A 64,356-nucleotide genomic window follows, 5' to 3' on the forward strand; every position below is an offset into this window, starting at 1 on the left:
ATTAGTGGTGGGCCACACTAAAGAAGTGACCATGAATGTTTCACTAATGAACAGCAGAGACGACTTGTACATGACAACTATGGTCTTGAACTATCCTAAAAACCTACTTTTTAAGAAGGTGGCTGTTGAGGTAAGAGCGTAGAACAACTATTCAGCTAACAGCAGATTGCTGAAAGAAAACCCAGCGCAGACTCCTATTAATTTGCTACTTAAATAAGTCTTGAAGTAAGGTCCAGGGAAGGGAAGGAGCATTTCAGTTGTTAGGACTAGAGCCTGAATACTGGATTTATCTGATCTAAGAGTCCCAAGCTTTTATTGGGCTATTTGTACCTAATTCATTTTATGGGAGCAGACACAGACTGAGTTGAATTTCCCAGTCTGTTTTTATTCAACATTAAAGAGCATTCCTATTCTGTTGGCAGCCATCCTCGCCTGCTGTTCACTGTGGCCAACCAATACCATTAACTTCTGTAGTCTTATCCTGTAACTGCAGAACTGGGCATCCAGTCTTCAAGAAGACAACTGTAAGTAGAGATCATTATATTCACTTTTTCCTTACCTCTAAATGATACTTTGAGTAGCTGCTCTTGCATCCTCTGTCTCTACAATTAGGCCACAGCTGCTATTCTTTCTAATTCAGCTTATGGCTGGTGTGCATTTTCTCAAGGCAAGAGATAATTTTCATATTCCTGCACTTAATGTCTAATTTCTCCAGAAATTTTGGTTAACGAAAGCAATACTACGTATTCACAAATTAGAGCTGGTTTGCGCAGAGATATTTCAAGGCAATGGCAGCTTTCAAAATCTGTAGTAACAGCTACTCCAACAGTAGTGTACCCTGTCACCAAGTGGGCCGGCACCTCTCCTTTCATTAATTACTGCCACTCTGTGTCCATCCCTCTTGTACAGCAAACATTAGCAGTTCCCAAACCATAGAAACAAAGGACCAAGGCAGGCAGATAATAATGTTGTTTCATCCATGCTTTTTTTTTAAAGCATAAATGAAAATAGCACCATTCTGACTGAAGAACACGTCCTTGATGTCAGATACGCATTCACTGCAGTCCTTACCAAGTAAGTTTTAAGAATATTCAATTATATTGCATTACTTTAGTTAATTAGAGGAAAAAAAAGATTGAGAGGATGCCTGGTAAGATTCCAATACAATTTCCATCGCTGCAGATTGTCAAGTCACTTTCTGTGGTACTGGATAGCAAAAGTAGAGTCTGGAAGACAGAACAATAAAACTGTAGCATAGGCAGGGGGTACCTGGGGTCTCTAATGGCTTAGCTTGTACAAAGTGGACCTTAAGATAGGTTCAAAGATGCATCTAATTGATAGACTGCATATATACACACATATATAGACAGACTGCATAGACAGCATTCCAGTTATAACAAATCTGATGATGCTACCTCTTAATTACCTAATGCATCTGGGTTATTGGATGTACTAATCTTTAATAATAATCTAATTAACTTTTCACTTAGTTTATCTGTTCTCTTTAGACCAGTTTCTTTAATGTACCTGAATGTTAGCGAAGGACTTATTGAAAACAAAGAATTCAAATTTAATGTAAGCGTAGCTTCAAATTTAGGTCATCTGATCCAACTGCAATCAGGACTAAAGAAAACTTATTACCTTGTGCATTTAATTCTGTAGGTAAATGGAGAAAATCGCTTTAACGCAACCATCAAGTAACAGATTTGGGTTCCTGTCGGTATACAAGGTCACAACATAATAATGGTCAAAAATGCATCAGGAACACAGGTACTTTTTCTTATTTTTTTCCTAATCCAATACCTCTTCACTGGTCTTTACAGAGAAAAAAAATCATATTATTTCAGATTAGAGTGTTTTTAAAACGTACACTACAGAAACCTTATGTATTTACATTTTATAGTATCATTCCAGGTACAAATTTTGCCAAACTGAACAAAAGTTCATTTTTAAAATTAAGTCAAAAGGTGGGTTTTTTTTCCCCTCTCTGTCCCCAACTGGGCTAAGAATATTTACCTTTGTCCTCACTGTCCAGAATGGTATTTTTTTTCTTTTTTCTTTAAAAAAAGAGCATTTGTAAGAAAGACAATATAGGAAGGAAAGAACTTTTAATAATCTAAGACTAAAAAGGTAAGAAAACTTCTGTGGAATTCAAAACATTAATTGAACCCAAAGGAGTCTTTTTCTTCCCCCCTTCTCAAATGTCAACTCTGTTCTCTCCCCGCGTCACCCCTCAAAAAAAAGTACGTATGGAAACATCTTAAAGTAGATAACTTTTTTTTCAGGTTTTTTAGACATTTTTCTATAGAGTATTATACACACCAGTAACCAATCACAACACTTCTTCATTGTCCCAACATTTAAAAAGACCATACATCAAAAACAGCAAAGGAGAAAGGCAGTATGAGTGACAGTTCTTGGAAACATTGCGCTCCCTTGCTCACTGGAAGAGGCTGCTCTTCTGTAAAACTTCATGGGCAGACTCAAAGGTCAGTACTTCTTTGCGGAACTTAACGAGCTGCTGCTTTATTTTCCTCATGGCAGAAGTTGCTTCCTTTTTCTTGTAGCGCATGTCTTTCAAAAGTTTATCTGACAAGTAGTGCAGCCAGAGGACGTTGCTGTGTGGGTGATAGTCAGTCCAGCTGTTGGAGTTCTCTGCTTTCATCTGCCTGTAGACGTCGAACTGGTAGTCCCCTGTGCCTTCAAACAGTTCTTCATCAGTGGAAAGGTCACAAAACACAGTTAACCCGTCCTTCTCCAGCCGAGACAAGGTATAATCTATGATGTTGACGTGAATCCCTGCTGTGGGGATTGTGTGCGTTGCCCCATTCAACACATAATCAATCTCCTTTACATCAGTTTTCTTTACCAGCACGTTCCCCCAGTGCAAGTCTCTGTGCTCAAAGTGCAGCTCCTGTTCTGCCACGGCCAGGGAAGCAGTGACCTGGTGCAAAATGCTTTTTGCTGATGTCACTGAACTGAACCTCTTTCTCATGTGCTCCAAGTCACTGCCTCCAAATTCAAACTCCAGAACCATGAAGAGCTGCCTGTCCCCAAAAAGGTCTGGCCGATCATTTTCTGATCCCGTTACTTTGTGGTATTTGTCCCAGGCTTCCAGGAGATACTTAGGATAGGCCCCTTGAACGCAGTGCACAGAGTACAAGCTGATGAACCCAACACTCCTATTCACAGACTCTTCAGACAGGAGACTGAGTTCTTTTGAAATTATTATCTCGGGCAGAATCTCTCCAAAGCTCTTTTGAGCTTCACCATTTACTCTTTCAGTCCCCTCAATGGGAATTATTTTTAAGGCCACAGGTCCTCTCTCACTGTCAATCTGGAAGACCTCTCCGAACACCCCCTCTCCAATTTTCTTGCAATCTTTCATCTTATCTAAAGGAATGCATTCCTCAAAAGCGATAGGCCCCTCCTGGTGGCATTCCCCAAACACCTTCTCTGCATCCGTAAGCATTAGCTCCAGGGCAGAATAGGAAGCTGTGGGAGCCAGCAGGACCATGGAGGAAGCAGACCAAGTGCAGCACTGAGTCTTACCAGCAGATAGGGTCGCTTGGTACCCTGAAAGCTGGGATTTCACAGAAGGGGTACAAAGAATGCTGTTGCAGAAACTCTCTTCTGTGGTAACTCTCTTCTTCTTATGGAAGGACAAAGACGCTCGAACTCTACCCCAGGAATGGAAGCTATTGAGGAATGAACAGTCATTGTCTCTTGTATCTACAGACATCTCCAGAACACCCTTCTTCATTCCTTTTTGCCTCATCTGTGGTCTGAAAAAGGAGTCATTAGGCTGCTGCTGTCTCTTATTTTTGTGCCTTTTTGGACGGAGCCTTGTTTGCCTGCCCCACCGGCTGGCACTGAAGCCGCTGATGCAAGCTTTTCTACAGGTGCTTCCCTGTCCAGGAAAGACTTTGGTACCGTTATGTTTATTCTCCAAGATTCCTTGAAGGCCCAAAGGAGATACTGGCTGCTGGCAGGTGGGTTGAGTGTCTGCCATTTTGTTGCGTTTCGTGCTCGCTAGCCACATTGGCACTTCTTGAGGGTCCAAGACCACCACCGGTATAAGCTGGTAGTTCTTGTTTTTGCCTCTCTGACAACACAAGCTTCCTTCTGTTGAATCTCTCCTTAAATCATCACATGGCTCGTCCGAAGCGGCACCGTCATATGGTGCAGAGTGCTCTGGCTCACCATTAACGGGAGGCAGAGCGGCCTGGGGGGTGGTTGTGGCTTTCTGTGGGGACAAAGGAGCTTGTGCCCTGCAGGGTCCCCGCACAGATGCCCTCAGAACCCTGCCGGACGTTTGCAACACCGGGTCCGGCTCACGGCTCCTGCCCGCGCCTTTGGGACAGGCCCATCCAGCCCCCTCATCCCTCGCGCTGTCAGCCCCCGGCAGTGGCGGGACCTGCTCCGAGTCTCCCTGCGGTGACTCCAGGGACGAGGCGGTCCGCTGCCCGCGCGGCGCGGAGTAGAGCTCCAGGCTGCCGTCCAGCCCCGAGCTGCCCTCCACGGTGGTGCTGAGCAGGACGAGGGAGCTGAGCTCGGCCGGCGGCGCCCGGCGGCGGCGGGGCCGCGCGCGAGGGGGCGGGCACTGCGGAGTGCTGCACAGCAGGGGGCGCTGCGCCGCGCACGGCGGCCCCTGGCGGCGGCGGCGGCGGGCGGCCCCCCGCGGCGGCGGCGAGGGCGAGGGGGAGGCGGGGGCCGCCGGCTCCGGCGGACGGTTCTCCTTCGCCGCGGCGCCGCGGCGGGTCCGCAGGCGCCAGGGGCGGGCGGGGTGTTTACCCAGGGGCAGTCGGTAGCGCTTGTCGGGCGGCGAGAAGTCGGGGTCGAGGTCGGAGGGAGCGGAGAGGAGGGCGCTGGAGCTGGCTGAGGCGGCGCTGGAGCCGGCCGAGGTGGAGCTGAAGAACCGCTTGCGGTCCTGAGGCGGCGAAATCCAGCGGTCGGGCAGCGGCAGCGGGCGGAGGTGCTCGCCGCGCCGCGAGTAGGTGCGGAGCAGGCGCGGCTGGAGCGGCATCGCGGCGGCGGCGGCGGCCGCCGGGGCCGGGCCTTGTCTGCCAGGGAGCCGCGGCGCCCGCCCGCCTCCGTTTCAAACGAGGTATCGCGAGAGCGGCGCGACAGGGCCCCGCCCCGCCCGGGAGGGGAAGGCAGGGGAGGGCCCCGCCGCTAGGCCCCGCCCCGCCCCGGCTGGCCCCGCCCCCCGCGCAGTTTTGTTGCGCTGGGGCCCCCGCGCTGGGAGCGCTCGGTTTGGGGAGGCGGCGGAGCGCGGGGCGGGTGCCGGGTGTCCGGGAGCACTCCGGCTGCACGGAACCGGCTGCTGCCGTGGGGACAGGCTCACGGAGTCGCGGACACCCGTGGCAGGCCGGGGCCGAGCCGCTGCCTTGTGCCGCGGGGCACGCGGGATGTGCGCTGCTCCCTCCGAACTGGCGGAGACAATATCGCCGTGGCAGCGGAATTGTCTTTAAGGTATCCACAAAAATCCTGCGGTTTGCTGATACCCGTTACCTGCCAGAGGTCCCCGGTTGGGGTTTCCCCTGCATTGCGGGGGGGATGTTGCTCTCCCCCGTGTGATGCTGTTTTCTGACCCTGCAGAGCAAGAGGGATGCTCTACTCGCGGCAGTGTCTCCCAGGAGGCACTCGGCACTTAGAACAGATGCTGCCGTCTTCTTCTTTCCTTCACAAGTTGCTCCTTGTGGAATGGCTCTCCCAGCCCTGCGAGCTTTCATTGCCCCAGACAATTTCCCCCGGGTGACGGTTACACATAAGGTTGCACACCAGGACACGGCTTGGTGGCAGCACTGTGCAGGGTGGGTCTTACGGTCTGACTAAGGGTTTGCTGTTGCAACAAGTTTTTCTGAAAAGCAGCTGATATTTTGTTCCTTTTATTTCTTTTTCCATAGTTCTTAAAAAGCAGAACGGTTCTGCTGGTCCCTGGAAAACTCACAGTCAACAGAGAACTGTATCTGGGCCTGAAAGAAGAGAATCGTAACACTGAGGTGTCAGAGCATCACGTAGGCACCTTGGTCCTCCTCTTCAGGCAGGAACAAGTGAGAAATCCAGATAGAATCTAGAGAACTGATCAAGTTCCTGGAGTTAAATCCTGGACGTTTTGAAGCAAACATCTGTTCTGCCATTGAATTTGGTGAAATCAGGTTTTGACTCCAGGATAAAAGCAGAGGGAGGATATTTGCTAGTGTACTCTCCCAAATTGCTGGTTTGACCATAGGGGCCCAGCTCCTTTGGGCAATCCAGTTGCCTGCTTGTTTAATTTCAACTGACTATTCATCACAGAGGGACTGTCTGGTATTGATAAACTAGACTCCCCATGAGAAATTTTGCTTTAATGTAGATGTGCTAGGACAAAATCATCTTGGAGCCTGTTAGATTTGTGTATTAGATTGCAGTCTGAGTTGCTGTGGTGCTGAGTGGTTCTTAAATTGATTTTAGTATTGAGTAGCTTCAGAATAGAATGAAATAGAAAAGGATTGGGGAAGCTTCCCATCCTGCTGTTGCTAATGAAAATGGAGAAATAAGCATTTTGCATATACATGTATATACATATATATAAAAATTTGTGCATTTTACTACAGTAAAGTATGTCCCTTGATGCCTCTGCTTCTTCGAATCAGAAGTGTGTGTATACACCAGTACCAGGTGTTTTCTTTCCTGAGCAATGAAATGATCTCAGCCCCCCTCAGGTGTTTGCTGTTTCCAAAGAAGGACAAGTACAGACACTTGGTCCTGTTCCTCTCTGGCTTTCTCTGTCCCTCATTGTGTAGTTCTTTTATTTTTGTTGTGTTTGGCTAACTGTAAACCCCACAAATCTAGTGTGTGTTTACCCACAGGAGGAGATTAAACATAGATTTTCATTCAGACCTTCAGAAGGCAAAACCATTCCCGTCTCCTTTGGCTTAACCAATATTGCCTGATGGAAAACTAAAGTTAACAAGCAAACTGTGGCCTTCATTAAAGTTTCCTTGTAAAACTCCTGTCTGGTACCTGGGTACTGCTATTAATACCTCTCTTCAAGGCTGTTACAGGAATCGCCTTCCTGATGGGATGGGCAGCCTGGAGGCTGTACAGCCCTGGGTACATCCTAGCTCTACATTTGGCTGACAAACAGCCAGAAGTTAAAGATGATGATAACACCGGCCTACCAGCTTAGGACAAAAGTAAGAGGTACCACAGCAAGATATTGTTGGAGGAATATAGAGCCCTTGTGTGACTTTCAATAGTAAGAGAGAGGTGCAGAGATCTCGCACTGTCATCCAGCTCCTTCAGCAGCTGCAGTCATTCTTCTGGCTTAAATTTCTTTCTCTCTCCCTGCAGGTTGGTTGTAGAGTTCCTTGGAGCTGCATACAGAGAGTCACTCCGAATCTGCTTACAAGTGCCAGGGATTGAGGAAATGAGACTTCCTAGGTGAGAGCTCAGAAAGGAAATTCGTGTCTGAACCAAAGAACCACCTGTGTCAGGTTTTATGTCAGAACAGCTCTGTCCTGTTTGGAAAGAAACATGCTTTGCCTGCTCTGAATGGCTTTATTGTCACCCCCCTTTGTTTAAATCCTCTTTTTTGTATTGTTTTTAATTGCATTTTCTTTGAAAATAAATTCTTGCAAGTGAAGCCTGACTGTGTATTGCACGTGCTGGCTGAAGGTGTTTTGCTGTGCCCTTTCCCAGGTAGCAGAGCAAGTCTTGGGCTACTCTCGATTGCTCAGTCTGGACTTTGGCAGAGCCATTACAAAGTTGTTCTTCTTTGCATGTCCCTGTGTGGAAGGAGCTTTGTGAGGAATTAAGTACCGTCCTCCCTCCCAGACCTTCTCCATTTTACACTGAAATTCTACCTGTTCTGAAGCACCTGGAGATCTCTACAGTCAGATCGTACTTGGTAAGTCTGGGCACAGAAAAGCTGTTAGTAGCTTTTTGATGACTTTCGTAAGGGAAGGAGTGTTAATTGTGGAAGGAGTGTTAATTGTAGAAGCTGTGCTAGGAATAAGGAGTTGAAAGGAGAGTTTTCTTAAGGTGAAATAAGCTCATCTCCTTCAGCCAATCTTGTTATTCTCCCTCTCTCCTTTTTTTTCTAGTTTCTTCTTTGAATTAAGTATCCCTCATTACTTGAATCCCTTTTGTTGTCCCTTATGGCTTTCAAGGAGGTCAGCTTTTGCAGTGGGTGATGCTATTTTCCTTTTTAGATGTTTTTCTTAAATGCATTACAGGGTTCTGTGACTTGTAATTTCCGATGAGTGCCATCCGACCATTTAATTCTTTGCAATTGCTGTAGTAGATGCCAAACACATTTGCAGTAATTGGATGGCACTTAAGGGATTAGTCAAGACTGCCAAGACTCTGTCATCCAAACCACAGCTGGGTTTTTGTGCTGTTTCCATGGAAGCCTTGCTGTGTCTGCTTCTAAATTTATTTGCAGTCTGCATTTTGAATAAAATCCCCTGTGCAAAAGCCTTGTGAACGTTCGTGGCCTTGCTGTGTGGCCTTGACTTTGGTGCACTCTGGCAGTGGCACAGTTATGCCATCTCCTGAATAACAGAAGAGTTGCAAATGACTCGCTGAGAGTCATTAAACATCTGACCCCAGCCAGGCTGATGTGTTGGCAGGCTGTTTGGGGTCCAGGTGTCATGGGCAGGCAGAGGAGCTGCTGCAGATGTCCTGGAGGCCTCTGAGCTGCAAGGGTCATTCATGATCTTTATGCATCTCACAGAGAAAGCAGAGTGTCTGCAGACCCACAGCTTCTCCGGGGAGGGAGGGTCACTCCGCTCTTGAGTACGAAACACAGACTGGTCTGGGTCAGGTCCTAAACCCCTTCCCATTCAGGTCTGTTGTCCCAACACTACTCGTTAGGCTAAAGGGACTTGTTCCTCTATGTTTGGCTTGCTCTGTTGGGGAGAGATGACTCTCAAATGCTGCTGGTAGCCCAGGAGAGCAAGAACAGATGCTTGTTCTCTACTGGTTCTGATTACCTGTCCCCCTCTGCTATCTTAGCTCTCAGTCCTGGCTTGGGTCCGTCACTCCGCGTTTGGATATTAGCTTCTGCTGGGTGAGCTTGGCCACATAGATTTTGGCTATTTTTGTAGCGATCTGACCAAGGAGTAGGTGTGACGGTGGGTGGTGACTGACAAGAGCTGATGTCTCCCAAATAGCTTTTTAATTGTATCCTTAAAGGGGAGGACAGGATGCATTTTGTGATGCTATTTTAATCAGGGGTGATACCAGCTGCTGCTTATGTCTTTCTCATATGCCAGGAAGATTTGCAAGCCTTGGGTTATAATTCCCTCAGGGTGTTCAGAAGCTGACAGGTTCATATATTGAACTGCGGGAGGGTGGTGGCTGAGTGTTAGCAGGAGAAAGTGAAGTGGAAGTCGGCTGCTCAGGAAAGCTTATCAGGAAAAGGGCACGAGTAGTTCTTCATGATCAAGCGCAGGGTACTGACGTAAGAGCATCAGATAGGAGCCATGAAGGGCTTTGCTGGGCTTGCCTGTTGGGGCAGCTTTATTTGGAGGCTAATTGGATTGCAGCTCCAAAGAGAAATTTCCTGTCTCTTATTATAGCAGGATGGATGAGCTGGAATAGAGCAGCACTGCTGTGAGCAGGTTGCTCTGACTCTGCCAGCTTGGCCAAACCGCCTCTGGTTCGTCTGTGCAGCACAGCTGGGACACATCAGCCTCTTGCAGGTGGTAACTCATAACTGGCTTAGGGCAGCAGCAGCCTGCAGAGCCAAGGCGAGGGTCCGGTGCCAGGCTGAGGGTGTTGCTCATGAAAGCTTTTCCTCTGGGGGTCAAGTCTGAGTAGCAGGTGTGTTTTCCTGTGGCTGGAAAGAGTTACCACTTGGTAACCCCAGGGAGGAAAGGGTGGAGGCCTCAGTCTAGATTTTCCAGCTGTTTACATGATGAAGGTGAAGGAAGGGGATGAAGGTGCCTCCTCAGCACTTGCAGCAAGGTAAGCTCTGATAGAGCTGTCAAGCCAGGACCAGTTTCATATCTTTCCAGGTCAGGAATGATACACATTGGCAAAGAAGTGTAAAAGTGGTGTGTCAGGTGTATTCAAGAGCAGGGTTTCACCTTTAAGTCAGTGGTTAATGTGAATACATGTTTTATTAAAACCATTCAGCTTTCAGGCCTTTGACTTAACACTCCCCAGTGATGCTCTTGTTGGCTGACTTCAGAAGGTGAAAACATTGCAATACAGCCCTGCGTAACGCTGCTGTTCCAGCTGTCGTTGCACTCAATCTCCTACCAACGTTTTATTTGTGTTTTTATTTAATTTCTGTTATCTGACTCAGTGCCATCTCTCTCTCAGAACAGGGCATGATGGATTAGTTTCATTAGACGTGCACTATTTTTCTTACCTCTCTTTGGTCCTCTTCCTCAAGTGCTTTCAGTTCTTGGGCTGGGGGAGAGGAGTGGATAAACACTCCGGCTAATGATAACAAGACCTCCTGTGCACTGTATAGGAGATTCAGGGCTTGGGGGAGCAAACTGGAATGCTTTCAGAGGCTAAAAATGGCTCTCCTGGAAATGATGAGCTGAATCAAAGAGAGAATATACTCTGAAGCTTCAGCACGCTTCCATTTCTCACTCCTGCAGACAGGGTCAGATGCTCCTGTCGGTGATAGAAAGACTCTTTCCACAGATTCCCTTTCTAGGCAAAAAAAAATCTGAATGTTTTTCTAACAGCTCCTGAAAGAAAGATTTCCGTTGTGGCTGGGTGTCCGGGGGTGCTAGTTAGGAGGACAAATATTGAGGCTGGTTTTTTGTCAATTTTTCATTGGCAAGTAGCAACCTACTTCTTATTTACACTGTAAAGTCAAGGTGAGGATTTAAAGAGAACCTGAATGCAGCATTTTTCACTGCAGGCTGCACACACATTTCTTTGTTCTTGCATCCAAGCCCGTCCTCTTCAGAAAGCAGCTCGTGCTTGATATTGCTGCTTTCCTTGTTTCCGTGTACATGTGCTGTGGTTTAAGAGCAACTTCCCCTTTCAACCTGTTCAGCTCTTCCCTGTGTTTTTGTTCTAGATGTTGACCTACAAGTCTGATACTGTGAGAAAAAAACACTAATGGAGAGAGCTGACCTCTGCCTTTTCCACTGTTCATTTCCTTGCCAAAATAGTTTATCTCCTATTTACATCCTCTGCTCCTTGTCTCCTTTCTATTTCAGTAGCTGATCTGGCGCCTGTTTCTAAAGGATGATGCATCTGCATCGCTCAGGCATTTGCTGCAGGAGCATTTCCAGTGCTTCAGAAATGTCTCAGTGTCCCATGAGTCAGCCGTCATGCGTTGGGAGCCGATGTTTTCTGCTGCACTTGATAGCCCAAAAAGGGCTCAGTGAGGATCACTGGGAGAATTGGTGCCTGGGGCTGGTCGTTTGGAACTGGAAACAATAAGACAAGTGCCTACAAGGGGCATGTCCAGCAGTCACTGGTGAATCACGCCTGCCCTGGCCATGGCTGTCTGCCACTGCCTGGAAACCACGTGCTCTCCTTTGGGTGGGATTTAAAGATGTTGTTGGGCTGAACTTGAAATGTTTCTGTGCTACAAAGCCATAGAGAGACAGGTGTGACCTTGCTGCGTTTCAAATGCCACTGGGTCAGAGCAGGAGTCTAAAGGTTAATTTCCACAGTCCCTTTACGTGGCATTTACGGGCTTGTGACTGGGCTGAGTTCAGCTCTGGGGCAGCTTAACTCCAAAGAGCTACTGACAGGTGGAGGGAAATGTGGGTGAGGAGCAGTCTGGGCAGACAGGGACCTGTATCCTGTGACTACGTGTGAATAATGAGAAGGCAATTACTGTGAACAGTGTGAGGAATTACGTATAGGTGTAACGTGTCAGGAATAAAGAGAGAGAGAGAAAGGGAGAGTTTTGGTACCGGAGGAGAAATCCTCCCCGTGAGAATTTCTAGACTGAGCAAATAGCCCTCATGGGAAAGGAGCTGAACTGCTTTTTTCCTTGGGAAATTCAAAATGTTGGACTCGAGAAGGGAGATATCTTGCACATGAGACCCAGCCTCAGTCCCTTGAGAAGGACTAAGAGAAACTACTGTTTTTTTGTCTTTAACTGATGATGATTAGATTTTGTTATTTACTCCCCTGTGGAAATGAAACTGCTTATGCATGAAAAACCCACAGATACTTTGAGAAACAAACCAGTAATCTGGATTTCCAGGTGTGAAGAAAAATAAGGTTGTGAAAACTAGAAGGTGGTTAGAAAAATTCCTGTAAGAGCATGCCAGCAACAGCGTTGTCAGCACAAATCTAGCCTGTGCTGAGCAGTATTCAGAATATTCTGAGGTACATTTGATACAAATTGAAGCTTTTAATTCAAAAAACAGCTATTGCTTGTACTTGATGGCTCTTAAAAAAATATCAGTTTTACATCCTTTATTTTTTTGTCATCAAACCTGGTTGACATCTTCAGGGCACACCTAACAGCAGGAACACTTCTCACTCTAAGGAACGTTTTTTCTAACCTATGTAAATCCTTTCTCACATTAATTGACCTGGAAAATAATTACTAAAACTCACAGCAGGCCTGTGTCTGTGCCACTAAGTAAAACCAGGCCAGGAGGCAACACACTATTTAACTGCTGGCAAGTGTCTTGGTCTGATTTTAGCCTGTGTGGTCACCCAGACAGAGGAGGAAGATGGGGTGGATCCAGCTTGCTGCTGGATCTCCTCTCGGTGAGGTATGTGTTAGCTGCAAGGTCCTGGCTTCATTTTCCACCTCAGAGCTCATTCTGTTCCCTCCTTAGCCAGGAGACAGTGTCACCCTTCCTGGTTTAAGTAATGATCATTTCATGTCCTTGCGCATGCAAATGCCTCTGTTACACTGGAGTCATCTCTTGCACTACTGGTGAGAAAACAGCTCTGGTCTCGGCGAGGGTTAAACTGCTCCTCTCCCTTTGCTATTTCAGCAGACACTGTTCTGTAGCTGTATGTGCCTGGCTCAGCACTCTGTGTTTAATGAGATGTGATGGTGATTGAGCCCTTAACCACATGCAGAATTTATTTGTTTCTTAAGTTGTTGAGGTTGTTTTTTTTTTTTTGGTGGGAAGCTGTAGTAACCAGGCAGGTATTTTGGATGGCTGGTAAGGACGCAAGTTCTCATTCCTCATGCGAACACTTAAGAAATTAAAAATTTAAGCAGGTGCTTTGCCATCACGTAAAGGCTGAAGAAAGGCTTTAATACTTCACAGGGAGAGACTGTAGCTCTGTCACCTTGGATGCTGTAACATGGCTTCATGCTATAACATGTTTCACTATAAACATTTTGTGACTGGGGGGCAGAGGATGAAGCTTGGGATGAAATCCGAGGCGGGGGCTTCCCCAGAGGATGGATGAGCTGGGAAGCGGCAAAGGAAGGATCTCGTGTTAGTGCAGCTGCTGGTTTGCGACCCGAGAGCTGCTGCGGGCGAGCAGCTGCCGGGAGGGAGGAGATCAGCCTCTCGGAGGCTCGGAAGGGGTTGGTGCGTCAGGTTTCCATGCAGAGCACGTGTGGATAATGCGAGCTGCAAACGCCGCTGCCCGCTCCAGCCGCCGGTCCGGAGCGAGCCGGGAGCATGGGGCAGGTGGCTTGGAAGGGTTTATTTCTATCGCTTTTTGATTATAAAACGGAGAAATACGTCATTGCGAAGAATAAGAAGGTGGGGGTTCTCTACCGAGTGGTGCAGCTCTCCATCCTGGCTTACCTGGTGGGGTAAGAGTCACCCTGTGCTCCACGTACCGCTGCGGTTGCGTTTGCTTGCTGTGCTGTGCTGATCGATGTGGGTGCTCTGCAGGCGGTGACAGCTCGCTCTGCCGGGTGATTTTAATGCAGATAGTTATGCTTGTTTATACAGCTGGATTTTGTGATGTCTAATAGACTCCTATCTGATTTTTCAGCTGCTAGGGATTGCTAGATTCAGCTCTACCTTCCAGCTTAACGTGGAGTTAAATATAGATCAAATGGCACTATGGCTTTGTGCTGTGTTATTTATGCCTTTATTTCTGTATTCGGTGGGGATGGTGCCAGACCTTAACACCTGACTTGTTGGAAACAACTGCATTTATGGCCGTGGTTGCTGAGCCTTTGGGCAAACCTGGCTGGTCTGCACGGCTGCGTGACATGCTGAAGTGTAACTGGGAGGGAACAGAGCACAAAGTGGCACATTTCTTTGCTGGAGTGGGCTGCAGCAGCCAGGCTTGTGGAGGCTGAGGTTAGCGTGGATGTCAGCTGCCTTGCATTTCTTTCAGAGCAGGGCGAGTTGGCATGGAGATAGCTAGAGCACCTCTCGGAAAAGGCCCAGTTCTGCAAGAAGCTGGTGACACAGACGTGTAACGAACGCAGCGATGCTCCTTGCAGCTCGCAGGCTCAGACCTGGCGTTCCCCAGCCTGTGTGATGCCTCTGCCATTGCTTTTCCTGAGTTTCTGAGGCTTTGCAGAATGCGGTTCATAAGTCTTTACCCACTGTCTGTGCTGCCGAGTCCCTTCACCTTTCTCACACCTCATGTTTTCACTGATTAAATATAGCAGAGTCATTTTTACGTGCTGGGTTTATTTATAGAAGGGTGTACAGTTCCAGAGCCCGCTTTAGTGAGCAGGGCAGAGATGGAGCCTCAGCAGTCTGGCACGTATGAGCTGCTGAAGGAGGAATCCGGCAGATAACGTTGCTGAGGACACATCCTCCGACCAGGAGGGCTATAGTGTGGCCAGTGACCGTGCATGTTCAGAGGCTGGCTGGGCCATGCAGGCTGTTTCTTCCCTGGGTATCTGTTGCCTTCTGCAGACCTTTGGCACGGTCACTGATGGTGCCTGCAGTGACTCCTCTGTGGCTGGGGGCTCCCAGCTTATCGCAGGGGTGGTGAGTTAGTCTGATATCTGGCTGCTCGATTACGTACCCGTACCTGTTCAGAGGCTGCCTCGGGGGTTGTGGTCATCAAACCCCTCTGCATCGTTTGCATGTAGCTGCCATTGCCTCCCTGATCCACTGCAGAAAATGTAAGGGTCTGCTTTTGAGCCCCCCGAGAGGGAAAAACAGTGTTCTTGGGAAAACAAGAAAGCAGGAAACTTCCCAGGGCTGGGGAATGTTATTATTCAGGTTTGTCACAAGTAGCAGTGAAGGGCAGCGTGTGCCAGTGCCACCCAGCCCCAGAGATGGCTGCTCTCCCTTTCTGCAGTAGGGCACTGCGAGGGGGAGCTGTGCCAGCACATGCAGCCTGCATCCCTCCCCCAAAACCTGCCCCAGCACCCTTGGCTTCTGCCAGGGTCTGGGTGATGTGTTGTCCTGGCACGTGAATTTGTCAGTATTGTGGAGAAGCTGGAGGCATTGTATTTACCCCAGAGGCTTTCACCCAGCGACACGGAGCTCTTGCTGCTTCCAGTGGGAAGAAGTCAGCAAAACCTTTCCCTGGACGGCGTAGTAAGGAAGCAGCAACTCCAGGTGTGCGAGCGAGGAGCCTGAAGCCCAGCCCAGAGGCTGGGGTGCAGTCGGGTTGTTACCATCGCACTGGCTTACGAAACACCCTGTATCCAGCCGAGAATATTCCCTACAGGTTTCTGTTAATGTTCAGCTCACCTGCAGGAGCTTCTTCTCCCCAGCCATGGGCTGTTGCTGGACTCGTACCCTAACGTCAGGCTGCTAAAACAGGGGCGAGTCGTGTATTTGTGAAACCAGCTGCACTCCTCACTGCAACTTGCAAAAGCTTGTAGTATTTTTCATCTTGAGGAACACAGAGCCCTGCCCTCCCCTCTTTCCATCGAGGTTGCCGAGCACAGCAGAGGACAGGGAGGCGGAAGGTTTGGGTTTTTACCCTGTGACCAGTTATTACACCTTTCCCTGCATGGGGGCGTCTTGGTCCTGACTCTTTCTCTAGTGCTGTAGGTAGGTGCAGTTGTGTCAAAGAGTTTACTCTAAATTTATGGTAGTAGTTGCAGAGGGTTTGGTGTCATTGGCATGTTTTGGTTTGCGCTTGAACAGTGTTTGACCTTGGTGTAAACCTTTTCTGGCCAACTTGTTCCCTGACCCTGCTTCCTAATGCCGCTGTCTGCTGTGTCTTCGCAGGTGGGTGTTTGTTGTCAAGAAAGGCTATCAGGACACGGACACGTCCCTCCAGAGCTCTGTCATCACCAAGCTGAAAGGGGTGGCCTTCACCAACACCTCGGAGCTGGGGGAGCGGCTGTGGGATGTTGCAGACTACGTCATCCCTCCGCAGGTAGGCATCGCCCCACTGCTATCATCTCTGCCGTTCAGCTAGAAGGACATCTTCCAGCGTGGTTGCTGGTGGAAAGGCTGAAGTGATGTATCCAGGTCTTCCCTGTGAATAAGCAGGAGGTGGGCTACAAGGAAGCGATGCTGTGCCTTCTCTTAGGTCTTTCCAGCAAAGATCAAAGCAGCCTTGTCTCTCTTGCAAAGGTCCATGTTGCTTGGTGGGCAGAACTTGGCAAGCAGAAGTCCTGTGGCCTTCAATGGGACTGCTCAGCTGAGCAAAGTGTCTGCTTGCCTCCTCTCCTGGGCTACGGCGCGGCCCAGAGCGGGTGGGAGCTGGAAAGAAAAAGTGGTGCAAATTGAGTGATGAGGGTTGCCTGAAATGTGTCTGGCTCCACCTGCCTTGCTGCTTCCTTGACTTGGACAAAGCGAGGGGCACCGCTGATGCTTAAGGGGAGAAGGTGGCAGCAGATGTGGCCTGGCACCAGGGTGGGAATTGCCCAGCTGTGCTCGCCAGTGGCTGTTTGTGCTTTCTCTGCTAGTGTCTGTCACATATGCGTGGAAAGGTGTGAGGGGAAAATCAGGGTCTTGTGCTGACAGGAGGCAGCAAGTGGTAAATCGAACAATTTACGTGTCTGTATGAGAACTGCGTCCTCCTTGTAACACGTACTTTAAGAATAAAACGGGTTTTCTAACTCTTCCTGCCTTACTTTGTTTATTCTAGGGTGAAAATGTCTTCTTTGTCATGACGAATCTGATCGTGACCCCAAACCAGAGGCAAGCCACATGTCCTGAGGTAGGAAGAACTGAGCCCCTTGGCCCCCAGACCCCTACAAAACTGGGGGTGAGAACTGACAGAGGACACCCGGGGACCAACGAACACGGGAAGGATGGAAGGCAAAAGGGTTTTCTCTGTAGTGTAATATCTCAGCTGGGAAAATCCACCTGGTTACTGCAAACCTGGGAGGTTCAGCTGGCTTAATTTCCAGAGGCACTGATCATGTAGAGTCTTGCTGACTAGTTGAATGTGTTGGACATCTGCCCAGCTGGAGATGAGACCAGAACAGTGATTGCTCAGGGTCGGACAAGGCCATGGGAAAGCAACTTTGAGGTGACTCAGTGTAGTTACGGGTGGAGAAGACTTTAAGAGCCCCATCCTGGGAAGGGCTGAACGTTCAGGCTTTTGTTACCTTCAGGACCTTCAAACCGTGTCATGTTGAAATGTCCTCTGCAGAGACATGGTTCAGAACAGGCTGGAGCCTTGGGGAGGAGGACAGTGGCCATCCAAGGAGTGTTGTCTCCAGGTAGCAGTAATTAATTTTCCATGTCACAAGCAGAGGGTAGTGCAGGCCCAGAGCACAGCTTGCTCCTTCAGGATGTGGCTGTCCTCTAGTGGCTGCAGGAACCTGGTGTGCAGCTGAGAAGGGTCATTTGAGCTCAGAGAGCTTGTAGCTTAAATCAAAGGTAGGGTTATCTCTGAAGGTGAAGTACTGTGGACTCCGGCTTGGTTTTGGTGAGTGGTAGGTGGTGTCTGGGTTTTTCCACAGCCTGTCCCTCTCCAGACTGAGCAGAGCCCAAAAGCAGGACGTCGTAGCTGAACCCTGGTGTTGCTGGTGGCGTGATGCTGTCGAGCTCTTTGCACATGACCTGCAGTTACCACTTCAGCTGCATGTTTTCCGTGTTCGTCACCCTGTAGAGGATTCACCCCCCATCAGCAGCACTTTCTTACCCCTCTGAGTCTCGTGTCCTGTCCCAGGTCTCACTCCTGTCCTCTTCTACTTTGCAGAGTGTCAGCATTCCCGACGCCCTGTGCTACAAGGACGGGGACTGCCCGGCGGGGGAAGCGGTGGTGGCTGGCAATGGTAAGGGAAGGGTCCCTTCTCCTGTACTGGTTCTGGTAGAGGCAGGTTCCTTCAGAGTCATCAGCCTGGTTACAACCCCAGAGATCTCTCATGACAGAAAGCAGCAAGGACTTTCTTTTCTTTACTCTCTTTTATTAAGATGGCTGCTTTGCTTACAGCTCTGTGGTGGCTGGGCCAAAGCACCCCGGGCTGCTCAGAGAAGCAACAAGAGAGTGGTGGTTCCAGCTGAGAGGCCCTTTCACAGCAGGGAGGAGGGCTTTGGGTGGCAGTGAAAAGCATCTGATTGTTGTGTGCTCTGTAGCGAAGGAGAGGAGGTGGCTGCTCTGTGTGACCTCTTCTGTGATGTCTGTGCTGCAGGGGTTAAGACTGGCCGTTGTTTGAAAGACAGGGACAGCATCAGAGGGACTTGTGAGATACTGGCCTGGTGCCCAGTGGAGAAAAGATCCAAGCCCAAGTACGTGACCATCCTATGCTGTTCCCAACCTTGAGTCGCTTGGCTTGTGTGTCATTCAGGGCGGTTTCTGGGTTCCCTGCGCTTGGGCGCTTGCTTGAATGTTGGCTGTTGCAGTGTGGAAGGGAGCTCTGTGTGGCTCCCTGGCAGGACTGGCCCTCTGCTCCCCGCTGCTCGGCTCCCTGCCTGTCCCACGGCTCTTTCCAGCTCTCAGGGCTTCCCCTCAGCCTGCTCGCTCCTCTCCGGCTCCTTGCTGGCAGCGTGGGGCAAGTGGCACGGCTGGCATAGCACCACGGGATGAAACCTGGCTGTTCCTACAATGGCAGTTCTGGTTTAAACATGTGGGCAGGGTATGAACATCAAACAGATAACAAACCCTTCTCTTCCAGGAAACCACTTCTCGCCAATGCAGAAAACTTCACTGTTTACATCAAGAACTCAATCCGCTTCCCCAAGTTTAAGTTCTCCAAGTAGGTGCAGGTGCTCGGAGGTGCCCCTGTCCTCTCCATCACAGAGCCAATACCCTTGGTTTGCTCCACTGTCCTCCTGCCTGAGGGTTGGGGTGGGGAGGTGGGTATTCCCTCTTCTAAGGCCTTTGGCTTCAGGCTGTGCGGGAACAAGGAGATAATGAGGGCTTGGAGCTTCTCTGAGAGCAACTGGGATAAGGCTGTCCTGCACCAAAGGGGGTCTGCGATGGCTCCTGCAGTGTGGGATGCACCAGAGCTCTTAAGGCAGGTGGATCTGTCTGCCAGCCAGTGCGTAATCAGCACAGAGCTGCTTCTGCTCCCAGATACTCCTCCCCTTTCATAAAAATGAAGGTGCCTGGACAAGGCTGGGAAAATGCACATTTAAAATATTCGTTTGCATTTGCTGCTGTGGCTCTGGCTCCCCTACGAATGAAAGAAAGAAGTGCAGAAAGGAGCGTGTTCCTGCTATTCTGAGAAGCTCAGCTGGACATTTCTAGCATCTTTATTTTTTTACTTGAGAAAAGTAAGTGGCCCTGGAGCACCCTGGCAACCTGCTCCGTGTGAGTCCTTCCTTGAGCCCAGATTCAGCTGGCCTAGTCCCTGTCTGGCCTGGACATGTTTTTTGTGTGAGCAGGCTGCTTTCCCTGGGCCAGCAGTGGAGAGGCTCGCAGGGTGCCGAGGCTGGCGGCAAGGTGCCATTTCTGTTGTGCACGAGAGGTGTTGGAGAAGTCTCTTGTCTCTGCGGTCTCGGTGGCGTAGGCAAGCAGAGAGGGAGACAAGGTGGATTTCCCTCTTCCCTACCTGCAGGATGAATGTGCTGGCAACCAACGAGTCCTACCTGAAGAGCTGCCGCTACAGCACGGAGCATCCCTACTGCCCCATCTTCCTCCTGGGGAACATCGTCCAGCGGGCTGGGAGCGACTTCCAGGAAATGGCCTTGGAGGTAGGAGTGCCCCTCGGGCTCGTGTGGCTTCCCAGCTGGCCGTACCGCTCGCTGGGTGGCCGTGAGGGGAGCCACTGGCCACTGCCCAGGGATCCTCCTCCTGTTCAGGGAGCAGTGGAGAGATGCTGGTGCTTAAAGTCAAGCTGGTCCGATTTATCCTGTCCCCAGGGAATGGGAGATGGGGCGATGTGGGTCCTCTGGAGGAGGTGGTTGGGTCAGTTACCTGTGGTTCAGGGCTGCCCAAACCGCTGCTCTGCCAGCATTAAACAATTTCTTTTTGTTTAATTTCAACACGACTACACCATCAGTTCAAACCCAGAACTCGGGAAGGCCAGTGGGGCTCCCCCTGCTCAGAGGATGCCCCGTGAGGCTTCCCCTGTGGGAATGGACACGTTTCTGCATGCAGTGCCAGGGCTCAGCGCCAAACAGGCTGCGACCCAGCGTGCGTAGCCCAGGGGGGAAGATGGAGCCAGTCTGGGGCATCCCGGGCAGCACGGGGTGAGAGGAGTGCAGGCTTTGTGCTGGCTTCTGCACTTGTGAACCTCATCCCTGCATAAAAGAGCCTCTTCTCCACTGAAGTATGTTACAGCCACTTAAATTAATGAAATCAGTGTCCTGGGATGAGAAACCTCCTCCTAGGATCCCAGCACAGGGAAAACTGGGGTTGTGTATGGAGTAATGTGACTAATATTGTAAGCATGAACTGAGCCCATCCAGAAGTGCATATGCTCGTGTCTGTGACCAGAAATGCAGCTGTTCTTGTCCCTGGGGAAAACTTGCCCAAGGATCTGACAAATTTGAAGACATGTTAATTGAACTAAGCTTGAAACAACTCACGCTGTCTCTCTCTTTCATTAAGGGTGGTGTGATAGGAATTCAGATTGAATGGAACTGTGATCTTGATAAAGCCCCTTCTGAATGTAATCCTCACTATTCTTTTAGCCGGCTGGATAACAAGTTTGCAGAAAACTCCATCTCTTCTGGGTACAACTTCAGGTAAGTAAAGAGGAGAACACGATGCAGTACCGCAGCTGGGCTGGGCTGGTTTGGCTCTCAGGTGTTGGAGGTTGGCAGTGAGGTAGGACCAGATCACACCAGGCACTGCCCCAGCCAGGCACACTGCTTCAGCATGGGCGGGGAGGGAGGGAGTTGTGCTGATGGTGAGCTAAAGCTGGTTTTCATAGAGAAATAGATCTGTTTGAAGAGATAGGTGAATCCAGATGGGTTCTTGTGGAGGTGGGCAGATGATGGAGTTAAAGTCAGCATTGTTGTATTCCAGGTTTGCCAAATATTACCGGGATGCTGAGGGGGTTGACTACCGGACGCTCATTAAAGCATATGGAATCCGCTTTGACGTGATGGTGAATGGCAAGGTGAGGTCCCAGGCCAGAGTACTTGTGAGCCTGGAGAGAAAATAGGTGGGGGACATCTCTCAGTGGGAAGGCAGCTCTGGGATGAGAACAGCCTCCCTGGCTTGTTGTAGGAAAGGGCTCTGGCCATTCATCCACGTGGAGTTAACCCTCCATGAGAAAGGAGGTGGCCCGGAGTGCAGATGAGTCTGCATCTCTTCTGCCTAAAAACAGGCTCATGGGAAGTCCGACAGAAGTAAATATGCCCCAGAGATGTGTTTTCCATGTGCATGCACTGCCAAAAAAAGAAGCCTAATCCAGGGCTGACACAAGCTCAGAAACGCAGCCATGGACAGTTGGGTCTGAGACACACATGGACCTGCAGCCTCCAAGATGGTTCGCTGCAAATCTATGGCTGTGCCTGCTTGTGCTAATGAAACACACCCGCAGGCACCAGTAGCTTCCCCTGTGCAGTACCACACCCCTTAAGTTTGTTTCTTGGGTTGTTCTTTCACTGAGTACTTCATGACCTTTCTCCTTTTAGGCAGGGAAATTTAACATCATTCCCACCATTATCAATATCGGTTCAGGCCTTGCTCTCATGGGAGCGGTAAGTGAATGTATTTTCTTTAATATATTGGGACCCAGATCCCTCATTTAGCTGTGAGGAGGATAAAATGGGACAGCTCGTTTAGATCTTCTCCAGTAGAGTGTTTGCTGCTCTGACTGCTCAGTCAGGTGTGTGTGTCCTGTCCTACAGGCACTTGTTAATGTACCTCGTAGTCTAAATACCCGATTACATGGAGTAGGGAGGAAAATGCAGCTTCTACCAGTTATTCTTTAGTTAATGCTCATTGCTAATTGGATCAGAACACTTCCTCTTCTACTCTAAAGATAAACCACAAGTCCTTTCTGTTTGCAGGGAGCTTTCTTTTGTGACCTGGTGCTGCTGTATCTGATTAAAAAGAGTAACTTTTATCGAGGCAAGAAGTACGAGGAAGTAAAGTAAGTGGGCTTGGCTTTTGTGTTTAAATGTAATGGCTTTATTGTTGTGACTAATAGAAGGAGATACGGGAACACAGTAAACATTAATGGCAAACAAAGGGCAATTCCAGGAAATTATATTCCTGCAAAGGAGTTTAGCCAAGTTCCTCCCTCCCTCTGTAACTCATCGCTGCAGTTAGCTGGGGAGCAAAGGAACCTGCTGTGTCACGGTTGGGCTATAAATGGCCTTGCACTGTCGGTCCGTAGTGACTGCGGGTGGAACTGGGGCAGCTCCAAGAGCGCCAGAGCCTCGTGAAACTGAAAACTGGGGCTTTAACCATGCGGAGGGTGATGGCCTTTGTGGTCAGGTGTGACAAAGCCTGGCTGGGAACCTCTTGCCCACATTGCCTCCTGAAACAGAACTAGCGTGCTGGGCCTTGTCTGTCACCTCTGCTTGTCTCCTCAGGTCCACCACCAGGAAATCGTTATCTAGCCCCACGCTGAATGGGAATCAGAGCCCTGACCAGCTCGGTGGGCTCTAGGCACAGCGGTGGCTCTGCCAGCTGGACTCGGGTTCCAGGAGAACCACGCAGGTGTGAAACCACACCAGGACTGGGAGGTGGAGATTCCCCAGATCACATCTACTGCCTGTTGTCGGGATTCCCAGAGGAAAAAGTCCTTTAAAGAACGCCCTTCTCTCCCTGAGATGTTCTCTGGTATCCTGAGCTTGCAACAGTGTGTCGTCACTATGGATTTATAAAAGGATTTTATAAAAGAAGGCACCAAACGAATGTTTTTATATCTACTGATAGATATATCTGTACCTACGTCAACAGCCAGCGTTACCCCGTGGCTGTGCTGTGCTTTGCTTCCGTGCGCGAAAGAGCCGTGATGTGAAACGCCACCGGCACTTCGAGGAGGGCTGAGGCTGAGATTCAACCTGTCTCCTGCTCCGATGGCTTGTGGCCCTGTGTCAGAGTGGGGACAATCACTCTAACTGCTCTGTGTCTGTAACCGTTAGGGCTAGAAATGCTGCTCCTCCAGGAAGAGCCTTCGCAGCAGCTGCAACAAGGTGCTCTGCTCATCTCAGGAACAGCAGGAGAAGGTCCTGCCGCAGCTCTGAACGGGGAGTCAGTTCAGCTGTGGCACGGTCCCGGCCACCTCCTTGCTACCCACCGTCTCCAGGCGTAGTTGGCCCGGAGCACAGCACAGGTAACAGCAGGCAGGAGTATTTTGAAGCAAGGCAGGGACAGATGTGATTGACAGCGAGGGGGAAAAGGGGATTAGTGCACTGGAAAGCCACATGGCACAGGTATCTGCACAGGGGTGGTCTTAGGTTCTCCCTCCTTTGTTCAGTGGCTGGTTTAATTTGCTTGGGATTGTCCTTTCTGCATCACTCACCAATTGCTCGGGGCAGGGAGAGCTCTGGATGGGGGACTTAATGCTGCTGCTGTTTTTCACAGTACCCTGAACTGTACTGCAGAGACTGGAAAGGGGAGCGCTGTCAGGTGAAACCGGCTTTGCCAGGTTCTTCCAAATACACCAACAGGAGGAATATTTAGCAGACAGATGTCCACTATTTCAACACTCCGGTACCTTCCCAGAACTACGAGTGCTGCTTTGTTTCTCAATAGAGAAATGTCTCATTGCAGCCCATTTTGTGGATTTATGTGGGCATGTAACTTATCTCAGAAAAGCGCTTACAGAATATCATTGTTTAAAGTTTGCATTTGCTTGAGCTGACAGGGGTTGACTCACCAGCTCCTTGAGGAGAGCAGGTGAATATTCCTGCCTCATATGGCTTGGTGCAAACCCATCGGTGTTCTGCAAATGCTGCCTGGTTGCCATCCAGCAGGAGCCATCGTGACAAAGATTAAGTGTTTCTGTGCATTCTTTGAATATCAAGATTTAAAGGGCTCCTGCTGCAGCCTGACGTCCTGCCAGGGCAGCTGCAGAGCGTGGTGTCACACAGAGCTGCTGTGATCGAGTGTTGTGCACAAATGGAGACAGCGAGCTGTGCTCACCTTTGCTTTAACTTTAAGGTGGTTACTCCGAGGTACAGGCTGATTCTAAATTAAAACTCACCTTTGTTAGCAAACTCCGAATGCAGTCAGTGATAGGAAGCCCCACCCAGTCTAGCCCACTCCCTCTGCTTCTGTTCAGATGCAAGTAATTGAGTCAAACATTTAGCTAGAAAATAGAATTAAACAGTGGACTTCATTTAGGATAAGCTGCGTACCTCTGATGCTAGAATCACATCCAAAGCCTTCTGTCTTCATGCCAGAAGTCTCTCCTCTAGGCAAACAGGAGTCAACGTGTCCATAACTGACATGCCAATAAAACAGCAGAGGCCTTTGACTGGCAGAGCTTAATTCTGTGTAATGATTTCTAGATGGTGAAACACATGGTGAACCCCCTGTGCCATCAGGCCAAGGCACAACTCATAGAGACCAAGGAGCTCATCATAACATGTAACGCTGACCGTGTGCTACTGAAACCAATGGTTCCACTTAACAAAACAGCATCTTCCTGTGAGATGACCAAAGCCAGTTCCTGAATTTAAGTCTTCAGGCCCCCAAAATTCCCTAAACTCTTTCCCTTCTTTACCCTCTGTTTAACACAATTCCCACAACCATTGCTGTTCATGAAACATAACCAGATTCCTTCTCAGGAGCTTGTTCCTTTGATTTTTTTTTTCCCCCCTCATTGTATTTAATGTACAGCAATAAAATTTCTCACTTTAGGGGAATATTCTCCGTGCCTCTTCTGTACAGCATGTTCTTTAGGTTGCACACACCACCTTCTCTCTGTGATACATATGCTAAACGCTCCAATTAAGGGTTTAGAAAGTATTTGAATAATACAGGTGTATAAAACACACCCATTAATGAGTGGCAAGTGCCAGTTGTTTTCTGATGCCATGTGTCCCGTCAAAGCAGTCGCTACTGATGGAATTCAAGCCATGATCATCTTTTGCCCCCAACAGGAGACACCACAGAGGCAACAGTATCAACTCCACCTTTTGTATAACCCTGCATTTCACCAGAAGTTGATTTTTCTGTAAAATATTTCTAAATAGAGAAAGTTATATTGTAAAATCTGTGTACAACATAAAAAGGGAATATATTACAGTGTGCTGGTGAAGCAGTGATGAATGCAAAGAACAGCGTTAACCAGCTGGAGCAGCGTGTGTTCTAGGAGAAAATACATGACAAAACCCAGTCGTTGTACAAGAGTTTGATTGCTGTGTTCAAATGAGTCTCCACACGCTATGTTTGCACAAGCAGGTCTATACCAAAGCTATTACCTCTACAGCGGGTGATCGAATTTTCCTTCACGTTCCTGCCAGAGACATACGGAACCACAACGCACCGATTACAGAAAGTGCCGGCAGGTTACAAGCATATTCAGGGCAGACTGAGCTGCCAGGCTGCAAGACACCGCGCTGCCTCGGTGTCTGTGTTTCATTGGACACGCCGGTACTGAAAAGGAGCAAAGTGGTTGACGTGTGAGAGCGTTACTTAGTGACTTTTGTGCACGCCAGTGAAGAGCATCCGTGAGAATGTCATTTATTGATAGTGTGTACATAGAGCAATTGTGGAACATAACATTTGCACTAGCAACTCAAATACATTTCTGTACCAAACCTTCCCATACACCTAATTATGTGCTACTGTGCAGTATTTCCGTGTGTCAGTCGATTATTTTTTGAGTGCTGTTACATGCTGCTTTCACCAGTATTTGCGTGTAGGGATGGGCAGCAAATCTAGAAGGGATTGTAATTGGTGTGTCTTAGCCAAAACACAAAGGATACGAGGGACTACATTAACCAAAACCCATGGCCGTGCCTGCAATTAGGGACAGAAGTTATGCCTTAACCACCAAATATCCATGGGAGGCATCCAAGTGGTGTTTCACATTCAGTTTAATTAGAACAGTACTACCGATTCATTTGTACTTGGACATAATTTACTGACAGTATTAACAATGCAAGCGATGAACAACGGTTTAAAAGGTGAGCTGACCTAGTTGTGTAGATGACTTTTGGCAACAGTCCTCCTGCTTCGTTAAAAACCACTGCAGCTAATGTGGCTCCTAGTTGTTTCAGTAGACATGAACCATGCCGTACAGGAAAGTCCAGAACAGGACGTATGTGAACAGCCCTCCTATAAGCCCCCCCGTGAAAAGCGGCCTTCGGGATTTAAAGTACTTATTCCATCGCCGTCCGGCTTTTAACACCAGGAGCACGGAGAGGAGGACGGAAGCCAGGAAGTAGAAGATGAAGCCGTGCAGGCCGGTCAGGCCGAGGATCCCCGCCGTGGCGCCCGACAGGGCCGAGACAGACGTCCTGCAATAGTCCAGGATGGCGGCGTTCCCCCGCACCGCCGCCTCGCTGATGAACTGCGGCCCCTCGCGCTTGGCCACCACGGCGGCCATGGCTCCCAGCCGGGCTCGGGGACCTCGTCTCTCCCAACGACACTGGGTAAAGGAGACACACGCTGTACGGGCCGGGGGGCGGACTAGCCCGCCGCAGCCCCGCTCCGCGCTAAAGCGCTGCCTCCCGCGGAGAGCCGGGCCCGCGGCACCGACCCGGCGAGCCCGCCCGGCTCCGTTCCGCAGCCCGGCGGGAGCTCCACGGCCTTCGGCGCCCCCGCGGAGGCCCCTCCCGGCACCGCCCGCCTGGCGCCGCGGAGCGCCCGCAGGGCCCTCCCGCCTTGCCCCGGCCCGTACCTCTCATCCACGGCGGCGCGCTGCTCCGCGGCACCCTCGGCCGGGCCCGACCGTCACGCCTCACACCCTGCCAAGGGACACCACGCACCACCCGTCACCGCGGGAGCCGAGGCCGCCGCGCCGCCCCGCCGGGCCCAACCTACCGCCACAGCGGAGCCTCTCGCTCCCCCGCCGGAAGCTCCTGTCAGGCATCTTGGCGCGGGGGCTGCCGGGAAAGCGGCCTGGCTTCCGCCGCCCGCGCCGCCGACACGGGCGAGGCGGCATCCGATTGGCTGGCGGCGGCGGGGGGCGGGGCCGGGCGAGGCGCTTTTGTTCGGGCGGCGGCAGCGGCGGCGGGGCCATGTCGTACGTGCCGGGGCAGCCGGTCACCGCCGTGGTGGTGAGGCGGGGACGGGACGGGGGCGCCGCGCCGGGGGCTGCTGAGCGGGACGGGAGAGGTGGTGCAGGTGCCGCCCGGCAGCGCCCCGTGGGCTGTCAGCGGGCGGAGGGGCTCAGCGGGGGCGGAGGGCGCGGCCGCGCGGGCTGCAGCGCCGCCGGTCCCGGTTGCCGCCGGTCCCGCTCCCCGCCCGCCCTGGCGGCGGCTCGCTGCGGGTGGAGGCTGTGGGTGCCTGCGGCGAGCTCGGCCCCGGAGTGACGGGCGGGCTGGGCACCGGAGGCGCGCACACACACACACACACACAGGCTCCGCTCCCGGATGCGAGAACCGGGAGGGAGCTCCGCCGGGCTGAGGGAACGGGCCCCCGCCGAGGGCTGCGGCCCCCCCTCCGCCTTCCAGGCGTTGGTTGGGAAAAGAGAAAGTAGCTGTCACTGGGGCCTGGCGGAGGAGCAGCCCGCTCCCGCTGTACCGGGGGTCGTGCCGACAGCGACCGTCGCCCTCGCCCCGGGCGGTACGGCAGGGCTCCCCGGCGCCTTGCTCGGTGGCCTCTGCTGCCAGCAACTGCACGGTGTAGGCGGGATTAGCACCTGCTTTGCCTCGGTGGGGTTGATGAAGTAGAGCTTTTGAAGTATACTAATTGCTTTAATCAACAAACGGTGCAAGCAGAGGGTCTCTGTTGTTTCTTCTGCGTTAGAATATTGGATTTGATCGTGCTGGGCGGGGAGGCTGCTAACCCAGCTGAAACACGCTGTGCCACTCCCCGCTGTGCAAGACCAGACAACCCTGGGGATGTGGTAGCTGTCCCGGTGTGGCCGAGCGGTCTGTCTGCTAGTGAGAGCCCGAGCCCGGTGCCCTTGGGAAGTTCAGTGTCTGACAGGGCTGTTGGAGAAGAATCAGAATGGTTTGGATTGGAAGGGACCTCTAAAGGTCATCTAGTCCAACGCCCCTGCCATGGGCAGGGACTTCTTCAGCCCGGTTGAAGAGCCTTTTGAGTGGTTATTGTTTCAGTTAAGGCCATGGCTTTTTATCTTGGCTCAGGGATTGCACAAGCTGGCATGGATACAGTGCTTAGATCATGTGTAAAGCTTGTCAGATGCCTGTGTTCATCGGACAGCAAGGAACCTGCCTCTGGATTACAAAAGTGTCTTGATAACTTATCTTAAAGAACCACCCTAATAATAGGTTGTTATTTCCACTGATAGGGCCACAAGGCACGTGGGTAGAGAGCAAGATGAGTCTAGCCCTGAGTGACTGCTGGTTATCGGGACATGACTCATGTTTGAAGAGACCTGCTCTGGTTTTAGTGTCTCTCTGGGCAGAGGTAACATGGGGAGTAGTTAAGGAGCTTGGCTGTATCATGGCACGAGCTTGGAGATGGTTTCCTGTCCTCCTGTCTTGTGGGGGGGCTGGGAACAGTTCAGAGCCAATTGCTGTCAACACCAAGGTTGTGTGTGACTGACAACAGCGAATGCCACGTGGTAGCTCTGTGCTGCCAAGGGGCTTTGGAGCTGTCTGCCTACACTGTGTAAGCTCAGCTGGCTGGGACGCAGCCTGCTCTAGCAGGGTTACAGCATCTCTGTGAAAGGCAGGTTAACTGGGGCTTGAGTATCTGTGTCTGAAACACACCCGTGACTTCTTCCAGCGATAACAATACTCAGCTGTTTTATCTTTTTTTCAGCAAAGAATTGAAATACACAAGCTTCGTCAAGGTGACAATTTGATTCTGGGATTCAGCATTGGAGGTGGCATTGATCAGGATCCTACTCAGAATCCTTTCTCTGAAGACAAGACCGACAAGGTCAGATGCTCTTTGTTTTCTGTAGCAGCTATCTGTGCAAAAGGCTCAGCATAACCAGCTCAACCCACTTGCATCTGTATTCTGTCCTCTCACATGGCTGATGACTAAGGTTACTCTGATGCCACGTTATCATCTGCAGACTAAGTTTGGTTTAAGTCAGCTCTCCACCTTTTCTATTTTCCAACATTGCACAAACCTGGTTTTAACTAGAATCCTGTAATATACTACAACGTATTTTTGCATTGTCAGTAGAATGGCCCTTGAGTATTTAATGCTCCCACATATTTAGTAAATGAACACTTGATTTTTTATTTTTTTTCCCCCACAGGGTATCTATGTAACAAGGGTGACAGAAGGAGGCCCAGCAGAAGTTGCAGGACTTCAGATTGGAGATAAGATCATGCAGGTAAACACCAAGATAAGACAAGTACTAATGTACTACTAGGTGCACACTACAGAGAAGTTTCTGCTGGGGGGAAATGCTGTCTTCTGGGTACTTTTTAGGACAGTTTGTGGGGCTTATAAATAAACTGAGCTGTGGCATAAGCATATCTACTACAGAGTTCTGATAGAACAGTTATAGGACACCTGTGAATCCACACACCTGCTTCACTTTATGGGTTTTTCGTAGGTGAATGGCTGGGATATGACAATGGTGACCCACGACCAAGCTAGGAAGAGGCTGACAAAAAGGAACGAAGAAGTGGTACGGCTGCTGGTGACCAGGCAATCTCTGCAGAAGGCTGTGCAACAATCCATGATGTCCTAATCAATCATCACGTTGGGGAAGGGTTGGGGAGGGAGATGTATAGACTGGTATCAAGCAAGGAAGCAAATACTAGACCTGAACAGGTTGTCTGGAAGGAGTGCATGTTCCTACCTGTGGTAAACACTTTTTTTTTTTTCTTTCTCTGGTGTAACTGGCAGTAGTAAAACTCCAGTCCCCCCAGCAAGAGTGCTTCTCTAAAGTCTTCCCTGCAGGTACATGGTAAGACTTTATTGTAGTCATGGCTTTCAGGAGGACAGGACAAATCCTAGTTATCTACGGAAGCAATTAACTTTGACAGGATTCTTTTGTAGCACAAAAGCTTCCTATTTTAAGAGGAAATGTGGTTTCTGCTATGGAAGAGGGTTTCCTGTGCTTAAGCTTTTAGAAGTGAGCTGTCCTGTCCTCCCATGCTATCAAATTAAAATGCCAGAATTAAGAGTTGCACACTGCTGTGAGGAGGAGCACTGTACTAATCTCACATTGTGTGCTAGCTAGATGGAGTATGCTGAAGGGTTTGGGGCATTACGGTTTACTGCAAAGATTCCCTGTATAAAGCAGCTTCTTCAGACAAGAAACAAGTAAGTAACACACTAAATTAGATTAGTACCTCTGAAGTACACTAAAAGTTCATAGATGCTACAGTTCAATTTCACTGTCAGTAGAACCTTAATTCTCCATGTTCACAATCAATTTGTAACATCAATTTAATCAAGTTTAAATGAAGGGAATATGGAGCAGGAAAGAAAACACTGTTGCTGAACTCACCAAAAGAGCTGCTTGTGGCTGTAGAGTCTTCAGTTCTTCATGCCACTTCTATCAGACTTGAAATGGGAGGGGTGAATTTTGGTCTGTCTTCTAGAAGGCTTTGCATAAATCACTGATTTATTGGATGGAAGAGATGAATATGCCAGTAATTTCCAAAAGTGCCTCTTGACCAAATTTAAACTTCTGGTAAGATACTAAGTTGTTTAAATCAGTGTGCCACAGGATTTAAGATTCTTGCTGCAACACTAAGTTAATTATCTAGCATCCTGGTGGTTTGTTAACAAGCTAGCTTTACAATTATCCAAAAACTGGAGTTATTAATCACCTTCAGTGGAGTTATACATATCTCTACTTTCCTTAAGCAGTCTTCAGGTAAGCTGTTGTAAATAGAACATGAGGAGGTAGCAGACTAACTTATTCAGTACATTACTGCTGTGCCATGTACGTACGTTGTGATTAATGCATCTCAGACTGTTCTATATGCACCAGCAGATGCCTATTGACCCTTTTTATATCTATGGAATTACTACAATACTGCTTTTGAATTTTGTAACTTAAGAATTCAGTGGTAAATTTTAAGGCTTTCAAGGTGAAGTTATTTTTGTTACTATAAAGATACACTGCTATTTGTACTGCTATTCCACTTGATTTTACACACAATAAAACAAAGCTGGATTTCCTGGCTGTTTTCTCCTTAGATTTAAGAATGCCCCATCACTTGAATGCCTCCAGCTGACACCTCTTCTGGGGACTGTAGGCTAGCTACATCAACACAGTGCAGTCAGAGGTTAGTAAGGTCTGATTTCACTGGTGGGTATCTGCAGTGTTAGTGAGCTGTTAAACCTCACCTGGTCTCTAGCAGGGGGGAGAAGGGGTTCTGGTTTTCCTTAGGTTGACACCTATACCATTCAAGTACAAATGCATGGATTCCCTTCTAGTTCTTTTAAAGGGTATAATGCTTACCTTCAAGTAACTTTAAGACCTTGATCTCTACCTGGAACATACCATGTGTAGTTAGAAAGTTGCCCAGGAACAAAAACATATGTTTAAACTTTAATCATGAGACTGTTAATTAACATGATCCACTTAGAAATAATCATTTTGATAAATCTTTAATCTTTACCATCCACCATTTAGGATTAAAGGCATGTCAGTAGAACTGAGCAAAATGAAGTTAGTGCATTAGAAGTATTCAGATAGATCTGAGCACTCACCTTAGCACCTTTGAAAGAGCTTTCAGTGAAACAGGAGTACAGTTTCTGCTTCTCAGTATTTGTTTTTTAATAAAGAGTTCAGGTTCCAATATTTGTGTATTTGCTACCAACCTCATTATTCTTTTATGTACCACTACAGCTGTTAACAGCCAGCCTAAATGGTGTTCTGTTGTGATCTGTAGCACTTAGAGCCACAGTCTTCAGTCATTACATTAAGATATTAAGTGGTTGCTTAAACATGATCTCAGATTTTCAGAAGCCAGAACTCTGTTCTTTGTGCTTTGCTTCCAATCCAAAAGACACCACTCTGGTCTTTCTCTTTCCTGTTGTTAATAGAAAAAGAGCCACGTGTTGCTTGGACAGCTCACACTAAGCTGTCTTTGCAGCTTCAACAGGCACGAGTCTTCCATTTGCAAGTGGTGGCTAGAGAGCTTGCTGTCCTTTAAGGCATCTGGCAATCAGCATTTGGTGAGGCAATGGATTGTATTCCATACCAGAGGGCATCAACGTATAAAGAGAAATCAGAATCAGTATTTCTGGTAACTGGCAGTAGGCATCTTGAAAACCCTCAGCCAGGGCAGGGGCAAGTTCGATTTAAAGTTTTTGTCTTCACAAGTGATGTTATTCACAAGGTTCATACCCCCTTCTCCTATAAAGGCAGTAGTGCTGGACCATAAAAACAATATCAAAGATGATGGAGAAGACACCCAGGCCAAACTTGGTTGGATCTCCAAAGATTAACTTCCACTGATCTGTCAAACACAAAATTAGAGAGTTAAGGCTAACTCCTCAAGTGTAGTCTTAAGACTACAAGATCATGCCATACATATTAGTTCATTACCTGGACTGCTTAGACACACCCTAAGGCTGACTGTAGTGTACATCTTATGCAAAGCTAATTAATAACTCTTCTGTGGTTTCTTCAGAATAGCTATTTCATTTTTGATCTTGAAAGAGTATGAACAGATTCTTTAATCTTAGTATAAGAATAGCTACCCTGCTATAGCACAAACATCATTCTCCAAGATAACCTACCAGTTTATATCTGCTTTGTAGCAGGATTCTCCCTCCCCGTTAAGAAAGGCCCCACCATGTCCCTTCCAGCCTTACCATTGTTGTATGACTGCAAAAACATCTGGAGAAGGCTGAAGCTTCCACCAGTGAAGTCTAGCAATACATTTCCAATACTCCATCCCTCAGTACTCTTCCGACGGAAATTCATGTATGCCTGAGAGTGTAACAAGAAGTCAGTCAGCATTTCATGTACCAGCATTTCTGAGATTAACATTTCAGAAGCCTTCTGTATAACTATACTGGTTTTGTCACTAAAAGACTTAGACTTAAGTAATCATTGCTGGTTTAGTCTAGTTAGACTTTCAAGAGCATACACTACAGGCTTAGGGTGATGGGAATATAGTATAAAAGCAGAAAAGTTCAGATTTACCTGTGGAAAATATTTTATCAGTGTGACTGCTAACTTAATGTAAGAGAAGCAGAATAAGAACTGTAGCCATGTCATTTCCTCAGCTGCAGCAAGAAACAGTGTTGTAAAGGTGAAGATCCATGCAAGTGCCAGCAGTCCAACAACAACTTTGGATACTTTCTGACCTGCCCTCTGAAACAGAAATGCAGATACAGTTAGACTGACCTAGGTCATACATCACCAGACACACTGTAAGGTATAGAATATGCTCAGGACTCTGCAAGGTTACAGTCCAAACCTGTTGTACCAGTTACACTCATACCACAAGGGAATTGTAAAATTAAATGAGTGCTACAGCAACCAGCTGTAGGTTTGCAAGAGCTGATGAGCAATATTCAACATCAATCATTTGGAACACAGTTGTCCATGAGCACGTGGGAAACAATATTGTGGCAGTATTCTTGAGTATTTATGATGCTTATTATCAGTGCCACATCTGTAACAACCTCCTGAGTTCAGGCTGATGATATCGAGAGTTCCTATATATGCAAAAGGCTGCTAGTGCCTTTATGGTAAAGATTCATGGTTGCCTTCTAATTCTTCACTAGAAAAAGACTATTGCACCTAGCAGTGGTGACAAAGGGGCTGTTACAGTTTGAGGTTTAGCATCACCAAAAGAAGCACCCCAAGAGAGAAACAGTTGCCATCTAGAGAAAATTGGCTGTTCAGATCAGAGGCTTTTACAATGGGTATTAAATAAAGAACCACCTGACTATAACAATCAGTCTCACCTGAAGAGGGTGGGAATTATAAAAGGGCCTTTGCAGCTGTATTAGGAGAAGCTGGAAAAAGCTGAAAGTTTTAATTGCAGGGAATCCCTAAGGATGCTGTCCTAGCTTGAAGAATGCTCCAAATAGTGAGGAAACAGCAAAGCACATACCAGCATTTGTACTGTGTAGAGCTGTAATCTATGTGCTGGCTAGAGATCTGTTTGGGAACTTTACGAACTTGGCTGTTTGCCTGAGTTATTTTGAGTCCCTAAGGAGTTTACTTACAACCTCAGAACATCCACGAGGCTAAAGTAGCTAAAGCTACTGGAGTTGCTGCTAGCTCAGGAAAGATAAAGGCAGCTGGACTGCAAAGCCTGACTTCTTGAAAGGCCACTGACATGCTATGAAGAGGACTTCGGAGCCCCAAAGGAGTGGACGGTGAGTAATGAGGTGCTCGGCAGAGGGAGCTCTGCCAGAGCTGATGGCCCAGCCCAGCATCGAGACTTACCTCGTAGATGCAGCACTGAATTATGATGAGTAGAGTTAGAGCTACTGCGTGGAGACTGAAGAAAACATCATTGATAGCCACAGGGTTCACCCCACTGGGATAACTGACTAGGAATTCCTCCTAAATGTAAGAGAAACCGAAACCAGCCAAATGCCTTAAGTCCCCTCTGTAGATACCCACTCCCCAGCAAGTATTAAGAGAGAATCATGCTTACCTTAATCAAGGGAATCCAGAAAAGTCCAATATTAAACACACTGTATGCTATAAAGCCAGTAAGGTTTAATGCTAAAAAGTCAAAGCTTAGTCCAACAACACTAGAGAAGGGAGAAAAAAAAAAAAGAGAAATATGCATCAGAGCATTACAGGCAGTTCCAGGGACAACTTGACCCTAGAACAGGCAATTTTTGATGTAAGCCAAAGCTGCAAGCATTGGGACAACATGATACTTTGAGTTCATCAGGAAGCAAGGTGAAATATCCCTCATATGCCATGCACTGGTACTCACAACAGCTCTCACTGACAAGGTTGTGTCCCTGCTGTTTAAATTCACCCCTCCATGAGCTCAGCTAGTCTGATAGAACCATTCCAGCCTGAATCCATAGAAGCAGTAGTGCATCTTGGCCAAAACAAATGCTTTAGTTTTCATATATAATGATGTTTCTACTTACAGTCACTTAAAGGAAGCTGGCCTAATGGCAACACTACAAGGAGCTGTCTGATAGCAGCTTACAAGGTAAGTAATCTTTGAAGGTGGTCATTACAATTGGCTCAGCTGGATGATTTACAACATGACACCAAAGGGAATGGGGATGTCCCCTCTATCACAAATTGGTATAGACACAAATTATAGTGTCTAGAAGATGCACTTAAGTTTCCTCTGACCTGCATGTGGAAAAGCTCACTGGGGCTGCATTTATTCAGGCCCTATCTTTGCCTTGCCTTTTTGCCCCAGTCTTTCCATGCATAATTCACAATAACCAAGATGGATGTAGCTTAAGCTAGGAACATGATTTGCAGAAGTGCTTAAGTGACTTGCAAACGCATCTTAAGCCTCTTTACCTTTTTCTTCGCCAGTTCTCAAAGAGTTGAGGATAAAAGGAGATGGACCAGGCGAGGAAATAGATCCAGCCAATCACCTCATCAGCGTATCTCACTATGATGCTATGAATCACTTGAAATTGAATCCTAGGTCTGACAGTTAATGCAAACAGAATTAGTTCATTTGTCTGTTCACACTTTTTTCAGCAGATTTTGCCTTGTTCTGCTTTGAGAGAGAAAACAGAGTCCAGGTGTTGAGACAAGATAATAAAGATTCAGAGTTAGTTTCAGTAGAGTTGCTCCCCTTTTCTTTAGTGTCCTTGTTATGTTTAGGGCATCTCCCACTCCTACCCCCTACCTACTCTTTCTTTGCCTCACTCTTTCCTTTCCATTCTTTGACCATAGAAATCCTCAAAAAGGTCATCTTGTGCCTATGGCTTCCACTCCCTCAGCACAAGGTCTGTTATGCAAGAGCAGTTTCACTCTTCATGCTCTGCCAACAAAGCCTCATGATCACGCTGGTCCTGGTGACCATTTCATGTGCTTACCTCTGCATTTGCTTTGAGTCTTAAAAGCAGAAGCAAAATGAGGAAGTAAAACAGGAGTATCCTGTTGCTCAGCAGCATCTGGGCAACAAGCAAATAAAATCCAGCTTTCTCCATCTTGCCAGGCTGTTTTCCCATTAGGGAGGACTGGCATCTGTGAAAAGAGGGCTCCCCTAACTAGAAAGCAGAACACCTGCCTCTCGTGGTAGTGATGTGGGTGCACAGCTGCATTAGGCTATTAGCACTCCAGGACAGTAAGAATAGTATCCCACTGGACACTTAGAACCAAATGCTTCCTGGATCAGCAAAGCATGTATGTAGTTTTGATACTTTTGGGAGGGGTTGTTAAAACCAAACTAAGGAGCCATAAGAACACACAGTCATCTAGTAATGAAATCTAAGATACTAAGACTACCACTCTGCTTCCATACCCTGTATTTATCTGAATACCTTGGGGATTGCTGGAGGGTCATCACATCTTCTCAACTACATACCACCCTTGTCCCATTAACTATTTAACTACAGGAAGGGAATAGTTACCCCAAAGTTTAGGAAGCTGTAGGATAGTAAGTAGAACTAAAAACTAGTTTCTCACCCAGTTAAGTTGGAATTAATGGTATAAAGATAAACTGTTACTTGTCCAACATCATCTGCTTTCACTTGGAAGTCTGCTTTAGTGTGACCTGCAGGAAATTGTACCTGCAAGGCAAAGTGGAGGGAAGAAAGTGGAGAGTTGCACCATACCAGCAGTAGGCTTTTGCATAAGGTCAGAAAGCTGTTGTGTCACTTACTTCATCAGGCAGTTCAACAATAGTGCTGTGTTTTGATGAGTGTGTAATATTAAGTGTTATCACCAGTGTCTCATTTAATGGAGCCCTGTGAAGGCAGAAAACCAAAGTTAGACTGGTGCCTGAGTTCACAAAGATTGCTTCAGGGCTATGGGAGACTATCTGCCAAATCCTCACGGCAAGCAATGAACACCCCTCCCCTTTGGGATCTCAAAGTCTGAGTATTTACCACTCCTTTCCTGGGAGGAGACTGACATAGCAAAACCATGGGTAAACAATGCTCGTATTAAACAATGAGACTAAGGTGCATCAGCCCCAACTCTGTAGAAGCTGCATTTCTTAGCTAGAAATGTCGAGTTCTGTTTGCTTGGTAAAGTTTTTTTGGTGATTCTTCTAGGAAATGGAAGTTTCCTTTAAGCATCAATTTTTAGAAATGAAGGAACTGTAAGTTCACTTATGGAAGACAGTTCAGTAAGCTAATATAGGGCAGGCAGTATAAAATGCCTTTTCCTGCTCAGCTTCCCATACAAACGGCATGGGATATTGTCAGAGGCCAACCATACAAGGCTGTTTGTGAGAATGCTGCACTATCTTCGTCCATACTGGTACTAAGTGATGTAATGGTCCAGAAGTGGACAGTCACACCATGAGATTCACTCTGTATGAACAATTAACCTAGTCCACAGGAAAGCCTTAAGTATATAGCTAAGTCCTACTCGCTTGCTCATCCCCTGTTCCAAAGAGAAAGTAAAGATGTAACCATGATTTTACCTCAGAGAGATGGTGACATTTGTTGAACTTCCACTTTCTAATGACACCACTTCAGGGACAGACAATACAATGACTCCGTCTGGGGGAGGGAAAAAAAACAAACAACCAAAAAACCCCCCACAAATCACAATTACTACGAATGATGTAGCTCCTTCAGAAGAACTACCTACTTTCTTTTGTGATATAGACATTTTGTCCATTGGTACCTGCAGTGTCAGATTAATAAAATTAGTACACATGATAAACAGCAAAGGGTGTACAGCTTACTTCAAAGTGACTAAAGAACTTAAAAGGAGAAGTAAGTAACTGTCACTTGAACATGTTACAAGGAAGCAATTTAAATAGTTGAAGTGCAACAAAAGTTCATGCCAAGAGAAGGCTATAGGATACTTCAAACCTACACTGTTTCTTGATGCGATCCTAATAACTTAGGAGTCATAAATGCCTAATATTTAGTTCAAAATTGCCTCTTGGGTCACAAATTCAAATGAGGTACCCAGATGTTCAAGTGAATGTACATTTACTATCTTAACACTTCAGGAATCACAAGCACTTTACTACAGTGCTCTGAAATATTGCTATTAAGGGGTACACTTGGCAACAATCCAGCTACGTTGTACCACATCATGCTTTAAGAGAGGCTCAGATTGCAAGTGCCAATACAAACTATATCAAAACTATAAGCATGTCAACAATTTTGACACTTGGAATCCAAGCCTATTTTATTCACTGTATGTTTAAAGGACACAAGAGACAAGAGGAAAAACAAAGAGCTATATAAAAATAAGACCAGAAACTGAGAGATAAACAGGTTGCCCTGGACACTTTTTTTTTCTTGTTGCCATGTATTACACAGTGTTCTTAAGAAGTTATTTAAGTGCAGGAGAGCTCCCCAGTTCATCACTGACTGCACCACAGGCAGTATTTAATCTGCTTCTGCAGAGGTTGAGTTTGGAGCACGAGGCCAGTGCTCCATCACATCAGTGCCTCGGTGTAGAACTGTCTGTGTATGAGCACATCAAGTCAAAGGTAACGCGTGAAAGAGCAGCTGATGGGAACCATGGCAGAGGCCTCCCCAGAGAGGGGAGATGGGGATGCTGCAGGGCAGCCCTCTTCCACCTCTTACCAGTTCACACCTGGCCCCTGCCCGGGAGACCCTGTGGGTCCAAGCTGGGATGGCCAAACACTCACCGCCAGGCCCCAGCAGCACGAGCGAGAGGTACAGCAGAGCGGGGAGCAGGTATTGCATCCTCATGGTGGGAGAACTGCAGAAAAAGCGAGGGGAAGGCTTGGCTGGGGACCCGCACGTTCTGAGGGGGCAGCAGCACATCCCCTCAGCGGGCAGCTCCCTGCAAACGGCCCCCAGCCCGGCTGAGGGACCCTCAGCACCCTCAAGAGAGCACCAGCCCTCAGTCCCTGTGTCTGCCCGGCCTCTCCCGGGGACACCTTTCCCTCACAGCTTCCCCCGCTCCCGCCGCACGGAGCTGCCGCCCCCTCGGGCCTCCCCCCGCTCCCCGGACTACAACTCTCAGCATCCCCCGCGCCGCCCCGCCGCCGCGGTGCACGCTGGGACTTGTAGTCCCCGCCGGGCTCCCCGCAGCAGGCGCGGTGAAGCGGGGCCACCCCGCGCTTCGGGATGCTCCAACACTGAGGAAGCGGTGCTGAGGAGAGGGCGCCTACCTCCTTCCACCGCCGCGGCCCCGGCCCGCGCAGCCCCGGCTCTTCCCTTTTCAGCTTCTCACGTGAGGCGGCCGCCTCTCGACTCCCCGCCCCGCGCCCGTGGCGCCGCGGCGGCCGCCCGCGGGTGCCATCTTGGGTGTGGCGGAGCGGGCTGGGCGCCGGGCTGCTGGCGGCGAGGCTGCGAGGAGGGAGGGAGAGCTGCGAGCGGAGGGAGGGAGAGCTGCGAGCGGCGGGAGGGGCCCGGCGCTTTGGTTATTTGTTGAAGTTTCGTTTAAAGCGGCGCGGGCCACCCGGGAGGGCTGGGGAAGGGGCGGTTTGTCACGCTCAAGATGGAGGGATAGTGCCCAGGCGCTACTGGGGGGAGACAGCTTCAGCCAGAGGGCAAAGTCCAGGCCGCTGTCCCAGCCCAGTCTGCCCAGTCACTGCACGCTGCTGGGGTGGGAGCCCGCACTGCTTGTGCCCTCGGCACCCTTGGCTCTCGGGGCAGGTGCCCCCTCCGAGACAGCAAGGAGCAGTGCGGGGCTGAGCATGGTGGGTGTTGGCCCGGCCACCACGTAGAGACCTGTGCGTGGTGGGGAAGGTGGAACCAATCCCTTCTGCCCCTGGCCATGGCGAGCAGCGAGGTGGCAGGCAGGCCCGCTCCTGCCTGTGTGCTGGGCATAGACCTGGGCACGACATCGGTTAAGGCAGCCCTGTTGGTCGGGGCAGAGCGAGGGCAGGTGGTGGCAGAGAGCTCCAGGGAGACGCAGGCACACACCAGTAGCCTGGAAGCTGGACCGCAGGTAAGGGGCAGCAGATAGCACTGCTGGCGATGTCAGGGTACGGGCCTTGCCTTGCGGTGGCTGGGTTGTTCTGCTACATTGTGCAGACTTCAGTGGCTTTCGTGGATTGTTTTTGTGCCTAGATTGACAGGTGGTTGCTGCCTGTGTCTGGGTGTCTGAAAGTAGAATTAAAATGCTGTTTACTGTTCGAGAAAGTAAAGTACAGCTGGTTGATTTAAGAAAGACCCAGGTTTTGAAAAGTTGCACACAACAATCTAAAACTATTCTCCCATGAACCATCACCTTGCCTTTGATGCTACCACTCAGGAGACAGCAACCACTTGCTAGCTGGAAGGGTATTTTTCATTTTAATGCGAGATGGAATCAAAACTGGAAAATCCCCGTGGAAATAACCAGGAACATGTATTCCTTTTAAAGATCTTTACATTCATTGTGCTGGGCAGTCTTAGAAAGGATGAGTCAGAATCATAAAAAATATGTGTCAGCATTCCTCTGGCCTAGTATTGTAGTGAGTCTAGGGGCTAATTTCTGAGCAAAGATAACAAATAGGCCAACGTTCCTCTCTGCAGCCATGTTTATGCAGCCCAAAGCATGTATGTGCAGAACAGTTCACATCTATATGTAGACTATATGTGAATACTTTTGTTTGTAATCTTCACACCGGTCTGTCACAAAGTAATCTGAATCTTCAGAGGTGTGAAAGCTGGAATACAGCTTCTCTTGTGGCAAGGTTTGGTCAGTTTGCCGAGTAGATCAGTTTGCTGGGTAGTTCTGGGAATAGAGTATCTAGAAATGAAGTATCAGCATCATCAAAATCAACAGTGAGTAGATATGGAGGAGCTTTAGGAAGATTTAGGGGAGACTGCATGCCAGTCAGAACACGCAGATACTCCTTTGTGAGGAAAAGAAGAGCAATATGTAAAGGGAACTGATGAAAGCATGTAATGAGTGTTAATGGATTTTTTGAAAAGGTATATTTGAGTATGGTAACTCAGGAAATGAAGAATTATTTGGCCTTCAGTTTAAGAGGCTGTTGTCTCAATCTCGACTTGCTAGTATTGGTTTTTAGTTTTTGTGGTTTTGTGGGTTTTTTGCATTCTTTTTTTTTCAATTTAGTAGTGAATGTTATTCTAGTAGATGCTATTAAGCTAAATGAATTCTGTTCTTCACTTCTGACTAGAGTAGCCTTGTTTAATAAATCCACTGAGTGAATCCTAATGGTTTCATGCTCAGAATAATGCTTTATGATTACAGGGAATGGAGCAGAATGTCCGGAGAATAATAAGAGCACTGAATGAATGCCTTGCTGCTCTGCCTCAGCAGCAGCTTCAAAGAGTCAGTCACATTGGCATTTCAGGACAAATGCATGGGATTGTATTTTGGAAAAAAGATAAAGGTAACATTAATTCTTTGCATTCCTGTTCAGAGTATTAGGATGCAGAAAATACATTTTTAACACTGTAGTGATGTGTAGGAAACTGTTGTATGTTCACTTTAGTCTTCTGTAAAATAGAATTAACAGAAGATCTTCTTCTGTGGGAATTTTGCTTTAACTACTGGAATTTCAGCTAGTGACTATAGTTGACCATGTTGTTTACACAGATTAGTTAAGGAATTTAGTCTTATGAGATCCCTGCAGAGTCAGCATAATTATTAATATGAAGGAGGAATAACATACTTGTGGCTTGCTAATTGCTTGTCCATCATATTCTATCTGCTACCAGTTGAAAGAACTTCTGAGTCATGTGAATGACTTTTGGGGGGGGAATGTTATTCACCTCGTAAAACACTTAACTAGCTGTTGCCCAGTATCTCAATACCTTCTAATGATTCTACAGTAGCAGTATTAGCAGTTCTGTGTATGCTTTGAAAAATAAGCTGTGCTTGATCTTTATGTTAGAATGTGCATATCGCTATGCTGTTTTGAAATGTTGTTTGAAAGTACAGTAGGAGAAAAACTGAAGTTCAGTAAATGTTTTCAGTCCTTCCTGCCCCGCCCCACCCCAAATCTCAAGGCATTTTTTTTCCTGGCAAGTTGTAGACTGTCATGTTGCATTCATCTTGCTGCTTATGCTTCTGTTAGTAGGAGCTGAAAAAGGATTATGATCATGATTCTGAATACTCAGCTACTTGTAAGATGAACGTCCAAGACCGCAGAAACAATGTTGACCACAATGAGGTAGTCACATGAGGCTTGATTGTTCAAATACTCAACCTTTCCGACAGCAAAAATGTTTGAAAATCTCAGGCCATGGATTGCCAGCCCTGTAAGACAGGGATGGATTATCTTCTTAGCTAACGTCTTATAAACCTACTGAAGTCTTAAGACTTTCAGAATGTGGTTCCATGTCTTCTTTATCTTATGATGTCCACGTCTGAGCAATTATACAAGGCTTATAATAATAGAAGTTATGCAGATTAAGCAAAGATTTATTGTAAACCTCAGAATAGATTTCCCAAAACTGCTGGTCACTGCCAGGGTCTCAATTGCATTAAGAGACACTATACTATTCATTACTGGCCGTAATTGTACATTACATACGAAAATGATTAGAAAGAAATCCGAAGGCTGATGGACCGAAGGAGCTGTTGCTCGCTTTCCTGCTGTCCCAAGGGCTGCATAACAAAGCCTCAGGGGTTCATGGTAGACAGATTCTTATGTCATATTTGTTAATATTTTATTTCCTAAAGCCACATGCCACTTTTGTTTCATTTCTGTCAAGTGAAAGAGGGTGTTTGCTCTCATTTGTTTTGAGTGGACTAAGTGAATCTGTGTACTTTGAGACACAAATTAAATTTTTAATAGCATCCTTTAGGGTTAGATTTATGATTAATAATATTTCTTAGAATCCATTTAAAACTAGAAAAGCAAACCAATTGTGAAATTCAGTTCAAAGAGACTTGATAGAACAGGGAATTAAGGGAACAAGAAAAAGTATGTGTTTGCTTTGCATGTTTCACATAGTACTTCACAGCTTTCACAGCTTTTCCTGTGTGAGTGTAACTTCAAATCCCTGTATCCAGCCCGAGAAAGACTCTTTTAGCCGTATTTGTGCTAGTCAGTTAAGCAGCCGTGTCAGTTCTCTGAGCTGCAGGACAAGTGGCACAGCACAGCTTGAAACTCTGCTCCCATCCCCAGCCAAAAGGTTGCCTCAGTTACAGAGCCAGCTGGAGGCAGTGTGCATCCCCACATGGTGGCCAAGCATCGCCTGGGAGAGCAGCAGTTGTCAGAGGCTGAAGCTGTGCTGCAGAGTGTGCTAGCAAACATCACATGCTAGTGCTTGAGCTCAGCCTCTGCTTAGTCTGCTGCTCTGATGAGGCCATGTGCTGCCTTTGCAGGACTGCTTGTGGTGAGCAGGTCAGGGCAGGAAGCAGTGCGCTGGACCGGAGCAATAGCAGGCATTGCTGAGAAGGCTCTGAGCTGCTCTGAGCAGTTCTGAGAAGTTGCCATAATTTAGCTGAGGCCTTCACATGACAGAATGTGAAGGTTTCATCAAAGGTATGTTCTGTGTTCAAAAGGAACACGCTGGACTGGTAAAACTGAAAACTGAGTTAAACCCTGTTCTACCTTTGGTGAAGCTTTGTTGCACAGCACAGGGAGGGATACTTTTTAGTACTTTGCACTCCGTTGCTTAATACATATAGATCCTTATAGATTCCTGTTGCTTTGTCTCAAAAGGTGATGAAACTATGTGCCACCATCATAGGCAGTTCATTACTAATACAGCATCCTCCAGGTCATGATGTGGCAGATCCCAGTTAAGGTTGGTATGTGAGAGCTATCAGCTCATTACCTCCCATAGCAGAATTGAGATATTTTTAGTGGGTCACCTGTTATTTAAGTTGTATCATTAATATCTCAAGGTGCATGTTGCTTGTTTCTGAAGACACTAGGAGTGCTTATAGAGAAGGAAGGCCTTGGGTACCATTCTCTGTTTTAGCAAAGGGTGACTGGCATTATGACGTTATCTAGGGCTGAAAAGTGTGACTAATTAATTTGATTACAATCACTATTGGCTCTGTTTCTGCTCTTTTTCCAATATATTTGACAAATTATCAAGAGTGTCCAGAACTGAAGAACGCCAGGCAGACTACACTGCAGGGAATCACTGGACTGCTCGGATACTGTGTGTTTCAGGTTGCAAGTGGACAGAGTGTGGTACAGGCCCTACCTTTGAGCCGGAGGAGGTCAGTCATCTGATTACTTGGCAAGACGGCCGCTGCAGTCCCACCTTCCTCTCTTCTCTTCCTCTGCCACAGTCGCATATCAGCTTGGCTACAGGATTTGGGTGTGCCACAGTCTACTGGTATTTAAAGAAGAGGTACATCAAGCTGTTTCACTGGCAGTTTCTCATCTTGAATTTATGTGACAATTAGTATTCCTGTAGCATGTTAATGCCACTACAGGCTGAGGGGCTGCGATTCTCTGTAATCATAATATTAAGTAAGTAGTCAAAGAATATTTAAAATGGCAGTATTCAATATAAACTATATGCAACTGAGCACATGAGTCTTTGACCTCATAAAAATACTACAGATCTCTCTAATAAAAAGAAAAATTTCTGACCACGTAGTGACAGAAGCCTTGTAGTATCATAGAATAATTCTAGTCCATTCTACCGCTCAGAGGAGCTCTGCTAATGCAATTTGAACACTATAATTTTGCCTTTTGCGGATTGTGAAAAGTACAAACATGCCTAAAACAGTAACAGAGTTGCTTTGTCTGGTTGCTGCCAGATGCTAAAACAGTCCCTAAATTAATTTCAGTTCCTTCCTTCCTTAGACACTGAGATCCTTATGAGGTGTTAGGAATGGTCTGCTTTGTTGTGGCATGTTTGCAGAGGATGTAATTTTTCACTTATGAATTGGCATCAGCAAGATTTGCTCCTCAGTTTCCTCTGCAGTATGCTGTGTTTCTCAAAGAGCCATTATCTTCCTCAGCAATGAGGTTCAATAAATGGGGAAAAACTTACTGGATCTTGGTTTCTTCCAGTGTGTGTGCAGCAAACATATGGAGCATGGCATGGTCTTGCTTTAAGCTGTATAACTCATGAGTCCAGCTGCTTTGTTTTGTTCCTGTTTTGTTTCACCATTTGGTACATTTCCATTCATGTAATTTGTGGATCCTAGAGCAACTGCAGGAATTTACCTATTTTTCTCAAATGCTCCAGGATCAACAAAGTGACGTTTTTTTGTGCAAACTGTTACTACCTTCCTGATAATTTTTGCAATGGTGTGCTTTTGAACCTAGACAACTCATCTCTTAAAGCCGCTGTTGCTCCATCTTGCATCCAGAGATAAGTATTGCTGCTGTGGTAACAGCTTGGAAAACAACTTCTGTTTGAAAAAAAAGTCAAACCAAAGCAAGACAACAAATTCAGGTTGATCACTGAGATGGCTGTTTCATTTTCAGATGGGATCACACATGTCTGTAGCACTGGAGGTAATCTTGTTCCCACTGCCTTAAAGCACCCCTCATTGTTTTTGTTTTTAAAATGTTTTGTTTAAAAGTCCAGATTTTCTGAAGTCTTATGATGCAGCTGGCACTATCCATGACTATGTGGTTGCCATGTTGTGTGACCTGAAGAAGCCACTCATGTCTGTCCAGAATGCTGCCAGCTGGGGATATTTTAATTCCAGGAACAAAAGCTGGAATACTGACATGTAAGTGTCATTCAGTGGATTTTGCGCATTGCTTGTGTCAGGCAACGTGAGCACCTCTTTGGGCCCTAAGCAGGAATGTGCTACAGATAAAAAGTGGTTGAAAGTTACTCCTAATCAATTGTGGTGTAGCCTGTACTGAAGAACTATTGAGAGTTTGCTCTGGTTTTTAAGGCATACTCGTTTAAATTATATAAAATCTGGCCCAGTATTGTTAGAAATACCTGAGACAGCGGAGCTGAGACACTCATCAGTGAGGCCTTGCATACCAAACTGTTCTCTTCCTTTCTGTGGTGGGATGGGATCGACAAGTGCACGCTTCAGCCAAGGTGTTACCTCTGTGATGGTAAAAGACAGTTACTAGTCTCTAGTTCTTTCAGCTGAGCTCCTTCATAACTACTAAGACTTACTGGTGATAATACCTGAGAGTTATTAGGCTACAGGAAGTCTTATAGGGAATTAGTTTGTTTATTTATTTACTTATTTATTTTAATGATTTGCTCTTTCAGGGCTGAGTGCTAAGGCCTTATATATTTCAGGGCTTAGGTTAGGCCAGGACTCCAAGATGAAAAAATCTGCTCATGAAGGTACGAAAGAGAGACAGAAACTTGCATTTGGCCTACTGAACTTTTACTAATCTGGTGGTGTTGCTGTAGCAGTGTAGTGTATCTTGCAGTTTGATTGTGTAAGGAGTTTGTTGGACTTAACTTTGTGATTTGGTTTTGAACCACTAACTGCATGACAGCTTGAAGTTCTTTGACACTTGGAAGTTGCATTTTTTTGCTGGTTTTGTGATTGTCCCTTTACCCTGGAGCTGCTTGTCCATATGACATCAGCAGGTTAAACTTGCTGAACATGTGCTGCTGTATAATCTCAGCTAATCAGATTGCATAGAAAGGAAAGCTATTTATTCTTGTAGACTGTTCTAATTTACTGAGCCCGTTGAACTGGAATGCTGCCCCTGTCCAAGACAAAGCTTTCTAAATAGGTGAAAGCATCCATAAATCCAGCAGCCACAAATGTATGGCCAGGTTTATCTGTGACTTCAAAGAGGTCTTTGTAGTCAGGTCACACGTTCCCAGACTGCTTTCATGCAATAATCTTGTTCCGATTGCAGATTGAAAAAATCCAGCTTTCCTGTTCACTTGCTTCCAGAGGTGGGAGACCCTGGCAGTATTGCAGGCAGGACAATCTGTGCATGGCACGGAATACCCAAAGGAGCAAAAGTAGGAATAGCTCTGGGAGATTTCCAGTGCTCTGTTTATTCCTGTCTGACTGAGAGGTATGATGCAGGTATGATCATTTTGGTATCTTATTTGGTTTTCTCATTGTCCTCCTTCAGGGTAGCCTAGTAAAACACTGATTTTTTTTTATTTTTTTTTATTTTTTTTATTCTTTTGTGTTCTAGTTCTTAATATCAGTACCTCTGCTCAGCTGACTGTCCCAATGCCTCCGGATTTCCAGCCTTCAGAGACACCAGATCCTTCCTCAGCTGTTACTTATTTTCCCTACTTCAATGGTGACTACTTGGCAGTGGCAGCATCACTTAACGGAGGCAATGTGCTAGCAACATTTGTGGACATGGTGGCACGGTGGACAGAAGAACTAGGTAAGCTGTTTTAAGGATAGTTAAAGCTTAAAATTTAGGTTGATCAGCAAGGTAAAAGGAAGCTAAGGCAAAGGAGCAAGCCTAGAGCTGTTTTGTCATGTCATATAAGGAACAAGGATGTAACTCTTGGGTCATGCTTCCTAGATCTCTGGAATTTCCTGCTGAAGCTTATGAACGTGCTGGGACAGTCATGCTTGCACTCCACATTCACACTGCCTCTAGGTTTTGGGTTTTCTTTTGTTTCAAGAACACAAGAGAATTATTGTTTGCAAGTTGTTTTTCAAAAGGAAAGGTCAGCAAATTTGAGGACAGCCTGTAATTTTGTATGACTGCAGTCCAAAAGAGTCACTTGATTAGATCAGTTGACTTTTGCTGCATGTTTTGCAGCACTCTAATGGATTTTAAGACTCAAACTCATGTAATATCTTCTAAGTGCTTAAAACACGATCTTCACACATTTTTTTAATAATCTCTGGGGTTTTGCAATACAGAAATAAGCTCTGAAATTGTTCTTTCACTGAGTACTTGAAGTGAACTTTGCATTCACGTGCAATCCAGCCACTGAAGCTGAAGTCTGCCATGAGTGCCTTTAGAGATGTTGTTTTGTGTAACTTTGCACAGTATGGGCAAAGAGGAATAGCTGTATTACCAGGAAAGGCAGTTTCTGTAATCAGAAAAAGATTTCTAGTATCACAGATAACTAGACACAATTGGATGGGAGAACTGTGGTTCATAATCCTGAAAAAACAATTACCTTTGGGACACAGAAAAAGATATACAATGTTTTGCTGAACAGGTGGATCAGCATCCATTTTAAGTCTCCACGTGTAAGATACACTAGACCCCTTCGGATTAGTGACATGATATTTCCCATCTGCAGGACTTCAGGTTCAGAAGTCTGCCATCTATACAAAGATAATCGAAGCAGCCTTGGCCCAAAATGACAGCAAACTCTCAGTCCACCCGACCATATTTGGAGAGAGACACATTCCTGAGCAGCTGGCATCAGTGACCAATATTGCTGTCTCTGACCTCTCCCTGGGTCACGTAACCAGAGCTCTCTGCCGGGGCATCGTTGAAAACCTCTGTTCCATGTTACCTGTGCAGCGCCTGATGGAGACGGGAGCGAGGAGGATTCTGGGGAGCGGGAGTGCCCTTGCCAGGAACGAGGTGCTGAGGCAGGAAGTGGAAAGGGTTTTTCCATTCCCTGTGGTTTACGGGAAGGATGTTGATGCTGCTGTGGGGGCTGCCATGGTGATGTTCCACAGAAAATAAAGTCATTGTTTGGAATGGCCTGAGATGCAGCTTCTTTTTTTTTTTTTCCTGGCTGTACAGTGGTTCCTTTCACTTTCTTCACTTTTTCTGGAGTTGTATTCAACATGCCATCTCACTCATTACAGTGGAAAAAAAAAAATCTTTCATTTAATGTCCTCTTCTGCTTCTGGGTGTACACATTTTGTTGCTCTCTCATTCTCATTTGTGAAATGAGAAGCAATTACATTAAATTTGACTGAGTGACTAGGAAAGATCCATTAACTTTCTGCATAAAATGATACTTCATGCGAGGCTCATTTTCCTGGTAGGAAATATGTTTAGAAGGACTAGGAGAGATGAGTTAGCTGTCTGTAACTTAGTCTAATGATGCTTTCAGTAGAGACTTCTTGTCCTTAAAGTGTCTCACAGTATACATACATATAGGCAGCAGACCAGGATGTCAGCCTCATTTGGGGAGTTCGGTGGCTCTTGCACGGAATCAATGACAGTTTTCACATGTTGCGTGTTGTCTTTGTAAAAGATGGAATACAATCTTGGCTTGAACATCAACAAAACAATCAAAATAAAACATGGAGGATTGTTTCTGTGGCTACCGAGGTCAGGTGCAGTGGATTAAGGTCAAAGCCATGGCTAGGCCAGTACCATGACTGGAGATGCCTGGAATGCAAGGCTTATATCCGAGTGGAAAATACATTTATAGGGTGGGAGGTAACTATTTTCCTTATTTGGCACGTGTAATTATTTTGTGTTTGGTTTTTGGGTGTTTCAGAGCCTCTCTGAAACAGTCAGAATTTGTGATAAACCAGATGAGCTGGCAAACTCAAGAGTTACAAAATCCCAGTTGTCATCTCTCTCAGTTTTGATTTTCCTTTTAAGCCCAAACACAATTAACATTTTGAGAGACAGACCACAAAAATAATTTGTTCTTGTCATATAGTGCATAGCTATTTTAGTGTGTTTAATCCAAAGGTGTTTCCAATTCTGCCCTTCATGTATTGTGTCAAACTGAGCTTTAATATGGCAGCTGCCAGGCTAGACTCTAATCTGGTTTTAATGTTAAGTATTTTTCGTGTGAATTTCCTTGAAATTTCCAAGTTTTATCCCCTGTGTTTTGCTCTTAAAATTTATTTCTCCTCCTGCTCTTTATTTTAACATGAAAACATTTATACTTTGTCTAAAACAAGATGGATGTACAGCACTTTTGCTCAAATGAGATTGCAAAGCAAGTAGGATTGTTTCATGTTCTCTAGATACAATTTCATTACTTAGAAGCATGTATTTGGACTGAAATATGGAAGTGTATTCCTGTCTTGCTCATTAGCAACATCAGGACTGACTCAATTTTGTAGTGAGAAAGCTGTTCTGAGATCTTAATTACAGAGATGGATTAATTTCCATCTCTCTCCACCCTCCCTCCATGCATCTGTTCCACTCCGTGTTTAGGGAACTAATGGCATTTATAGGAATTACAGAGAAAGTGTAGACTAGATTGAAGGTTTTGTAAAAAGTCTGACTTGGTTATGTGTTGTTTTCCCTTTTTTGTTATTATAAAATATTTTTGTATCAGCAGATCTGCTTTCATTTTTATTGAATAACTGGAAAGAGCTGATAATGCTATGCCAGCGTGCTGTTAACCATGAAATCAAGTGGTATTTGTTTCCAGAAGCTGGTAAAATTGTGATTTTAGGTTCTGTTAGCGAAGGGAAGACTATCTCTGACCTGCAGGCCAGCTTTGGATACATCTTTAAGATCTCTAGCACATTTGCTGATGTTTTTCCATTTGCAGTGATGGCGAAGGCTCTTAGTCAGTAAAATCACTCAAGCACAAAGCCTGTGCAGCAGGTTGAATGCAGGCCCAAGAAAAAGAAATAAATTCCCTCTTGTTTATTACTGGCCTGTTTTAATAAGCATTCACATCTGCTTATGAGCCGACACTTTTAAACCACGTCCCTGCTGAGATGGAATATGATACATCCAACAACTGCTGCAAAAAGCAATGGAGTGCTGCTGGTAAGAGGGAAATAACATCTTCACAAGAAATACAGGTCAAGGAGGCTGATGAAGGAGGCATCAAAACTCAGAAAACAGCAGAAAGCTCCTGAAGTGTGTACATCAGAGCACAGTAAGACTGAAAGGAGCTGTTGCCTGGAATGGGAGAAGAGAGAGAAGGAGCATTTAGCCAAAGGGACCATCAAGAAGCTAGAGACTGAATAAGGGAGACCCTCCACTGATCCGTACAGTTTTCTTACTGAGTGAGGAGTGAGAAAATGGTGAAGGAGTTAATCGTAATGTTGAATGAGATGCTCTGCTCAGCAAAGCTCCAGGAGCACCAGCTAAGGACCTGGCTTATTGGTAATCTATACTTATGCATTAATAAATAGGCATTTTATTTCTTTTGAGTACAACGCTGCAGGGTGTCTTAAGTAGTATAATTAGTTTGCTATTAAACAGGCAAATATATTATTCTTTTATTCATAGATAGATAGATGCCAAGACTAGAAAGATAGCTACCTTTTGCAAAACATAAACCAGATAGTTTCATTGAATAATTTCATAATCTAACTTGAAACCTCAGGAGCTAGAGGTTTGGAGGTTGCTTCTAGCCTAACAGCCACAGCCCGTCAGCTCAAACTGCTGTAAAAACTGTTTCTCTAGACTAGTTTTTGGCAGAAAGATCTTATGTAAATTATATATTTAACAATATATCACACAGTTCTTCATTTTTAAGGGTGTTGGTTCGATCCTGGATTAGATTTTTTTTTTCCTAATGACATTAAAAGCTGACTGTTACATATATATATTATTTAAATAAAACTTAGTAGGAACATTGAACGATAGAACGGCCTTAGGACTTTCTGTCATTGGTTGTCCCTCAACTCTGTTCAAAATCAGGTTAGCTTTAAAATACTTGGTGGGGCTTTACAGCAGCCACCCAAGATGTCCAGGAAGATGACTGATCTCAGAGAAGGGCTGTGGCATATTTTACAAAGTTTTGTAAATTGAAATGAAACTGTGACCCGCAGAAACAATTGTTGTCTGGTGGTTTGGGGTTTTTTTGCAAGCTTGAGTGTATTTACAAAGAAGAAATCTAGAGAAGAGTATCCATTACTAAATGCAATTAAAGGGGAGAGAAAAACAACAGCAACTTACTGCAATTCTTGTAAAGAGCTTTGCTAAACTCCTGGGAATAGGAGCTACTGATGCTTCTGGTTCCAGAATTGTTCTTAATGATCTAATTACTCTGTTCCCTGTTCTAGTGAACTTCCCTTGATTCTAAAAATCATCAGACACATAGAACACTTTTGCAGACAAATGAAGTGGAGAAGCAAACTCTGAGGTCTTTTCATGCCAGGCATCTTGGAAGAGGAATATCTGGCACCAAATTCCTATAGATCAGAGGGCATTTACTGAGACTGGACTATTTTGCGGAAGAGAGGAATTCTTGCAATATTTGTAAGTTCTGCATGTATATTTGAGTAGCATGGTTGTTAGTTATTTGTAATCTCTCTTTAGTGTTTGTTGTAAGTTGTGATGTGGTTTGGCATTCTATATCAAAAAGATTTCATTATTTATTGTATCAAACTTCAGTTTACATAGGATTCAAAGAGTTCAAGCAGGTCATGCATTTTTTAGGATAGATAATTTTTTTTTAAGAATCCTTCCACAGAATTTTTCCCTTGCAAATTCATACTCAGGAAGAAATGCGGCTTTGTCTTCATTATCAAAGATATTACCAACAGGGTTTAGAAACAAAAGCACATATAATGACTAAAGCAGGTTTGAGCAAATTGCCAGGGAGACAGGATTGAGTCTCTTCTGTGGATTTTAATATTGCACCTATTCTGTGGGAAATAAGTGATTCCATTTTCCGAAGGTATCTCTCTGATGTTTTTGGCTCAATCCACATTAATTTAAATAAGACAAAAAATTAAAATTCTACATGGCTATATTCCCAGTGTATTTTTTCCATTTTTTATGAAACTGTTTTTTATAACTTTTTCACGGAAGTAATTGGTCTTCTGTATTTTTGGTATCATACTCCAAATGGAAATATTTTTCTATATATAATTTCTTATTTATAGAACAATTAAGTTAAAAGATATGTTATTCTTTCAGAGTGATTCTAAGGACACAAAGAACTTGAAAGGTGAGCTCAGAGGACATAGCAAGTTAAACTGCAGCCATTAATATTTTGTCTATACTATGCTGTTTTGCTTCCAGTAACCCTAAATGTGCAAGTTTGCAAATTGATGTTTTCTTTACATGTATGTTGTACAAAATTATAGAAAATGCAAATGCCTCACAAAAGTTTCTTTCCTATCCTACTTGCACAGGAAAATGTAAGTGACCCTCAATGTAAATATTAACTAGTCCCATAGGACTGAAAATCTAGCTTTGGTGTACAGTGTAGGTTTGCAGACAACTCCTCAGAATATCTTTGTGAAGAGAAACAATGTTGAAGCATGTTTATGCCGTTGTTTTCACACTGAATGCACTGAGAAGATTACTGACCACTGTAATTTGGTTTATAACTGAAGGCTTTTTAAAGATTTTGTAACACTCCTGTGCTCAAAGCCATAAGATTTCCGAGCAATCTGGGATTGTGGAGTATGTTTCTAAGGCTGTTCAGCTCTCTAAAAGCCAGCTATGCATCAAATACGATGCATTCCTGTCTCCACTGCTGGAGTGCCAGAGTATTTTGCATTCAGTGGCATGAAGACCAACATTTGTCTGATTAAAAGTTTGATAAGAAAGCAAAAAAAAAAAGCCTGCTCTACTTTCAGTGTAGTATATTTGTTAACTTGTGTCAAATTCTTTGTGGTTGTAAATCAGACAAGATCAGACGTGTGGTCTTACAGTCACCTCTTATCTGTGGTAACCTTTCCCTTCCTGTTTCTGTGTCTCATCTTTGAGGTGACACTAATCTCCCAAGAATCACACACCACAATTTTCATCTAGCGCTGCTGTAACTCTGGTAAAGCCATTAAGTGATAATTTTTCTATAGCAGGAAGCCCTCTGTGCTCAGCATCACTGACATACGGTTATGGCACAAGCAAGCTTTTTTCACAGGCCAGGTATAATCCTGAGAATATATTGTGGCACAAAACAGTTAGAAAGTAGAGAAGAAAAGCAGAGATTGTTCAGGCTTTGAGATTGTTCAGGCTTTAACAACGATTGGAGGAGGATGAGACACTAGTTTTAAGCAGAAATGGTCAGCTCTGCAGTGAGGTGGCTGGCAAGCTCTGGGACACCAGCATGCTTCCTGCATTCTGAAATGGGTAAGGGCAGTGGGGACAGCAACGAACAGCATGGAGGTAATGACCTACTAAACTGTTCCAGCTCTTGGCATAGTGAATATGTGTCCATCTGTCTCACTTCTGGGATGAGAGCAGCCAATCCATTCCCTGCTGTTTCTGGAGAGTAGTCCTAGGAGAAAGGTGACTCGTGGCCCCGTAAAGTGCTGACTTGAGGTGTTTGTGTCGTTCCTCACAGGCTGCCTGCTCATCATGTCTTCCATTCTTGGGAAGATGAAGAAATTTGGCAGTTCTGACATGGAGGAATCTGACGTGACAGATGAACACACAGATGGGGAGGACTCCATGCTGGAAACGCCTGACAGCCTGCAGGGTGCACTCAGCACCAAGGTGCCGCCACCCAAAAGCAACATCTTTGCAAGACGTGGGCGGTTTGTGATGGGGGATAGTGACAAGGACATGGCTCCCATGGACTCCTTTTACCAGACGGATCACCTGATGGCACCTTCTGTCATCAAATTTCATGCCAATTTGGACAGGGGGAAACTTCACAAGTAAGTTTGCCTTGTAAGATTTTGTTGTAATGAACAGTTTGACAGCTGCAGACTGTGTTCTTAGAGCAGCATTTATTCTCTCCACGTGACCACGCGCATTTTTTCAGTTCACTATTTTCTATGCCAGAATAAGGAATGTTGCATCTGAAAGTGACAATAGCTGTTGTCTCCTGGCATTTCTGAAAATTCAGTCCGTGGATATTTTGCCCAAAATTAGTGGTAAGCCTTAACTCACTTGCTTGAGGCTGCTCAGTGAATGGCCATCACTCAGAATGAGAACATGGGATTGCCTGGCTCCCAGGCCTGCAGTTTGACTGCCATACTTCAATGCCTCTTTTAAGTCTTGTTCTCAACTTTTCAGCAGCAGATACATAATTTTATCAGGACAGTTGCTTTCAGACTTTGTTGATCTTGTAGACTCTGCAGATCCATCTATACTAATCTATAGTGCTTACTGCTTCACAGAAGCAAATGAAAAATAGTATTCAGGTAGTTTATAAAAAGCCTGCTAAATATCTGACTTGAAGTAACTGAAATTTACCCTTCTTAGGCTCCTATCTATAGATTCTATCACAGGCTGCTCAGAAAAAGCTTTCAAATTTTATGATCGCAGAAGGATCTTTGATGCTGTAGCCCAAGGCAACACAAGGGACCTGGACGATCTGCTACTCTACCTTAATAGAACCTTGAAGCATCTCACAGATGATGAGTTCAAAGGTACCCTTTAGTGTCACATACCTTAAGCTGCCCTCTTTTTCTTCCAGTAGTGCTCCTGAGATGAAAACAAAAGAGCATAATTGTGTTAAGTTTCTGCAGGAGGCCTTCTAATAGCCAGTACTTTCCTATTCATTGGGCAACCCCTTGATTATAAGGTTACAGGAAAATTCAGACAAGTTTAAATTTTTTGTGAAACCCTGAATGAGTTTTCTTGTCCTTCGAAAAGAACCTCATTAACGCCTGCATGCCTGGGAGTAGATGGTAGGTTTGTAATCACTTCTGTATAGCTGCAATGTTTTGTGTCATAGAGCCAGAAACTGGGAAAACCTGCTTACTGAAAGCCATGCTGAATCTACATGATGGGAAAAATGATACCATTCCCTTGCTGCTGGATATTGCGAGGAAAACTGGAACTCTGAAAGAGTTTGTCAATGCAGAGTATACTGACAACTACTACAAAGGTAAGAGAAACAGCTGCTACAGTGAATACTGTTGGTGCTAAGACTGAAGATAGGGTTAGAAAGGGCTCTCAGTGTTCTGCATGAGGCCTTATGCTTGAGGATGTAGCACCCCAAAGTTCCAGTGTGTGATTGCCTGAGCACAAATGCACTGATTGTTAGTGTTAAGTGCAATATTTTGCCATTTTTGATATACAGTGATTTAATAGCAAGTTCAGGGGACTTGTATTTGCTGTCTGTGCCATCTTTTTTGTTCAATTCTAGAGCTTTCTAGTCTGCAAAGCTCTCAGTTCCATCATCTTACATGGAGCTGAATGAACTGTGGTGCCTGAAAGCTCTCAGTCTGTATTAAATGTTGAAGATTTCTGTCTGATGAGTGTCTCTGTAGGCCAGACTGCACTTCACATCGCCATTGAGAGAAGGAACATGTACCTGGTGAAGCTCTTGGTCCAGAACGGAGCAGATGTTCATGCAAGAGCCTGTGGGGAGTTCTTCAGGAAAATCAAAGGGAAACCTGGCTTTTATTTTGGTAGGGGTGAGCACAGTATGGGTTTTATTGATTGAGTTATCCTAGCATTATCCCAAGTGCAAGCTGTTAAATAATCCTGTTTATGTGGACTGGAGGCTCAGAAGTACCAGATGGGCTGTTCCACCACTCAGTGCAAATGTTTACTCCCAAAGGCTGAGATTATAAAGAAACACAGTGGGTAGTTGATGGTGTTCAGTGTGAGCTTGGTGTCTGCATCCCTTTGTTTTCTGGGCACTGTATCCTTTGAAAGGTTGTAACCTTCTGCTAGCTTTTTTAAGCAGCCATGTTTCTGTGATGCAGTTAAACCAAAGAAAATGTGATTCTAACAGTGATCACAAGAACTGGTGCTATATCAGACAGAGAAATTCACCTTTTCTCCTCGTGGTGAAAGATGAAAACAACATGATCTTCTTTCTGTTTATGCACTTTCTGACCACTCATTCCCATTGCTTGCCCATAGGAGAGCTGCCTTTGTCCCTGGCTGCCTGCACCAACCAGCTCTGCATTGTGAAATTCCTCCTTGAGAACCCCTACCAGGCAGCCAACATCGCCGCTGAGGACTCCATGGGCAATATGGTCCTGCACACGCTGGTGGAGATTGCAGATAATACTAAGGATAATACCAAGTTTGTTACCAAAATGTACAATAACATATTGATCCTTGGTGCCAAAATTAATCCAATCCTGAAGCTAGAAGAACTCACCAACAAGAAAGGGCTGACTCCATTAACTCTGGCAGCCAAAACAGGGAAGATAGGGGTAGGTGAGCAAATGTGTTTAACTGTCACACTACTGTATGAAGTTATACAGAGTACATGCAAAACACGTGTGCAGGACAGATTTTATCACTGCTTATTGTTGGGGCCTTTTATTTAAGAGGAAGTGATGGTGCAGTTTAACGTGCATAGTCCTTAAAGGCTGCGAAGTGTGTGTGTGTGTGTGTGTCTGCGCCCAGCTGGCATTGTTCATACGCCACTGGTATGCAAGGCAGCCCAGGTGGAAACAGAAAGTGAGTCTCTGCTATCATCTGAACTACTAGAGGCCTTATGCTTTTTACTGGCTGATATAACTCACCTTCTGACAGTCCTCATTCAGAATGACTGTATGGTCAGAGGTGTATAACATACATCTCTGTTTTTCTCTCATCTCCCCACTTCAAAATGACTGTATGGTCAGAAATGTGTAACATACATCTGTTTTTCTCTTGCAGTTTTGAAACAGATAATGGCAAGTTGTAAGCGGTATTTGTATTTCTCATCCCCCAGCATCCAATGAGAAAATTCATTTTGTTTACTTACTTTGATGTGATTCATCAACCTCTGGGTTGACTTCAGCACACTTAAACTAGGGAGAACTTAGCTGTCCTGTCTTGTGGAGATCCTGAGAAACTAGAAGTCCATTAGCACTGAAATGTTGCTGTATTGTTTTTTTGCAATTAGATTTTCGCATACATCCTCAGACGAGAGATCAAAGATCCTGAGTGCAGACACTTGTCTAGGAAGTTCACTGAATGGGCTTATGGACCTGTCCACTCATCTCTTTATGACCTGTCCTGTATAGACACATGTGAGAAAAATTCAGTGCTGGAGATTATTGCCTACAGTAGTGAAACACCAGTGAGTATGCACCTCCTTGGCATTTTATTCACAGGCTGGGGGACTGTTGGGGAAGAGTTCCGTGTTCCACACAGTGTGTCTTTTGCCTCGTTTCTATAAAACAGCAATCTCCCTTCCTGAGCTTAAGGGTACTAGAGGGAACATTTGCTGAAGATGAATATCAATTGTTGTTTTCAAAGCCCAGGCCATACTGGTCCCATCAAGATTCTCCTCTTTCTCCTTCCACTCAGAACCGTCATGAGATGCTGCTGGTGGAACCCCTTAACAGGCTGCTGCAAGACAAGTGGGACCGGTTTGTCAAACACTTATTTTACTTCAACTTCTTTGTCTATACCATGCATATCGTCATCCTCACTGCAGCAGCTTACTACAGACCTGTACAGAAGAAGGAAAAGGTATGTTACTCCTGTCATATATCAGGGGAACCACCCAGTGCGTGATATCCCAGATCTGCCTCCCCTTTGAGTGTGTGCTTCTAACATCAGAGTTTTCCTTTTTCCCAAAGGCAGGAGGGAGATTTTGATCCTGCTTGCTTCCCAGTCTTGCCCTCTTGCTGTGACACATTCAGAAACTTAACCTGTTCCCCCAGAAATGTAGTTGCTTTCAGGCTCTGGCAAGGCCAGGTCTTTCCCATCTCCACTTCTGCTGAACATATCTATATTCCTGTCTTATACAGCCTCCCTTCACGTTTGGTCACAGCACTGGGGAATATTTTCGAGTGACTGGAGAGATCCTGAGTGTACTGGGAGGTCTCTATTTTTTTTTCAGAGGGGTAAGATATTTGAAACTTTTCCTTTTTGCTGTTCGGGTAGGTGTAGGAGAGAATCAGACATGCCTTTCCTATTCATTAGCATTGGCTGCTAAGATAATCCATGCTTTAGTCAAGAGCTACGAATCTTTTTCCTTGGCCTGATTAGGAGATCTCAGGTTACTGAGCCCACAGCCTAAGATACAGTTTTATCTGTTGTATAAAAAAAGACTAACCTTAGAAGTCAGTGAGCATCTCAGCAATTAGCCTGGCCAAAGCTTAAGAATGGGATATTGCAAACAGCCAGGCCTCTATTAAAGATTACCTGTCTTAGCTTAAAGTCCCCCTGCTTCCTCCTGGCAGCCAATGGAGAGTGTACAGTGAGACAGAGGTCCTCAAACCAGTGACTGAATAGGTTGCTGTCTTCAAAGGAGACACCAGATGTAAGAGAAGTCCTCCCTAGATCTTGTGCCAGTGTTGTTTTTGAGCTGTTCTTGTGAGATGCTTTATAGGTAACAGCTCCCTGGTACAGGTATCAGTGCTTAGTTGATGCATTCTCATGGGATACTTAATCCTTCCTTGGGTGCAAACCTGATCTTCATTCCCATTTTTTTTTTTCAGATCCAGTATTTCTTGCAGAGGCGCCCATCATTCAAGACCCTGATAGTTGACAGCTACAGTGAGGTTCTTTTGTAAGTTCCAATATCTTTGACAGCATTTCAGCATGAAACAGATGACTGTGAGATCTGTAGCTTTGGCTGAGGCCACTTGTAATAGGTAGATGCTTTGCTATAATTTCCTGGGTCCCTACAAAATACTTGCCAGTGGATATCAGAGCACTTGAACAAGTGGGTCTGGATCAGTAATCTCCTTTGGAGGTAAAGCAAATGAAGTGTCTAGAAGTTTAGTGACTACGTCATGCAGCAGAGTTAGGAATAGATCTCCAAGTTGGACTTGCAATCAAGTGCATGCATTGGATGTGCAGAAATCCTCCCAGTCCTAAAGGGAGCTTTACCTCTCCATAATTTGGGCCCTTTCTCCTCCCAGCTGGAGTGCAGCTAAACAGGGCAATTTCATGGGTTCATGGAAAGAGAGGGAGTGCTGAAGAAATGAGTGTTTTCAAGGACTTTTCTTCCCTCCAGTCACAAGGAAGAGCAGGGATAGAGTACAGAAGTTTGCATGTGGGGAAACTAAGGAGTTTGCAAGAGGAACTGTAGGATTTGTGAAGGGGAAGAATGAAGGGAAGAGAGGAAGTGTCTGCCAAGGCTTATTTGTGTTTTAGAGGATCCCTCGTTCTGCTGTATACGTCATGGGGCTCCTCTGTTCCCACCGCCTGTGACCAACTCAGCACTCTGCATTCAGACCATGCTTGTCTTTCAGCTTTGTTCACTCCTTGCTCCTCCTGAGCTCTGTGGTGCTGTACTTCTGTGGCCAGGAACTGTATGTGGCTTCTATGGTCTTCTCCTTGGCGCTGGGCTGGGCTAACATGCTGTACTACACCCGTGGCTTCCAGCAGATGGGCATTTACTCTGTCATGATTGCCAAGGTCAGTCCAGTGAGTGGGTGATGAGGCCAGCAGAGTGCTCAGATTAGGAGACTGCTGCCAACAGCCATATTTCCAGGAGAGACGTTGCCATATCTACCTCCATGATGCCACTGGCAAATCTCATATCATTCTACTACACTTGGCCATTATTTTCTGAGTGAAGTGATACAACTTAAGTTATGTAGAAAAACCTCCTGCACCTCATCCATACATTTTCTAGCAGTCTTGATATTATTACCTGCCATACTTCAAAATAACTACAGTTGGATAGACATGGATGAAAGTAGACTGAGAACAGTGCAGACTGGTCTGGTGTGAAACAGCACAGCTTTCTATCAGCTGGAAATTTCTTTAGATATAGCTTAAATGTTACCAAACAGAGCAATTAGCTAAGAGGCAGTAGTTGGCTAATAAACCACTATGTATGATGCAGACAGCTAGCCCAAGAGGGGAAGAAAGATGCAACTGTCTTAATGTGGTTTATACTCACAAAGATGAAACTATTTGGCATGCATATGTCTTGCATATGTGTGTAAACTGTTGCATGAATAACAGAGAAAAATGTTTTCTGTATTAAAGTTTATTATCTCAGCAGGATAAACAACAGTTTGATGCATGAACAGCCAGTTCACAGCTAATGCCTTCTTGAGCTGAAGCAGTATTTTCTACCAGTTTTTGTTGCAGTTTATATTCAAGTTTTAGCAATATGAAAATATTCTGTTTCCATGTTACAGATGATCCTTAGAGATTTATGTCGCTTCATGTTTGTCTATCTAGTATTCCTCTTGGGATTTTCTACAGGTAATACTGTACTTGGAGTTACTTTTCGTTATGTTAAAGAATCTCAGAAAATGTTATTTTTCAAGTGACTTAGCATTTTTGTTTCCAACTAAAAACTAACAAATTAACCTAATTACAAAAAAAATCTTTTCAGAATAACAGTTACGTATAGTAATTTCATACAGCTTTTCATCCCTGGGTCTCAAACTGCTTTGCAAAGCTGAATGGAAAAACAGTCATCCTGTTCTATATAAATAAAACTGAGACAACACCTTCTGAGAGGGTGTCAGTTATGGGGAATATTTTATAGAGCATTTTCACTGGGGACAATGCACCATGAAGATAACGTCTTACCTTTATGCTCATTTTCATTGCTTGCAATGGAATTATGATCTCAAATTGTATTTTCATCCTGCATATGTGATTCCTCTTTTGCAACAGCTGTGGTGACTTTAATTGAAGATGACAACGAGGGGCAAGACACAAACAGCTCTGAATATGCCCGATGCTGCCATATGAAACGAGGCCGCACATCCTACAATAGTCTGTATTATACCTGCTTGGAGCTTTTCAAGTTCACTATTGGGATGGGGGACCTGGAGTTCACAGAGAACTACAGGTTCAAGTCTGTGTTTGTCATCCTTTTGGTTCTCTATGTCATCCTTACGTACATCCTCCTGCTCAACATGCTTATTGCACTGATGGGAGAAACTGTGAGCAAAATTGCACAGGAGAGCAAGAGCATCTGGAAACTCCAGGTACATTGGCTCTGTGAGGCTGCTGTCCAATAAAGAGGGTGTGGGGAATCATAAGACATTTCAGAGAGAATCTTTAGGAACTGACATGTTTCTAAATAACAGGTCACTGCTTCTTTGTGATTCCCCTGAACAGTTCATAAAAAAGTATATTAGTTCCTTTTCCATGTATATTTGGTGTTTTGCCTGAGCAGATGTTCCCAGTGTTCCACAGATGTTCAGATTTTAAGAAAATAAGTACTTTTATTTGGGCTTTTGATAATGGAAAATCCTTATCAGACTATGAAGACAGGGATTATGTAAGGGGAAAAACAATCTTTACCAGAATCTCAAAAGCACATCAGTTTTTGTTTGAGGTGAGAAAGGGAACTTCATAGTTCTAATCACAGGGCAGTAATTCAGTATTTTGAATGACATATTAGCAGAGGGTGATGATTCAGAGGTGGTTACAATGCCTACTTAAAGATGGTGACTGGTAAAAGCTCAAGGTTTTTAAAATAAAGGCAGAATTGAGGATTTGTATGACTTTAAAACAGCAGCCTCTCAGTGGTCTGCTTTCTTTTACCTGGTAGAGAGCCATCACAATCTTGGATATTGAAAACAGCTACTTGAACTGTGTGAGGCGCTCGTTCCGGTCTGGGAAGAAAGTCTTGGTGGGGGTCACACCTGACGGCCAAGATGATTACAGATGGTGCTTTAGGTAACCTGTTTGTGTGTCAAATGAACAATCTTTTATAGACAAACAACATTAAGGTATCTGGTAATGGGAAACAGAACTTTCCCCTGGGAGCACTCCTCTGAAAAGTAATGCACTAATACTGTCTACAGGAGTCAGTTTAATCTGTTTTCTGGGTCAGATCTGAGGCTTGAGAGGTGCCAGTATGTGATATAAACTCATCCTGGAGTTGTCTGGTGATCCTTTGAATAGATATTTTTTGTTGTTCTCTCCCCAGGGTTGATGAAGTGAACTGGTCCACATGGAATACTAATCTGGGCATAATCAATGAAGACCCTGGGTACTCTGGGGACCTCAAACGAAATCCCAGTTACTCTATTAAGCCTGGCAGAGGTGAGGGTTTCAGGGACCTAAATCCTAGTGTGGGCTACACACTGGTGATAGAAGCAGCATCAATTAATTGTTAGAGGGCAGTCAGTTTATGCACTTAATGATAATGGCAGTAGCTAAGTTAATGGCATTTTCAGTTAGCACAAAATGTAAAGGATTAAGTGGGCTCATTATTCACGTAGCAGTTTTACTCTCTGGAATAGCAGCTCCATAGATTCATCATTCTGACGGTAGATTTTACAAGGCAGATAATACGTGTAAATCCCGAGGAGATGGGATAGTGTATGATGGCAGCCAAGAAGCTACTTTGGAGGCCCCAAACTCTATAGTTTGGGAGCTCACCATCCAGCACAGAAGTATTTAACTGTACAATCAGTCTTTGCTGCACTCGCCAGCTGAAATATGGAAAACTCATGGAACAGTATGGGGAAGAAAACCACAGAGCCCTTTCTTCTTGCTTCTTTCTTCTTCTTTCATCAGCTTCCTATTTAAACAACTCATATATTTTCTTCTGTTTCTGTGGAGGGGAAAAAATTAACCATTCCTTTCCTTTTTAGTTTCAGGGAAAAACTGGAAAACATTGGTTCCGCTTTTAAGAGATGGAAGTAGGAGAGAAGAGACTCAAAAACTACCAGAAGAAGTAAAATTAAAACCTATTTTGGAACCTTATTATGAGCCAGAAGATTCTGAGACGTTGAAGGAGTCACTTCCAAAGTCAGTCTAATCTTATTTTATTTTTAAGAAGGTTAATTCTAGTTGCCTATGTTGGTCCTCACAAGCAGGGTTATTAGAGCACTTCATTCATAAGAACAGGGATTTATGGAAAAAGGTCAGAAGACTTAGGAAATTCTATGTGCAAGGATTTATTAAATATGCTAAATAAACTACTTGTTGTTTAAGCTCATGTCTTCATGGTTATTTTTAATATAAATCTGCAAGAAACTGTCTATACTACTTGGTTTATATTTACTTGGCTAGATATTTGCATCTAGGCTGTCTCATGAAGTGTTAGAAACAGTTCCCATAGTTGGTGGGGGGTTTTTTGATTGTTTTATAAATATATACATCGAGAATTTCCCACACTTCAGAGCTGTCTGTAAGGTAGCTAGCCCTTTTTTAGTGCAGATTTTTTTCCAGTCTTCATCCATTTCCTTTACTCTTTGAAAGTGCTTTCATGCATTTCTGAGATCTGAGCTGACATTTGCATTGTTAGCTAACAGGAGCTTTACTAAGTTTTGCAGGTTGGTGCAAGTAGCCAGTGATGGTGGATATTCTGTTGATGAAAATAACAATAACAAAAGCGCCTATAGATGAATTGTTATCACTCGACACCCTGAATTTCATACCTTCTGTCTGCTTTTAGATTCTCTTTCTTTTAAAAAGTTTTTTGTAAGCAGCTACAGGCCTTGATTTTGTGGCTTTGCAGCCTCAAAAACTAACCAAACTATTATGAAACTGGAGAAGGACTCCTAAAAGAGCAGTAAAAATCACCAAGAGCCCAGAGATATGTTCCTGTGAGGAAAGTTTCTTGGAAAGGAGCTAAATAAATGGGGGGACAGTGAAAGAATACAAA

The 64,356-nt window shown here is 45.8% G+C and overlaps 7 protein-coding genes across 9 annotated transcripts; 4 read left to right on the plus strand and 3 right to left on the minus strand.

Moving 5' to 3' along the window:
* Window positions 1–2,218: 2,218 nt before the first annotated feature.
* Window positions 2,219–5,026, minus strand: HASPIN (histone H3 associated protein kinase). The gene has a single exon (XM_068415805.1). It carries the CDS (start codon window positions 5,024–5,026, stop codon window positions 2,441–2,443), a length of 2,586 nt encoding a protein of 861 aa, XP_068271906.1. The 3' UTR covers window positions 2,219–2,440.
* Window positions 5,027–13,051: 8,025 nt separating this feature from the next.
* Window positions 13,052–25,918, plus strand: P2RX5 (purinergic receptor P2X 5). Of its 3 annotated transcripts, XM_068415352.1 has the most exons (12): window positions 13,053–13,711; window positions 16,056–16,206; window positions 16,924–16,995; window positions 17,986–18,061; window positions 18,419–18,515; window positions 18,902–18,982; window positions 19,787–19,922; window positions 20,782–20,918; window positions 21,202–21,295; window positions 21,816–21,881; window positions 22,194–22,276; window positions 22,722–25,918. In XM_068415352.1, the coding sequence occupies exons 1-12, from the start codon at window positions 13,575–13,577 to the stop codon at window positions 22,795–22,797; spliced, it is 1,206 nt and encodes a 401-aa protein (XP_068271453.1). In that variant the 5' UTR covers window positions 13,053–13,574; the 3' UTR covers window positions 22,798–25,918. The 3 variants fall into 3 exon arrangements, with proteins under 3 accessions (XP_068271454.1, XP_068271453.1, XP_068271455.1); XM_068415353.1 differs by lacking the exon at window positions 21,816–21,881 and having other exon boundaries at window positions 13,052–13,711; XM_068415354.1 differs by lacking the exons at window positions 13,053–13,711; window positions 16,056–16,206; window positions 16,924–16,995 and adding an exon at window positions 17,197–17,506.
* A 244-nt stretch (window positions 25,919–26,162) lies between these two features.
* Window positions 26,163–27,218, minus strand: EMC6 (ER membrane protein complex subunit 6). The gene is made up of 3 exons (XM_068415355.1): window positions 27,130–27,218; window positions 26,987–27,053; window positions 26,163–26,734 (listed from the first exon to the last, which is right to left on the minus strand). The coding sequence occupies exon 3, from the start codon at window positions 26,690–26,692 to the stop codon at window positions 26,360–26,362; it is 333 nt and encodes a 110-aa protein (XP_068271456.1). The 5' UTR covers window positions 26,693–26,734; window positions 26,987–27,053; window positions 27,130–27,218; the 3' UTR covers window positions 26,163–26,359.
* A 57-nt stretch (window positions 27,219–27,275) lies between these two features.
* On the plus strand, window positions 27,276–31,401 carry TAX1BP3 (Tax1 binding protein 3). The gene is made up of 4 exons (XM_068415722.1): window positions 27,276–27,365; window positions 29,041–29,160; window positions 29,489–29,566; window positions 29,792–31,401. The coding sequence occupies exons 1-4, from the start codon at window positions 27,327–27,329 to the stop codon at window positions 29,927–29,929; spliced, it is 375 nt and encodes a 124-aa protein (XP_068271823.1). The 5' UTR covers window positions 27,276–27,326; the 3' UTR covers window positions 29,930–31,401.
* Window positions 31,402–31,790: 389 nt separating this feature from the next.
* CTNS (cystinosin, lysosomal cystine transporter) lies at window positions 31,791–39,520 on the minus strand. The gene is made up of 11 exons (XM_068415478.1): window positions 39,432–39,520; window positions 38,943–39,016; window positions 37,752–37,830; window positions 36,984–37,068; window positions 36,788–36,891; window positions 35,669–35,800; window positions 34,824–34,923; window positions 34,610–34,729; window positions 33,353–33,523; window positions 33,019–33,136; window positions 31,791–32,660 (listed from the first exon to the last, which is right to left on the minus strand). Exons 2-11 carry the CDS (start codon window positions 39,004–39,006, stop codon window positions 32,530–32,532), a joined length of 1,104 nt encoding a protein of 367 aa, XP_068271579.1. The 5' UTR covers window positions 39,007–39,016; window positions 39,432–39,520; the 3' UTR covers window positions 31,791–32,529.
* A 153-nt stretch (window positions 39,521–39,673) lies between these two features.
* On the plus strand, window positions 39,674–48,758 carry SHPK (sedoheptulokinase). The gene is made up of 7 exons (XM_068415477.1): window positions 39,674–40,213; window positions 41,468–41,609; window positions 44,352–44,535; window positions 45,725–45,877; window positions 46,992–47,167; window positions 47,283–47,483; window positions 48,364–48,758. Exons 1-7 carry the CDS (start codon window positions 40,040–40,042, stop codon window positions 48,756–48,758), a joined length of 1,425 nt encoding a protein of 474 aa, XP_068271578.1. The 5' UTR covers window positions 39,674–40,039.
* Window positions 48,759–52,088: 3,330 nt separating this feature from the next.
* TRPV1 (transient receptor potential cation channel subfamily V member 1) lies at window positions 52,089–63,628 on the plus strand. Its single transcript, XM_068415396.1, has 16 exons — window positions 52,089–52,211; window positions 54,253–54,568; window positions 55,119–55,285; window positions 55,594–55,746; window positions 56,132–56,272; window positions 56,733–57,031; window positions 57,712–57,888; window positions 58,119–58,283; window positions 58,565–58,660; window positions 59,258–59,328; window positions 60,017–60,182; window positions 60,917–60,983; window positions 61,404–61,720; window positions 62,290–62,417; window positions 62,671–62,786; window positions 63,341–63,628. The coding sequence occupies exons 2-16, from the start codon at window positions 54,267–54,269 to the stop codon at window positions 63,505–63,507; spliced, it is 2,532 nt and encodes an 843-aa protein (XP_068271497.1). The 5' UTR covers window positions 52,089–52,211; window positions 54,253–54,266; the 3' UTR covers window positions 63,508–63,628.
* Window positions 63,629–64,356: the final 728 nt, after the last annotated feature.

The sequence above is a fragment of the Nyctibius grandis genome, chromosome 18 (genome assembly GCF_013368605.1).
Source record: "Nyctibius grandis isolate bNycGra1 chromosome 18, bNycGra1.pri, whole genome shotgun sequence".
Classification (NCBI taxonomy): Eukaryota; Metazoa; Chordata; class Aves; order Nyctibiiformes; family Nyctibiidae; genus Nyctibius; species Nyctibius grandis.

Bases quoted from the DNA above. Each gene is read 5' to 3' on its own strand.
- HASPIN (XM_068415805.1), bottom strand. From the start codon at position 5,026: ATGCCGCTCCAGCCGCGCCTGCTCCGCACCTACTCGCGGCGCGGCGAG.
- P2RX5 (XM_068415352.1), top strand. From the start codon at position 13,575: ATGGGGCAGGTGGCTTGGAAGGGTTTATTTCTATCGCTTTTTGATTAT. The intron at 18,983-19,786 runs GTAGGTGCAGGT...CCCTACCTGCAG, and splicing joins CCCAAGTTTAAGTTCTCCAA to GATGAATGTGCTGGCAACCA. The intron at 22,277-22,721 runs GTAAGTGGGCTT...TTGTCTCCTCAG, and splicing joins AAGAAGTACGAGGAAGTAAA to GTCCACCACCAGGAAATCGT.
- EMC6 (XM_068415355.1), bottom strand. From the start codon at position 26,692: ATGGCCGCCGTGGTGGCCAAGCGCGAGGGGCCGCAGTTCATCAGCGAG.
- TAX1BP3 (XM_068415722.1), top strand. From the start codon at position 27,327: ATGTCGTACGTGCCGGGGCAGCCGGTCACCGCCGTGGTG. The intron at 29,161-29,488 runs GTCAGATGCTCT...TTTCCCCCACAG, and splicing joins CTGAAGACAAGACCGACAAG to GGTATCTATGTAACAAGGGT. The intron at 29,567-29,791 runs GTAAACACCAAG...GGTTTTTCGTAG, and splicing joins TTGGAGATAAGATCATGCAG to GTGAATGGCTGGGATATGAC.
- CTNS (XM_068415478.1), bottom strand. From the start codon at position 39,006: ATGAGGATGCAATACCTGCTCCCCGCTCTGCTGTACCTCTCGCTCGTG. The intron at 35,801-36,787 runs GTGAGAAACTAG...ATTAACTGTCAG, and splicing joins ATTAATTCCAACTTAACTGG to ACCTAGGATTCAATTTCAAG. The intron at 34,924-35,668 runs GTAAAGAGGCTT...TCCCTTCTCTAG, and splicing joins GAGAACTGGCGAAGAAAAAG to TGTTGTTGGACTAAGCTTTG.
- SHPK (XM_068415477.1), top strand. From the start codon at position 40,040: ATGGCGAGCAGCGAGGTGGCAGGCAGGCCCGCTCCTGCCTGTGTGCTG. The intron at 41,610-44,351 runs GTAACATTAATT...TGTGTGTTTCAG, and splicing joins ATTTTGGAAAAAAGATAAAG to GTTGCAAGTGGACAGAGTGT. The intron at 47,168-47,282 runs GTATGATCATTT...TTTGTGTTCTAG, and splicing joins GACTGAGAGGTATGATGCAG to TTCTTAATATCAGTACCTCT.
- TRPV1 (XM_068415396.1), top strand. From the start codon at position 54,267: ATGTCTTCCATTCTTGGGAAGATGAAGAAATTTGGCAGTTCTGACATG. The intron at 58,661-59,257 runs GTAAGATATTTG...TTTTTTTTTCAG, and splicing joins TCTATTTTTTTTTCAGAGGG to ATCCAGTATTTCTTGCAGAG. The intron at 62,787-63,340 runs GTGAGGGTTTCA...TTTCCTTTTTAG, and splicing joins CTCTATTAAGCCTGGCAGAG to TTTCAGGGAAAAACTGGAAA.